The sequence below is a fragment of the Globicephala melas genome, chromosome 5, assembly GCF_963455315.2.
Source record: "Globicephala melas chromosome 5, mGloMel1.2, whole genome shotgun sequence".
Taxonomy (NCBI): domain Eukaryota; kingdom Metazoa; phylum Chordata; class Mammalia; order Artiodactyla; family Delphinidae; genus Globicephala; species Globicephala melas.
Genome location: NC_083318.1, coordinates 90067348 through 90139436, shown reverse-complemented (window position 1 = coordinate 90139436; position 72089 = coordinate 90067348). Strand labels below are relative to the sequence as shown.

General features: G+C 37.0%; 1 protein-coding gene across 1 annotated transcript; it reads left to right on the top strand.

Annotated features, from left to right (window-relative positions):
* The first annotated feature begins 34347 nt into the window (after positions 1 to 34347).
* Positions 34348 to 70334, top strand: GC (GC vitamin D binding protein). Its single transcript, XM_030878085.2, has 12 exons — positions 34348 to 34414; positions 52542 to 52611; positions 53192 to 53324; positions 55389 to 55600; positions 56737 to 56869; positions 57170 to 57264; positions 60652 to 60781; positions 61827 to 62029; positions 62952 to 63081; positions 63508 to 63605; positions 65104 to 65236; positions 70302 to 70334. Exons 1-12 carry the CDS (start codon positions 34357 to 34359, stop codon positions 70332 to 70334), a joined length of 1428 nt encoding a protein of 475 aa, XP_030733945.1. The 5' UTR covers positions 34348 to 34356.
* The last annotated feature ends 1755 nt before the right edge of the window (positions 70335 to 72089 follow it).

Here is a 72089-nt window from a genome sequence, read left to right as displayed (position 1 = left end):
ATCATGAATGAAAAAGGAGAAGTTAAAATTGATATCACAAAAATACAAAGGATCATTAGAGATATTACTAACAATTATACGTCAACAAATTGGACAACCTAGAAGAAGTGGATAAATTCCTGGAAACATACAATCTTCCAAGACTAAATGAAGAAATAGAAAATCTGAATAGACGGATTACTAGTAATGAAATTGAATCTGTAATTTTAAAAATTTCCAACAAACAAAATTCTGGGACCAGATGGGTTCACAGGTGAAATCTACCAAATAAATGGGAACCCTCATTCACTGTTGGTGAGAACGTAAATTGGTTCAGCCCATACAGAAAACAGTATATGGTTTCCTCAAAAAGTTAAAAATAGAACAATCCTGCATTTCTACTTGAGTTTTTAATCCAAAGAAAATAATTACAATAACTGGAAATGATATATGCACCCCTATGTTCATTGCAGCATTATCTACAATAGCCAAGATATGGAAACAACCTAAGTATCCATTGATAGATGAGTGGATGAAAAAGATGTGGTATACATATATAATTGAATATTATACAGCCACGAAAAAGAATGAAACCTCGTCATTTGGGACAACATAGATGTATCTAGAGGGTATCATGTTAAGTGAAATATCAAAAAGAGAAAGACAAATACTGTACAATCTCATATGTGAAATCTAAAAAACAAAACAAATGAACAAACAAAAAAGAAAGAGACTCATAGATACAGAAAAAAAATGAGTGGTTGCCAGAGAGAAGGGTTGTTGCAGGGAAGGTGAAATAGGTGAAGGGGATTAAGAGTTACAAATTTGCAGTTATAAAGAAACCACAGGTGGAGGGTCAGGTATGTAATGTACAGCATAGGGAATATAGTCAATATTGTAATAACTTTGTGTAGTGACAGATGATAACTAGACTTGTCCTGGTGACCATTTCAAAATGTATATAAAAAATGAATCACTATGATGTACACCTGAAACAATTATCCATCAATTATCCAAACAATTGATAATTGTTTGGAAACAATTATCCAAACAATTATCCAATATGATATTGCATGTCAGTTATAACTCAATGAAAAAAACTGTTAAAATTAATTTACAAAAATACTATTTACTATTTAAAATCCATTTTCTAGGCAATGTCTCAAAACAGCAGAAACAGCCCGAGAGTTTTACTACATATCACACAGTTTCTTCAATGTTAGCTTTTCACATCAAAACTGCTGGTTTTTAAAGAGTCATAAATATGGAAACCTTTTATGTGCCATCTCTAAATGACTACATGGAGATTTAAAAAGTATCTTTCCCACTAAAGAGCAGAAAAGGGCCTTGAGACTTTTTTCTAGTTAGCCCTAGCTTTTGACTTTAGAAGAATGTGATACCAATGCTCTATACATGAGGAAGAGGTTAAGGCAGGACCCAGTCTTTGCCAACCACTGTGTGAAGGGCAGAAATGAGGAAGCATAATACAGGGCTTCAGTCTTCTATTAGCTCATATGCTAAGATAATTCCAATGTTTAATACAGGGACATATAGCACAGTAATTAAGAACATGGTTTCTAGAGCCAGATTGCCTTACAACAGCATATTGTAAGATATTAAAATATCACTACTACCCAAAGTGATCTACATAATTAATACAATCCCTATCAGAATCCCAATGACATTTTTTTTTGCAGAAATAGAAAAATACATCCTAAAATTTATATGGAATCTTAAAGTTACCCTAAATAACCAAAACATTCTTGGCAACAAAGAACAAAACTGGAGGACTGACACTTCCTGATTTCAAATCTATCTACAAAGCTACAGTAATAAAAACAAGGTAGTACTGACATAAAGAAAGACACACAGACCAATGGAATAGAGTCCAGAAATAAAATCTTTCCATATGTGGTAAAATGATTTTTGACAAGTGTGCCAAGACCATTCCACGGGAAAAAACAGTATTTAAATGAATGGTGCTGTGAAAACAAGATATCCACAAGCCAATGAAGTTGGGCCCTTATCTAACACCATTTATAAAAATTAACTCAAAATGGATGTGGACTTAAATGTAAGATCTAAAACAACAGAACTCTTAGAAGAAAACATGGGACAAAAGCATTACAACATTGGAAATGGTAATAATTTCTTGGATATGACACCAAAGACACAGGTAACAAAAGAAAAAATAGACAAATTGGACTTCATGAAAATTTAAAAATTTTATGGAAGAAACGACACTATTAACATAGTAAAAGGTAATCTAAAGAATGGGAGAAAATATTTGCAAGTCAGACTAACAGATTAATATCCATAATACATAGAGATCTCTTAAAACTCAACAACAACAACAAAAAAAACCCTGTGATTTTAAAATGGGCAAAGGACCTGAATAGACATTTCTCCAAAGAAGACATATGAATAGCTAATAAGCACATGAAAGGTGCTCAGCATCACTAATCATAAGAGAAATGCAAATCAAAACCACAAAGATAAATCACTTCACACCCAATAGGATAGCCACATTCAAAAGAATAGAAAACAAGTGTTGGCAAGGACGTAGAATACACGTAGAGTGCACCCTGTGCACCACTGGTGGGAATGTAAAATGGTACAGCTGCTTTGAAAAACAGTATGGCAGTTCCTAAAAAAATTAAAAATAAAGTTACCACGTGATCCAGCAATTTCACTTATGTGTTTATAGTCAAAAGAATTGAAAGCAGTGTCTCAAAATGGTATTTTTACACCCACATTCATAACAGCATTATTCACAGTAGTTAAAATGTGGAAGCAACTTAAGTGTCCATAAACAGATGAATGGATAAGGAAAATGTGGGTCATTTAAATCTGTGTCCATGCTTGACCTTATCTCATTACAACTTATGCCTGTAACAAGCCAGAAGCTGATGTCGCTGGTCATTTAGTTTATTCCCAGCTTTGTCTCCAATATTTTCTTCTAGTTTTGTCTTTTTTTTAAAATCCCTTTCTTCTTTACTCCTTTCCCCTCAGTTTTGCTCTATTTCAAATCTCAAAGCCCAGTCATGCTTGTCTCTTATTTGCAATGCTTTCTCTTTATCTCAAAGTTCCTTATGAAAATATAAGGCCATATGAAATGTACTAGTTAAAATTCATGAAAGAATTAATAAATATGAAATCAACAAGACTCCACTTAGGGGAAAAAATATTTTTTCAGTTAAAAAAATTAATGTTTCTTTTTCATTCAATAGTTAACACCTGAATACCAAAGATTACCAGCAAAAATCTTATTAATGTAAAAGGTATTTAAAAATTTGTATCATAATGGAATATTTTCTACATGAATACAATATAATAGAAAGCACCTTAATTACATTCTCAGTCTGCAGAAGTGAGAAGAAAATTGGCACTTTTAAACACAGCTCCCAAAAGATTAAAATGTCAAATACACAATGTTCTTGCCAATTTGTCCTTCTCAGTGATCGTAAAAGGAGGTGGGGAGAAATGGTAGGGAAATTAGAATCTTTTTTAAGAGGTACTTTTTAAACTATAGTTGACAGAAAAATTCTAAACCACAGTAACCTATGGGAGGTACCCCCAATTAACAACCACTGTGTGTAATGAGCTATGTTACTGAGGCGCATGAGTTGCGTTTGTCAATAGCTGAGAAACAGAAAAACATCGAGTCTCTATAGATTGTTACATCTTTGGGAATATAATTATATTTGAGCAAGGCTAACCATAGATTCAATATGGTGAGTTTTCCTAATTGAAAAGTTCCTAGTTCTATTTACTATCTCAACCAGCTTGCAGAAGCTGGAACTCACAATTTGAATTGCCTACTCCTTGGCTTAATTCAAAAGAGACATTGTCCTCTCTAAAAAGCAAAAGTTTTTGTGGAGTTAATTGCAATGAACTCATACCCTCCTATACAGGAGTGAAAAAAGCCAACAAATTCTCTCAAATGAAGTGGTTTTGCCAAGATTGGGCGTCACAAAATGAGTAGAAGCAGTTATAAGAAACAAGTAAATGAGGGCTGCTGATTGAGAAGAGAATAAAGAAATGGAAGATCACTGATAAACTGCTCGCTTCATGTCACTGCCAATAACAAACTGCTAACAGTACAGCACTGCTGGAATTGGACCCCTTGGGAAAGGCAGGAGACTGCTCTGAGGCAGAGTAAGAGAAGGATTCCACCTGGTAGCAATTTAAAAGAAACAAAGAATACAGATACCAATTCATTTGCCCCATTTATTTTATTGCAAACAGTTCACCTAATAACTATAGTGACCTTGAACTAGCTAAGTTTTCTGAAATTTTTTCTTCCTTTGATAAAAATTACAGTAACACATACTTTTCCAAGTCTAAGAATTAAACTATATGGCGTAGTACATAGAATGCACATTATTAGTATGTATACATATTGCATGAAGTAGTTAACTGAATAATTAGTTGACTATCTGCTATTAGTCATCAGTTAGGAAAAAAAAACATTAATATAGTGAGGTAGAATAAGCTTAGATTAGAAAAAGAAGGTTGGGCTCTGCTCTATTTTTTCACTATCTAACTCTATCAACTCGGGCAAGACAACACACATTCTTAGTTGCTTCATCTGTAAAATGTAGAGAATGAACTATGTGACCACCAATTCCAGATCTCACAATATATGTTTCCAACCATACTAAACATAAATACATTTATAAACAGACAAAAGAGACATAAGCATACCATTAAACATAATGGGTAAAGACTAAAAACCTATGTTCTTGGCAGCTAAATTACAAAGAAAATTAACATTTATTATTTATTTCCTGCTACCCACTAAATGTCATAAATAGTATGTGTGCCACATTAATTTTTCCTTTTATTCATTAGCTGCTTAAATTTAGTTATAAGTTTAAAAGATCTTTATAGGGCTTCCGTGGTGGCGCAGTGGTTGAGAGTCCGCCTGCCGATGCAGGGGACACGGGTTCGTGCCCCGGTCCGGGAGGATCCCACATGCCGTGGAGCGGCTGGGCCCGTGAGCCATGGCCGCTGAGCCTGCGCGTCCAGAGCCTGTGCTCCGCAACGGGAGAGGCCACAACAGTGAGAGGCCCGTGTACGGCCAAAAAAAAAAAAAAAAGCCAGGAAAACACTGAACAAGAACAATAAGGAAGACTAGCTCTACCAGATGATAAAAGCTCCTCTAAATAAACCAGTGTGGTACTAGAACATGAGTAGACAGACCAATGGAATTAAATGGAAAATTCAGAAATAGATGTTATATATATGGATATTCAGTATATAATAAAGACGGTTTCTCAAAGCAGTGAAGGGAGAAAAGTGGACTTTCCAATAGTGTTGGAATAATTTGATAGCCACATGGACACAGAAAATAAATAGATTAATTCTTCACAGAGTATACAACGGAAAATTCCAAATAAATCAAAGAATTCAGTGTCATTATTAAACTATACAGTAATAAAAATAGATGAGTGAATTTTCCTATAAACTGGATGTGGAGAGACTTTCCTAATTAGAATTCAAAAATCAGAAGAAATATGGGGAAATGTTGACAAGTTTGTCTACATAAAAGCAAAAACATTGCATGGCAAAACACACCATAAGCAAAGGAAAATGACAAGCTGGGAAAATTTACCTATAATTTACATCAGAGAAAAATGTTCCTAGTTTGTTAAAAACATCTAAAATGTAGAGGATAGAAACAACAACAACCAAGGAAACAATTCCCCAAAAATGAAATGCTAGAAGTCCATGAAGAGATATGCAATCTTATTCATAATAAGAGAAATACAGATTAGAAGTATTCTCAGATATCATTACTCAGCTATCAGTTTGGCAAAATTTCTAAATTTTGATAACATACTCTGTTGGCAAGATTTGGAGAAACAGAATCTCTAATATGTTTCCTGGTGGGACTGCAAAATGATAAAACCCTATGGAGGGGAATTTGACAAGTAACAAAGTAAGCCTTTTCCTTTGACCCAGCAAATTTACCTATGGGAAACTTTTCCAAAGATGTATTCGTAAACTGTTAAAAGACATATGTCCAAAGGTATTCACTGCAGCACTATTGGTAATGGCAAAATTCAAGGAGCAACCCAAATGTGGGGGGGGGGGGGGCGGTGAGGGCAGGGGGGATCTGATTGCATGATTCTGAATATCCAAACAATGGAATAATACGTAGTGGTTAAAGAAATGAGGATTAGCTCTAAACTGGTAAGGAGTTATTTCTAGAACACATTGCTAAACCAAAACATGCACACACACACACACACACACACACACACACACACAACACCAACAAAAAACAAGTTGGAGAAAAGAAGGAGGGGAACAGCCTTGTGGAATTTGTTTGGTTCTTGATTCAAACAAACTATTTAAAAAATGAAACATTTGAGGAAACTTAAGAGCTGACTAGATGTCTGTAATATTAAGGAATTATAGTTATGTATGATAATAGTATTGAGGTTGTGTTTTTAAAAATTCTTATCTTTTAAAGGTACTTGGAGAAACACAAATGAAATAATATGTATGGGATTTGCAATGAGTTGGTAATTTTTTGTATATTTCTGTAATAAAAATGTTTTAAGGAAAGCATATAATACTAATCATTCCAGTTTGCCAGAATTGATTTTTAGTAAAAAGTAACAACAATAATGAATTTATCAGATTCAACAAACAGCCTCAGAACCTCTCCCTTTCCAAGTTCATACATGTAAATTTCCACATTCTAGAAAAGTAAAAGAAGTACCAAAAATTATGCTGTTACTTATTTTATAGGTAATGCATATGTGCTGCTTAGATGATCGAGATACTTGGAATATTTTCCTTAATTTATAAAAAGTAATTTCCATTTTATTATTTGCTCACGATAGTGAGCTCCTTTTCAACATTACCCAAAGTTTATATAAACCATCTAATGCCTTCATTTATTTAACAGCTGCTCACTAGGTGACTACCATTTTCCAGGGACCCTTGTAAACATGGGGATACTGCAGTGACTGCAATAGACAGCCACCCTGCCTTCATGAACCTTATTCTGACGAGTGTGAGATACACCATAAACAAAGTAAGTTTTTAAAAAGTATGTAACCACCACCACTAATGGAGAAAAATAAAGCAGGAAATGGAGTTAAATAATGGAGGAGAAAGGGAAGATACACATTTTAAAAGGATGGTAGTCACAGAAGGCCTTTTTTAAAATGTAGAATTTGAAAAAAAAAAAAAAAAACCAAAAGGACCTGAAATACTGGCACATCTGTTGTGTGGATATTGTAGGGAAATGTGTTATGCTAGTGGAAACAGCCAGTGCAAAGAACCTGAAGTAGGAACACACCTGTTAGACGTTTGGGAAAAAAGAGAGAAGGACAGGCTTCCTGGAGAAGAAAAAATGACAGGAAGAACAGAAAATAACGATAGAAAGTTAAAGAATGAGTTACATAATGTCTGTTGATCATTGTTAGGACTTTTGCTTTTGTACCTATAAGAAGGGAGAACTATTGGATGAACATGAGAAAATGAGTGGTAGAGTCCAAATAATACTTGGACAAGATCATTGTGTCTGCTTTGCTGAAAACAGTCACAGGTGATGCCAAGATGTGACCCATACAACTAGAGAAATGAGATCCTTCTTGCCTGAGATCGAGATGACTGTGAAAGAGCATGATCTTAACTTGGGACAACTTAGGTATGAGGTGCCTAATCCTTGGGGCCCATCCTTTATTAGGGATGAAAAGCAGCAGAACTCCAGTGAGTTCCTTCACATGTGATAGAAGCTACGCCACTGGTAAAGTGTACAAACACCCTTTGCTGTTCACTTAGTTGCTCTCAAGAGACACCCCATGTAGCCAAAGTGATCTGGAAGAGGGGTGACCTCCTCCAAAACCATAGCATCTGGCAAGGGACTGAGGACTAGGGAGACCACCCCTCCTGCAGGTGACATAAGGCAGAGGGCCCAGGTTTAGTTCTGTCCTGCAGGTAACATTTCTGTTTTAGTTTAGAGGCCTAACAACCATTCTTAGCTTGCAAGGTGCTGTTTCCATGACCCAAGGCCTAATGGGCGACCTGGTACAGTGAGTGGGTCGTGGACTCAGGACCTGTGAGAGTTGTTTTCAGGAAAGCTCAGTGAGCAGATAACAATTTCAACCCTACTGGCTTACAGAATTCAGTTAAGGAGGACAGTTTCTTGCACTGGAAGCTCAGGGACAACTTTTGGCTGTCATGGATGGTCCAGAAACCCCAGGAGGCATACAATGGGAGTATACAATGCATGAGTTTCTTGATGACACTATTGCCAGATTGTGTCAGATTCTAGATTCCCTTTTGTTGTGGGGAACCCCGTTCAATGTTGACAAATTTGCAAGTAACAACATAAAGGGCTTGAGTAGAATTTATAAATGAGAATTAGGTTGCCTCCAGAATCCAAAAGGCCTAAAAGATGTTAGGATTATTTTAACAGTGCTGGTGCTGAGAAGATCAATAGTGCTTGTTTGTTTGTTTGTTTTGTTTTGACAGCGCCAGGACTGAAGAGACCCTTACTGATCAAATAATGCCCAGAAATTTTATTGAGGTAGCAATGACCTTGTACTTTGTGTGTGGCAATGGTCCATTCCTTTTTGTGAGATCCTTTGTGAATGTTTATATGTATCAAAGAGTATGTCAAATGAATGTCCTTGGAGGAGGATGCTAGCTGTGTGATGCCATAACTGTGCTCCTGGAGAGAGTTGAACAAGGTTAAAGTCCTTCCTACAAAGACTGCATGTGATGTTGATGTGTGGGCCCTTGAGATTCCCCATGAATAGCCAGGTGAAGGTATATTGTGTTCCTTCTAAGGCCAAGGTAAACTGCAGCTGAGGGGCTGTTGAAATACTGCATCATATCAGCCAAAATCTATGACTGAAAGGTATTTACTGGTTGTGGATTATACAGAATCAGTAATTTCAATAATATTGGGTATGGGGACCTTAATAGGTGGGACCACATCATTAAGATTGTGGTAATCTACTGTGAGGTGCCATTCATTGGTTTTTAAGTTAAGAGCAGGCCAAGTTGGACTATCAAATGGGAATCACTGGAGATAGTCAACCCTTCTCTCAATAGCTTCTATATAATGGGCTTTAACAAGGCTTGAAAGCCTTGTTTTAACTTATATTGAGCTGTATCAAATTATCTGGTGAGGAAGATCCATGGAGTCCTATTTCTCAGCCAATTTTAAGCATCAAAGATTTAAAGTAATTTTTTCTTCATTGTGTCAGAGATTCAGTGTCTGGTATGAGATATTTTAAGGCAACAAATGCTATGACTGTGGGTAAATTAGGCAAAGCAAGAGTTCTGATGGAGAACAAATAGGTATACCTTACCTTAACTCTTTTATGTTTAACTCCCCTAAAACCACAGGGAGTATCTTGTTTAAATTTAGTGGGATCCCAAGTTATAACTGTAATTTGAGTACCAGTATCAATGAAGGTTTGCTAATGGGTACATTTCAGCAGATGTTAAAGTTGATGCAGAATATATTAGGCTAGCAGTGAAAGACCACTTTGCACCCTTTTATATTTTTGTTGTATGAATTCATTTAGCAAATTTTGGCTTTCCAGTTGGGTTAAGTTTTAAACCTCTGCTTCAGTTTCTGTTTCATCTCCCAATATCTGGGTTGGGTTTTATTGTTTGGTTTTTGTTTATTTTGTCTTTAGTAGTTGCTGATTAGACCTGAGGTGAGGGGGTAGGTACTCTCCACCCTGCTTATATTTATAAGTTTCTTCTTCCAGAGAATCTCAAATCATTATCATCAGGATTAGGGGTCTCCCATGGCAATGGTGGCTTTGGTAGTTTTAAAGATCTCAGACTTAAATCAGGCTTAAATTAACCTCTTGGCTGAGCCACGGGTGTACCATGAGTACAGGGGCATTTTTCCCTGTAACCTGAGGATTAGAATTTTTTTGGCAAAAGAGGCATAGGCAGTAGCAGCAGCAGAAGTATTTTGTAGGGTCCTAGTGAGCCATCTGCTTAGGAGTGTGGACCTCCGTGTGCCGTAGAGTGACCAACCAAAGAGCCCATATAATACACAGAGTGTCACTCTTTCCCTGAACACTCATTTCCTGAATGAAGACTCAATGCCTGGTTGAGACCCACAACCAGTGGTCACAGAGGTGTTCCCCTGAGCCCAACATCAGTCATAGCTTACACTGGAATTGATACACATGAGTCAATTTGGGGACACAGTTAGGTCCAGGCCATGGACTGGATTCCTGTGTCCCTCACTGACCTCAAGCAGGCTAGATTAGGCATGTTATTATAGCAAGGCTGAGATACAACAGCAAGCAAGTCCACCTGAGTCAGAGAGCAAGCAGAAGTGCACAAAGACTCAGAACTAGCACATGCCACCTCTGCCATATTCTGTTGGACAAAGAGAGTCACAAGACCATTGCAGAGTAAAGAGAAGGTAGGGACTACAAAATTATAGGGCAACAGGTATGGGTATAAGATGGCCTTTCATTGGGGCCATCAATGTCATCAAAATATGGGAAAGTCATAGTTCCTTGGGCTAATCACCTGACTTCAATAAATCAACACCTTCACTTGTAATATATTCAAAAGTTTGTTGGATACAATATCTGACACACAGTAGACCCTAAAAAAGAGCCATTTCTCTCTTTTCTCTATGTCCAGGGACATGCTGCACTTCTAATAAGAGTAATCTCTTCTCCTGACCAAGCTAAATGATGCAAAGATGAGCACCTGATGAAAGTCAATCCAATTACAACTATTCCTTCTTTTTTTTTTTTTTTTTGCGGTACGCGGGCCTCTCACTGTTGTGGCCTCTCCCCTTGCGGAGCACAGGCTCCGGACGCGCAGGCTCAGTGGCCATGGTTCATGGGCCCAGCCGCTCCGTGGCATGTGGGATCTTCCCGGACTGGGGCACGAACCCGTGTCCCCTGCATCGGCAGGCGGACTCTCAACCACTGCACCACCAGGGAAGCCCCCATCTTTTTTAAAAATCAAGTTAGTGATAAGAATCAGTGCCAACCAAACTTTTGTGGCTATGAGATAGAAGTCTGGGCAGTTATTAGTGACTGTTTCCTACCATCCTACTAAAAGAGGCAATCTAGAGTACAAAAGAATAAAGTGCACACAGAATAATTTATGAACAAACGCCAAAGAGACAGAGGGTCTTGAGGAGGTTCAAGTGCTTATTTCTAGTTGTCTTTGGAACCTACCAACCCCAATGGCTTCTGTTAGTGAGATACTCCCATATACATGCAACAAATTTTCCTTTTACCAATGTCAAGTTGGATTTCTGATACAACTACCAATACAAAGGAATACCTAGGTTCCAGTCAAAAGTTGCCCTACTTGGAACTATTGCACAAGTAAACAAGAAAAACTAGAAACTGTTTTGATAGCTTTCAAGGATTAATAAAAGAACATAAGACAAATAATTTAGGTGACAATAAAATTTAAAACAAAATAACATTTGCATTTTATACTTATATGAATTTTAAAAATTTGACAGATCAATAGTATGCTTTGAAAATATTAATATAAGTTTGTTTTATACACAAGATTTGAGATAATGCAAATTCCCTTAAATGAAATCATGAATTTCAATTCCCAGCTGTGTTTATGCTCAACACATGGCAATGCCAACTTAACTGAAAAACGCAAATATTGATTATTCTTCCTTATGATTGATCTCAAATTTTGCACAATTTCAATTATGCAAGTTTTGAAGGCTGCAACCGTCATGTGAAATATTATATTCTGTGTGATTAACTAACAAATAGTCTGGTTGAAAATTGACTGAAAATTGTTATATGTTGGTTGGTCAAGAAATTTAAATTAGCGGGAATTTCCTGGTGGTGCAGTAGTTAGCACTCTGTGCTTCCACTGCAGGGGGCATGGGTTCGACCTCTGGTCAGGGAACTAAGATCCCACATACTGCTCGGTGTCTCCAAAAAAAACAAAGAAAAGAAATTTAGAGTAGCATCATAAAAGCATAGTCAGACAACAATTTTCAAGTTGCTGGGTACAAAACATCTATAATTAACGAAAAAATCCTAGACTATTACAAAAATTTTATTTGAATATAATCAATTTTAAGCATTAATTATTAGAACATAATAAATGACTTGAATTATTGGGAGAATGGACATTCTCTTTTCTTAACTTTGTCTAAGATCCTTAAGGTGTCAATGAAAATTAGTTAAAATTCTTTTTGTATTTACAGCAAAGATGACCAGTATGTAGTAGGTGTAATAACTGGTTAGATAGCTATTTACAGTATACACTGAAAAATTGAAACTGGATCAGAAATACAAAATATAATGACAAGCAATACAAACTAACACCTACTGAGTGTCCAGATGTCTTTCAGGGTGTTCTCTATGTATTAAATCATTTAATCCTTAAACACTGTATGTAGTAGATCTTATAATTTTAAAATGAAGAAACTGACACATAGAAGTGCTAAGTAACTAGACCAAGGTCAAATAACTAGTTAGTGGCCAGTACTTGAACTGGGTAGTCTGGTTCTGGGGATATGCACTCTGAACCACTATTCTATTCTGTCTCTCATTATATTACTGGTCAGGAATTTTAGAAATTAAAGTCTTACGGGCTGAATATTTCTGTTACCTAAAATTTCTTATATCGAAATCCTAACCCACAATGTGATAGTATTAGGAGGTGGGGCTTTTGGAAGGTGACTAGTTCATAAGGGTAGAGCTCCCTTCTACCATGTAAAGACACAGAAAGACGACAGCCTTCTGTGAAGCAGGAAATGGACCCTCACAAGATACCAAATCAGCTGGCATCTTAATCTTGGATTTCCCAGCCTCCAGAACTGAGAAATAAATGTTTGCTTGTAAGCCACCCAGTATATTTTATTTTATGATTTTTTATATTGTATTTTTGTTATAGCAGCCTGAACAGACTAAGACAGAAGGTAACCATTCTGGCCTTGGTAGTAAGAATATACTCTATCCCTACATTTGACACGAAGCTACATTTTGTGTACTGGTTGAAAGAATTAGGGTAGGGGAGATGAGGAGGGTTGGGGGCAGAGGTGGACCGTTTTGAGTCCCACAGAAACAAAAATCCAGAAACTCATGATATTCTGAATGACAATAAAACTGTAGGTCAGTCACTACTGGCTCTAGGGCCCAGTGGGTGAAAATGACTGGTGATACCTTCTAATAAAAGAACAAAGAACATTTACTATTTAGAAGCTACTAAAAAGTAGCTGGAATGTAGATACTGTTAAAGCTGGAAAAAAATATCAAGAGTAAGTAGATAGTGTATGAAATAAACTGCATTTAGTACTGTGCTCTAAGTAAAGGAATCTTGAATATGTAGGTCTGCTCACAGGTGCTGGGGAACATTGAAATCAGGCCATCCTGGAGTGGGAGAGTCCTAAAGGCTGCCGGAAGCAGTGTTTAGGCTAGAGTAGGAAAGCTTCAAGGCTCTCTTTGAAAGACAATGCCTTCAAACTCTGAAGGGTGAAGAAAAAGTAAAAATGAAAGACCACATGGCAATATCCATAGTTAACATAATTGAGAACAGGATGAAATAAGACTCAAGAAATAGCCTGAAATTGTTACTTGGAGAAGACAATTAATTGTAAGTCCATACCAGTATGTCACTTTTATGTGGTTGTGGGGTGTAACCAGTACTACATCAAAGAACCCTAGACACTTGTCTTAGTCTGTTCTTGCTGCTATAAAAAAATACAGACTGGGGAGCTGCCCAGTAATAAACAACAATCATTTATTTCTCACAGTTCTGGAGGCTGGAAGTCTGAGACCAGGTGCCAGCATGGTCAAGAGAGGGCATTCTTTGGTTGCACACTTTATCCTTATGTGGTAGAAAGGTCTAGGGGTCTCTGTGGGGTCTCTTTTACAAGATTATTAATCCCATTCATGAGGGTCCATCCTGACGGCCTAAAAATCTCCCAAAGGACCCTCCTCTAATACCATCACAATGGAGTTAGGATTTCCACAATGGAGTTAGGATTTCCATCACAATGGAGTTAGGTCACAAATATTCAGACCATAGCAACACTCTTACAATCATTTTCCGATGTATGTGACTAGGAGAAATAAAAGCAAGGTGTTCTTACTGTAAGAAGCTCACAAAATAGTTGAGCAATTTCTGTGCAACCTTGTCCTATATAAAAGTTTAAATTGTTTTGAAAGCAGGTACTGTCTTGGGATTCTCAAGAAAAGGTTAAAAAAATCTTGATTTCCTGACAACAGAGGAATCCTAAAAATAGATTGAGATGCAATTCTAGGAAATCATCTTTTCAGCTTTATTCTTCCTGTGGTGTGAAACAGCACACCCTTTCCACCTCCCTTTTGTAGGGGATGAACAACGGGTCAGTGCACCGAGTTCTGAGTACACCTCTGCACAAGTTTCCATGTTTTTTATACTAGTGTCTTTGGTTAGAACGTTAAATTCTAAATTTAATCAAACATCTGTGGGTGGGAATAGATGGACCTGACGCTTCTCACAGAGCCCATTGAGCTCTCTCTATAGGCCAAAGGCCAGACATGCACTTGGGCCCCAAATATTCATATGCACTCATTTTGTGAGCATCTACTATGTAGAGAACCCAATTCTAAGTATTTGCTAAACCTCAAAAAACAAAAAAGTCCTTTCCTTCACACAGCTTACCTGTAGTAGAGAAAACAGATTATTAAAAAATATACACATGAATGTATAAATTATCAAATGGTGGTATTAAGAAAACAGACAAGGAGGATTGGTTCAAGATGGTGGAGGAGAAGGACGTGCTCTCACTGCCTCCTGCAAGAACACCAGAATCACAACTATCTGCTGAACAATCATTGACAGGAAGACACTGGAACTCACCAAAAAAGATACCCCACACCCAAAGACAAAGGAGAAGCCTCAATGAGACAGTAGGAGGGGCACAAACACAATAAAATCAAATCTTATAACTGCTGGATGGGTGACTCACAAACTGGAGAGCACTTATACCACAGAAGTCCACCCACTGGAGTGAAGGTTCTGAGCCCCATGTCAGGCTTCCCAATCTGCGGGTCTAGTAATGGGAGGAGGAATTCCTAGAGAATCAGACTTTGAAGGCTAGTGGGATTTGATTGCAGGACTTCAACAGGAATGGGGGAAACAGAGACTCCATTCTTGGAGGGCACACACAAAGTAGTGTGCGTATCAGGACCCAGGGAAAGGAGAAGTGAGCCCATAGGAGACTGAACCAGACCAACCTGCTAGTGTTGGAGGGTCTCCTGTGGAGGCGGGGTGTGGCTATGTCTCACCATGAGAACAAGGACATTGGCAGTAGAAGTTGTGGGAAGTACTCCTTGGCCTGAGCCCTCCCAGAGTCCACCATTAGCCCCACCAAAGAGCCCGGGTAGGCTCCAGTGTTGGGTCACCTCAGGCCAAACAACCAACTTGGAGGAAACCCAGCCCCACCTATCAGCAGACAAGTGGATTAAAGTTTTACTGAGCTCTGCCCACCAAAGCAACAGCCAGCTCTACCCACCACCAGTCCCTCCCATCAGGAAATTTGCACAAGCCTCTTAGACAGCCGCATTCACCAGAAGGAAGACAGCAGAAGGAAGAAGAACTACAGTCCTGCAGCCTGTGGAACAAAAACAACATTCACAGAAATATAGACAAGATGAAAAGGCAGAGGGCTATGTACCAGATGAAGGAACAAGATAAAACCCCAGAAAAACAACTAAATGAAGTAGAGATAGGCAACCTCCCAGAAAAAGAATTCACAATAATGATAGGGAAGATGATCCAGGACCTCAGAAAAAGAATGGAGGCAAAGATAGAGAAGATGCCAGAAATGTTTAACAAGATCTAGAAGAATTAAGGAACAAACAAACAGAGATGAACAATACAATAACTGAAATGAAAACTGCACTACAAGGAATCAATAGCAGAATAACTGAGGCAGAAGAACGGATAAGTGACCTGGAAGAAAGAATGGTGGAATTCACTGCTGTGGAACAGAATAAAGAAAAAAGAATGAACAGAAATGAAGTCAGCCTACGAGACCTCTGAGACAACATTAAACGCAACAACATTCGAATTATACGGGGTCTCAGAAGGAGAAGTGAGAGAGAAAGGACCCAAGAAAAAATCTGAAGAGATTCTAGTCGAAAACTTCCCTAACATAGGAAAGGAAATAGCCACCCAAGCCCAGGAAATGCAGAGAGTCCCATACAGGATAAACCCAAGGAGAAACATGCCGAGACACATAGTAATCAACTGGCAAAAACTAAAGACGATGAAAAATTATTGAAAGCAGCAAGGGAAAAATGACAAATAACATTCAAGGGAACTCCAATAAAGTTAACAGCTGATTTCTCAGCAGAAACTCTACAAGCAAGAAGGGAGTGGCATGATATAGTTAAAGTGATGAAAGGGAAGAACGTACAACCAAGATTACTCTACCAAGCAAGGATCTCATTCAGATTCGATGGAGAAATCAAAAGCTTTACAGACAAGCAAAAGCTAAGAGAATTCAGCATCGCCAAACCAGCTCTACAACAAATGCTAATGGAACTTCTCTAAGTGAGAAGAAAAGAACCTACAAAAACAAACTCAAAACAATTTAGAAAATGGTAACAGGAACATACATATCAATAATGATCTTAGGGCTTCCCTGGTGGTGCAGTAGTTGAGAGTCCGCCTGCTGATGCAGGGGACGTGGGTTCATGCCCCAGCCCGGGAGGATCCCACATGCTGCGGAGCAGCTGGGCCCATGAGCCATGGCCGCTGGGCCTGCACGTCCGGAGCCTGTGCTCCACAAGAGTGAGAGGCCCACGTACTGCAAAATAAAAAATAATAATAATAATAATAATTACCTTAAATGTGAATGGATTAAATGTTCCAAGCAAAAGACACAGGCTTCCTGAATGGATACAAAAACAAGACCCATAAATATGCTGTCTACAAGAGACCCAATTCAGACCTAGGGACACATTTGGACAGAGAGTGAGGGGATGGAAAAAGATATTCCATGCAAATGGAAATCAAAAGAAAGCTGGAGTAGCAATACTCACATCAGATAAAATAGACTTTAAAATAAAGAATGTTACAACAGACAAGGAAGGACACTACGTAATGATCAAGGGATCAATTCAAGAAGAAGATATAACAATTATAAATATATATGCACACAACATAGGAGCACCTCAACACATAAGGCAACTGCTAACAGCTATAAAAGAGGAAATCGACAGTAACACAATCATAGTGGGGGAATTTAACACCTCACACCAATGGACAGATCATCCAGAATGAAAATAAATAAGGAAACAGAAGCTTTAAATGACACAATAGACCAGATAGATTTAATTGATATTTATAGGACATTCCATCCAAAAAGAGCAGATTACACTTTCTTCTCAAGTGCGCATGGAACACTCTCCAGGATAGATCACAACTTGGGTCACAAGTCAAGCCTCAATAAATTTAAGAAAATTGAAATCATATCAAGTATCTTTTCTGACCAAAATGTTATGAGATTAGACATCAATTACAGGGGAAAAAAACATAAAAAAACACAAACACATAGAGGCTAAACAATACATTACTAAATAACCAAGAGATCATTGAAGAAATCAAAGAGGAAATTAAAAAGTACCCAGAGACAAATGATAATGAAAACACGATGATCCAAAACCTATGGGATGCAGCAAAAGCAGTTCTAAGAGGGAAGTTTATAGCTATACAAGCCTACCTCAAGAAACAAGAGAAATTTCAAACAATCTAACCTTACACCTAAAGGAACTAGAGAAAGAAGAACAAACAAAACCCAAAGTTAGCAGAAGGAAAGAAATCATAAAGATCAGAGCAGAATTAAATGAAACAGAAACAAAGAAAACAATAGCAAAGATCAATAAAACTAAAACCTGGTTCTTTGAGAAGATAAACAAACTTGATAAACCATTAGCCAGACTCATCAAGAAAAAGAGGGAGAGGACTCAAATCAATAAATTTAGAAATGAAAAAGTAGAAGTTACAACAGACACTGCAGAAATACAAAGCATCCTAAAAGACTACTACAAGCAACTCTATGTCAATAAAAGGGACAACCTGGAAGAAATGGACAAATTCTTAGAAAGGTATAACCTACTAAGACTGAACCAGGAAGAAATAGAAAATATCAACAGACCAAAATCACAAGTAATGAAATTGAAACTGTGATTAAAAATCTTCCAACAAACAAAAGTCTAGGACCAGAGGGCTTCACAGGTGCATTCTATCAAACATTTAGAGAAGAGCTAACACTCATCCTTCTCAAACTCTTCCAAAAAATTGCAGAGGAAGGAACACTCCCAAACTCATTCTATGAGGCCACCATCACCCAGATACCAAAACCAGACACAGATACTACAAAAAAAGAAAATTACAGACCAATATCACTGATGAATATAGATGCAAAAATTCTCAACAAAATATTAGCAAACAGAATCCAACAGCATATTAAAAGGATCATACACCATGATCAAGGGATGCACTTGTAGATCAGGGATGCAAGAATTCTTCAATAAATGCAAATCAATCAATGTGATACACCATATTAACAAACTGAAGAATAAAAACCATATGATCATCTCAATAGATGCAGAAAAAGCTTTTGACAAAATTCGACACCGATTTATGATAAAAACTCTCCAGAAAGTGGGCATAGAGGGAACCTACCTCAACATAGTAAAGGCCATATAAGACAGACCCACAGCAAACATCATTCTCAATGGTGAAAAACTAAAAGCATTTCCACTAAGATCAGGAACAAGACAAGGATGTCTACTCTCGCCACTATTATCAACAGTTTTGGAAGTCCTACCCACAGCAATCAGAAAAGAAAAAGAAACAAAAGGAATACAAATTGGAAAACAAGAAGTAAAACTGTCACTGTTTGCAGATGACATGATACTACACATAGAGCATCCTAAAGATGCCACCAGTAAACAACTAGAGCTAATCAATGAATTTGGTAAAGTAGCAGGATACAAAATTAATGCACAGAAATCTCTTGCATTCCTATACACAAATGATGAAAAATCTGAAAGAGAAATTAAGGAAACACTCCCGTTTACCACTGCAACAAAAAGACTAAAATACCTAGGAATAAACCTACCTAGGGAGACAAAAGACCTGTATGCAGAAAACTATAAGACACTGATGAAAGAAATTAAAGATGATACCGACAGATGGCGAGATATACCATGTTCTTGGATTGGAAGAATCAATATTGTGAAAATGACTATACTACTCAAAGCAATCTACAGATTCAATGCAATCCCTATCAAATTACCAATGGCATTTTTCACAGAACTAGAACAAAAAATCTTAAAATTTCTATGGAGACACAAAAGACCTCGAATAGCCAAAGCAGTCCTGAGAGAAAAAAGCAGAGCAGGAGGAATCAGACTCCCTGACTTCAGATTATACTACAAAGTTATGGTAATCAAGACAATATGGTACTGGCACAAAAACAGAAATACAGATCAATGGAACAGGTTAGAAAGTCCAGTGATAAACCCATGCACCTATGGTCAACTAATCTATGACAAAGGAGGCAAGGATATACAATGGAGAAAAGACAGACTCTTCAATAAGTGGTGCTGGGCGCATAGCACAGGGAGATCAGCTCGGTGCTTTGTGACCACCTAGAGGGGTGGGACAGGGAGGGTGGGAGGGAGATGCAAGAGGGAAGAGATATGGGAACATATGTATATGTATAACTGATTCATTTTGTTATAAAGCAGAAACTAACACACAATTGTAAAGTAATTAGACTCCAATAAAGATGTAAAAATAAATAAATAAGTGGTGCTGGGAAAACTGGACAGCTACATGTAAAAGAATGAAATTAGAACACTCTGTAACACCATACCCAAAAATAAACTCAAAATGGATTAGAGACCTAAATGTAAGATCGGACACTGTATAACTCTTAGAGAGAAACATAGGAAGAACACTCTTTGACATAAATCACAGCAAGATCTTTTTTGATCCACCTCCTAGAGTAATGGAAATAAAAACAAAAATAAACAAATGGGACCTAATGAAACTTCAAAGCTTTTGCACAGCAAAGGAAACTACAAACAAGACAAAAAACAACCCTCAGAATGGGAAAAAAGAATATTTGCAAACCAATCAATGGACAAAGGATTAATCTCCAAAATACATAAACAGCTCATGCAGCTCAATATTAAAAAAACAAACAACCCAATCAAAACATGGGCAGAAGACCTAAATAGACATTTCTCCAAAGAGGACATACAGATGGCCAAGAAGCACATGAAAAGCTGCTCAACATTACTAATTATTAGAGAAATGAAAAGCAAAACTACACTGAGGTATCACCTCACATCAGTTAGAATGGGCATCATCAGAAAATCTACAAACAGCAAGTGCTGGAGAGGGTGTGGAGAAAAGGGAACCCTCTTGCACTGTTGGTGGGAATGTAAATTGATACAGCCACTATGCACAACAGTATGGAGGTTCCTTAAAAAACTAAAAATAGAATTGCCATCTGACCCAGCAATCCCACTACTGGTCATATACCCAGAGAAAACCATAATTCAAAAAGACACATGCACCCCAGTGTTCATTGCAGCACTACTTACTATAGCCCGATCATGGAAGCAACCTAAATGCCCATCGACAGACGAATGGATAAAGAAGATGTGGTACATATGTACAATGGAATATTACTCGGCCATAAAAAGGAACGAAATTGGGTCATTTGTAGAGACGTGGATGAATCTAGAGACTGTCATACAAAGTAAGTCAGAAAGAGAAAAAGAAATATCGTATATTAACACATATATGTGGAACCTAGGAAATGGTACAGATGAACCGGTTTGCAGAGCAGAAATTGAGACACAGATATAGTGAACAAACGTATGGACACCAAGGGGGGAAAGCAGTGGGGGGGTGGGGGTGGGGGTGTGATGAATTGGGAGATTGCGATTGACATGTATACAAATGTGTATAGAATGGATAACTGGTGAGAACCTGCTGTATGAAAAATTTAATAAAATTCAAGTCCCCTTGGTACTCAGTGACTAAAAATGTACAAAACTTTTTTAAAAATAGTATTGGGATAGGCTTCTCATTATAGAACAATTTTCCTTGGGCAACAGAGACTCAAATATCCTTAATATTAAAAAGTATATAATCGTATGTATTAGAGGACTATGAATACTAAAATAGATATGCCACATGCAATTTAGAAGAACATGGGCTCATTGGATTTTTCGTAGTGTTAATTACCTGCGTAAGGAGGGTCCACTGAAAACTTCTGCATTAGAAAGCGATTATCACTACTTAACAAATAATTCTATCCCACTAGAATTACATTCCATTAGGTAAAATATTTTTGACTGTATTTTCATTACCTTACCCTCAATTCTTAGAACAGTGCCTGGATGAACAAAGTGTGAATGAATGAATGAATGTGTTACTAATGCTAGTCAAAATACTATAATTAACAGTATAACAAAGAATATGCTATGAACAATTTGTCGCTATACTTACGCCAAATGACTACAGATTAGGCTAGAGTTCTGTTTTTAAAAGGGGGTTTATTTTATTTCTTCCGATTTGTTTTATCAGTCAACATTTGTAGAACCAAAAAATTTAACTCCTCATGAATTACCCATGACTGAGAAAAATGATGTGTTCTAAAAATACAAAATAGAAAACAAGTTATCATGTTTGTGTGTGTGTTGAATTGAATGTTTATATTTACCTAGGTGCTTTAAGTAAACTTTTTCCATTTAGACTTTTTTCATTAAACTCATATTATTGTATTAATCAAGGTTGATAGGTAAAGCTTAGATACAAATCTTTGTCGAACATCAAAGTTCAAGCTCTTTCCACTGTTCTAAGAGATTGCTTACTCCATTAGGAGAAAGCCATCTACCTTATATACCAATGGTGATAATCTGTTCTAATCCAGTTAGTGGGAAGTACTCTGGTCTTGCAGTCAGGTTCTGAATTCTAATCTTAAAAATTCTCAAGTACCATTGGTATTGAGTCAACTTTCTTGTTTGTAAAATTAATGTTCTGCCTATCAAGGCATAAATTGCTGTCTAGAACAAAGGAAATTAAAAGTATAGGAAAGCAGTTTGTAAATTGTAAAGCAATATTGAAGTGCATATGATACTGTTCACATTAGCACTTACCTATATCCATTCATATTTTTAAAAATACTTTTTAAGAACTGTGACTTTATACCGAATTTTCTTTGTGGGGATGCAGTAGATTCCCAGATATCTGAAGTAAGAGGACAAAAAAAAAAAAAAAAAAAAGAATAACAAATAGCCAGTGTTTAAATTGTACTGTATCCCTTTACATTTAACTGGACTCCTTTTTCAGAGTGAATGCTCATATAGCATTCACATGGCAGTACTTTGAAACAGGAACGGGAGGAATATGTAAAGTTTTCGTTATACATTAACCTCCTGTTTAAAGTCTCCACATTTGAAGTTAAAGTCCAAAGTAAACTATCTAATAGATAATCAGATTTCATTTTTTAAAAGAAACTTGAGTAGAAATAGAATGAGAATAAATTTTTTTCTGTTACTAGAAAACAACTTCTCTTTGCTAGTGCTTTTTATCCCCGACCCAATTAGAGTTTAGATATGACATCAAACTGAGCTCATAGATCCCTTTCTCTCTTAGTCACACATTTGAGTGTTCCAAATGGTGGTTTGACTGAAGTAGGCAGCGATTTAACTGTTATCCAATCAATTCAATCAAAACAATGTCTGAATAGCGCTAATTAAACTCTGGGATATCAAGAATGAGAAGAGCAATGTGAAAACAACTTGACAATTTTGTATTGTTTAATTATTTTTAATTCCCTGTAATTAGACTACCCATGCTAATTAGACTACCCATCCTAAGGGTCTTGTTTTCCTGTGAAAGATCATCTTGACCTAACCTAATGATTTTGCATGTGAATACTCCTAGAAGGTAAATGTCAATCCAAAAAATATATATTGTATATACATATACACATATGTATACACACACACAAATAATATTAAACTTCAAACACTAATTGTACTAATTAAATGCACTGGAGAAACTAAGACTATTAAAATAATGAAGTGTTCACCAGAATACTTAATAAAAAATAATTAAAATGGTGAATATATGAAGCTATTACACTAAAGGCTTATATCCAATACGCAGAGTCAAGACATCTGTTCAAGCAAAGCAAAGAAATAAAGGTATTATTCAAGACTACAATAAAGTCAATTAGTTCAAAAAATTATTTGGTTCACTTCAACAAAATTACAGAAAATTTAAGCTGGTTTCTTCAAACACTTGATCCTTCCAATACTAAGATTAATTTCCATCTTAGCATTAAAATAGACTTAGAACAGGTAAAAAGAAAAAATTACACAAAGTTACAGGAAAGTTGAGGAGAAATATTAACATTTAAAAATTAAAGTCTAGTCATTTAAAAATTTTAGAATATGCCAGTAAAGTTCTTGAGTAATTATTTATTATTGTTAACATTTATAGGCAAAGTTTTTTTATATTTTAGGTATTTGTAATTGTGTTTATACATTTAGAGTATTTTCCCTTCTGGGTATAAAGGAATAGCAGGAAAGTCAAGTACCATACTAGAGTTCAGGCTGTAAGAAAGCATTAATGAAGTACCTGTTTTCAGGACTGGACAACAGATAAGTTTGAGATCCCTCTGGGTAAGGACAAAGGTGAACTCCAAGGTTACCTTGATTCTCTATTTGTATAAAATGTCCTGACCTTGCTATATCAAGCTGAAATCCAAAAGTGGAGCACAGTGATCCCACTGAGCTGAGGAGGCAGAGATTAGAACTTAGGGCAGCTTAAACAGTGGAATTTGCAGAGTAGGGTACCAGAGGGGAAGAATCTGTGCGCAGGCAGGAAATATACTCAGGGAGCATAGCTTCCCCATAGGTCCCACACAGAAGTCTCAGCTGTGTGTGCACAGGGCAAAGACATATGAGGCTTGCTAATGGGTAAGGTTTTTTTTTTAAAAATAATACCTGCTTTATTGAAATAATTCACATATTATGTAATTCATCCATTTAAAGTGTTAGTATATTCACAGATACATGAAACCATCACCACTGTCAGTTTTAAAAAATTTTCATCGCCTCCAAAAGAAATGCTATAGCCTTTAGCTATCACCACACGGATTCCCCCATTCCCCCAAACCTAGGCAACCACTAATCTACTTTGTCTCCATAGATTTGCCTATTCTGAATATGTCATATGAACAGAATCATGTGATGTGTGGTCTTTCATGACTTGCTTCTTTCACTTAGCATAATAGTCTCAAGGTTAATCCATGTTAAGCATGTATCCATATTTCAGTCCCAGTATTCTGTAAGGGTATACCACATTTTGTTTACCCATTCATGCATTGATGGACAGTTGAGGTTTTCCGCCATTTGGCTAATGTGAATAGTGCTGCTATAAACATTTAAATGTTTCATTTCTCTTGGGTAGAAATCTAGGAGTAGAATTGCTGGGCCATATGGTAAGTTTAACCATTTGAGGAACTTACAGATGATTTTTCAAAGTGGCTGCACCATTTCACATCTCACAAGCAGTTTATGAGGGTCCAAATTTCTCTACATCCCCAAGAACACATTATTATCTGACTGAGAATACAGTCATTCTAGTGGGTATGAAGTGGTGCCTCATTGCCATTTTGGTTTGCATTTTCCTGATGACTAATGAGGTCAAGCATCTTTCATGTGCTTATTAGCCATTTGTATACCTCCCTTTGAGAAATGTCTATTCAGATCCTTTACCAGTTTTAATTGAATTGCTGTTGTTGAATTGTAAGAGTTCTTTATGTATTTTGGATACAAAGACTTTTTTCTTCCTTTTGGCTGCGCTGCACAGCTTGTGGGATCTTAGTTCCCCAACCAGGGATTGAACCCAGGCCCTCAGCAGTGAAAGTGCCAAGTCCTAACCACCGGACTACCAGGGAATTCCCTGGATACAAGACCCTTATCAGAAATGATTTACGAATATTTTTTTTCCTACTCTGTGGGTTGTCTTTTCACTTTCTTGATAAAAAAAATTTTGCACTTCAAAAGGATACTAAGGATACTAATTTTATCTATGTTTTCTTTATCTATGTTTATCTATGTTTTCTTTTGTTGTTCATCCTTCTAGTATCATATATAAGAATCCATTGCCAAATTTAAGATCCTGAAAATTATCTAGGACATTAATAGTAAAATAGAAAGTATAGAGTGTCAGCTGAGCTGAGCATTCAGCGGAGGGAACAGGCATCAACCCCAAATCTCCTTGGATTGTCTCTCTTGTCCTGGGGCCGAAGCAAGGGCAATTAGTCATGCCAGGCCCAAGGTGGAGTCTACCTCCCACAAGTGGGGCCTGGGAGGAAAAAGGGCACCAATTTTTAGGCCACACTCACCTGGAACTTAGCCCCAGCAACAGGTAGGTGAATGTATGAGGAGAAATGCTGGCATCCTGCCCCTCTCTGGAAAATAGCCTTCTAACTGGGAGATGGGGTGAAAGGGAGCCCTGAGTACTTAGTTATACTTGTCTTGCTGAGCTGGAGCTAGGAGTGAGTGAGTAGGTCTTGGCTCAGATTCCACAGACTGTCACTTTTCTTACCAAGTTTAGTCGATTTTCTTAATTAAGCTTTTCATTTGCTACATGCCCTTAGAATCATTTCCATAGATTTTCACCAGTTTCTTTGGGGAGCAAGTCTATGGAGCTCCTCATACTATCATGCCAAAAGGAGAACTATAGGGCTTCTCCTTGGGGTAATGATAATGTTCTAAAATTAGATAGGGTGCTGGTTGTCCAACTCTGAATATACCAAAACCCACTCAATTTTATACCATAAATAGGTAAACATTATGGAATTTAAATTATATCTCAGTAATTTTGCTTTAAGAAAATTATATAGTTTTATATAAAAATTATGTAATTATATATAAAATTATATATATAATTATATATATGGTTTACCAAAAAGTGGCTAGTAAGGTGTTGAGAAAGGAAAAGAGACTAGAGGTCAAGCAGTGCTAGAAGACTTTGGAGGCCCCACCTTGATAGTGGGAAAATCCCTTTATCACCTTTTTAAACACCAAAGCACCCAGCTAAGACACTAGAAAGACTACACCTTGGAAGTAGAGACCTCACTGTAGAGTAAGGCCTACTCCAGACTCACCTGTACAGAGTCTAAAATCTACATCCTTACAAGAGTAATAGTGTTTAGAAGGGTTAAGCCCGTCCAAGTTACAGGGGCTTGGGAAACGCTTTGTGCTCTCCACACATCCACCCTAAGAAAAGACAATATTAAGCTCACACGAGTTTAAGATGATTGGTCAGTAACTGAAGTGCCAACTGAAACAAAATTCAAATCTTTACAGGAATATAATGGAATACAGTTATAACATATCTTCAATAAAGTACAGTGTATAGTGAAAAAATTTCTACACTTGAAGCAAATATCACTGATAATCCAGATTAAAAAAAAAATCAATAGAAACCAACTCTGAGATGGCCCAAACATAGTATTTAGTAGACAAAGACTACAAACAAAGCAGCTTTTATTAATATGGAGAAAGATTTAAAAGATAATATGTTTAAAGCATTTAAAGCAAATACGGTCTTGAGTAAACAGAAACTCAGCAGCAAAACAGAAACTAAGAAAATCAAATAGAAATTCAAAACCTGAAGAATGCTAAATTTATTGAATGAGATTGGAGATACAAGAGTAGTGAACTTGAGACTAATGAACAGTAATTATCCAAACTGACGAGCAGAGAGAACAAAGGTTAAAGAAGCTGAGTAGAATCTCAGGGATGTGAGATAATATCAAATAGTCTAATACACCACTGGGAGCATGTGTAATTATTATCCTGAAGAGGATGAGAATGAAGCAGAAAAGTCCTTCAAAAATAATGTCTGAACCTTTCACAAATTTGATGAAAAACACTGACTTACAGAAACAAGAAGCTCTATGAACCCTTATCAAGATAGATAGGAAAAAAACCACACCATGCACATCAGATAATAACTACTGAAAACCAAAGGTAAAGTGCTAATCTTGAAAGCAATTGGAGAAAAAAAAAGACATACCACATACAGAACAGCAATAATAACAATGACCACTAAATACTTGTCAGAAGTTAATAGGAAAACATGTTTAAAAGGCTAAATAAAATATAAGGCAAAAAGAATAGCTCTGAAAGAAGGTTTATAAAACAAAAATACAAAGTATGACAAAGTACAAAGGATGGGATGGATAAATGGTATTATGCTGTTGTAAGCTTTTAAAATATGTGAAATGGTAATGAAAATATGAAGTGGAAAGTAGGAAATAAAAACTATCAGATGTGAAATGAGAAGTATGAAATAGAAAGTGCCAGATATAAAACCAATAAACTTTGATTAAAGATGAGTATTGTTAGTCCTAGAGCAACCACTGAAAAATAAAAGCGAAGAAGCTGCAAAAAATTAATAAAACATTCAACAAGAAGAGGCAAGAAAAGAACAAAGGAACAAAATACAGAAAAGAAAAATGGAAAATATTCAAGTACATATAACAAGATGATAGATTCAATTATATCAATAATAACATTAAACATAAATGAACTAATAAACACTCCAATCAAAAAGTAGAGATAAGTCTTAATAAAAATGATGCAATCATATTCCTTTTTCAAGAGAGTCACTTTACAGAGACTCAAATAGCTTCAAAGTAAGAACATGGAAAAAGATATGCCATGTAAAAGTATAACAAAGCTGTCATGGCTATATTAATATTAGACAAAAGAGACCAAGACAAAGTATTACATAAAGGACATACCAATAAAAGGGGACATGTATCAGAAAGATAAGTTATAAGTCTGTATGTATATAATAACAGAGCTTCAAAATTCAAGACTCTACAACAGTAGAGGAATATAAGAAAAAATGGAAAAATCCTCAAGAGCTGGAAATTTTAACATCCCTGTTTTCCTGCCCTTTCCAACTTCTAGAGGCTGCCCACATTTCTTGCCTCATGGCCCCTTTCCATCTTCAAAGCCAGCAATCACATTACTCCAATCTCTGCTTTTCTCCTCACAGCTTTCTCTGACTCTTACTTTCTGCCTTATTCTTCCACACTTAAGGGACCCTTGTGATTATATTGGGACTACAAGGATAATCCAGGAAAAGTTCCATATTTTACAGCAATCCAATCAGCAACTTAATTCCTCCTTGCTACGTAGCATAACATTCACAAGTTCCAGGCATTAGGACGTGGGCATTTGAGGGGGGCGGGGGGGATGGGCGCCAGAGAGGTCTGCGGGGAATTATTCTGCCTATCGCAATTAGTTTCATAAAATTTCCTATTTCTTAACTTTCCAGACCCACCTAAATAGAAATTCATGAAAACCAAGGTAATACATTTTCAACCAAGTAGAATTTATTAGATTATCAAATATTAACTAGTGTCACAATATGCTCCTGAAAACTTCAAACCCATGTAATCCAATTTAAGTATCACTTTTTTTTTTTTTTTTTTTTTTTGCGATACGCGGGCCTCTCACTGTTGTGGCCTCTCCCGTTGCGGAGCACAGGCTCCGGACGCGCAGGCTCAGCGGCCATGGCTCACGGGCCCAGCCGCTCCGCGGCATGTGGGATCCTCCCGGACCGGGGCACGAACCTGCGTCCCCTGCATCGGCAGGTGGACTCTCAACCACTGCGCCACCAGGGAAGCCCCTAAGTATCACTTTTTATTCAAATTGCCAGACTTTCTTCTATAGAATCCTGCTTATTACAGAATATATAGGAAACAGCATTATTAGAAACTCTTAATGAAGTTTAACACAGGCTATGAATATTAACAGTCTATCTTTATAGACCCTATTCTGAGAAAGTATTTTAAAATTTGGAAGAGAAATATGTACATTTTGGGCACAACAATCTGTACTATTCACAGCAGATATTTTACCATAGGTAGACGCATTTTCTCATTCTCATTTTCGTTCATCTTTTATTTTTCCCCATTCTCTCATTTTCTCTTTTATCAACCTCTGCCTCTTTCTCTATGATACAAAAAATATACCACCATTGGCAATGCTCTAGAAAATAATTACAGTTTTAATAGGCAGACCTGTTTTCACCAATTAGTTGGCTTCAGTGTTGGAAAATAGCTGAGCAAGAAATTGCTATAAAGTGATTTCTTTTTAACTGAACCTAGACATCTTTTTTTCCCAATAGTACTAAGAATACTTAGCTGACAGTTTACTAGTTATGACTATGCTTATAACAGTGGCGACTATGGAGTTCTTCATTCCATCAAACAGAGGCAGAAATATGTAGCTGTTTGTCCAAGGTTATTGAGGAAAGCTCAGATGAACCTTGTTCCTGGATTCCTTCCTTTTCTTTTTCTTTGTCTTTCCAGGCAGAATGTAACATTGTTTTCTAGTCTGAATAAGCATTTCTCTTAAATATCTATGATTCTCTTTAGCGATGTGTGTTTCTTTATGAAAGTGTTCTTGGGAAATTGATGATTTGCCAGTTTATCATATAAGACTTCTTAAACTACTGCAGTCTTGGTAGATGGAGCCATGGTAGAAGACAATTTTCTAATTTTAGTTCAAATTTTCCTTTTAAAGTAAACGAAGCCATCTTGCTTAATAAATCATTTATGTTTGTGAGATTTTTCTAACTTCTGTCCTCTTTTGAAAATATTTATCTAATAGCCTTTTTTGTTTTAAATACAAAGGAATCATTCACAGATTTGCATAAAAATCCAAGTAAAATTATAAATGAATTAGCTTGTTCATCAAAACAGTGATTTGTTCAAATTTTACCTGGATTTCAATGAGCAAAATCAAATTATAGACTTCTATCATAGCCCTTCATTTTAAACAGAGGATAGACAAACTCACTAGATATTTAAATTCCTCCATTAAACTGATTGTTTCTCAGGATTTACCATGTTGAGTTTCTGTGCTAGCTTTTGGGAATACCTAGATGAATAAATTTTAGCTAGACTAAGAGCACTGTGAGAGAGCACAGCTCAGAGAAGGAAGACTCAGTGCAGCCTGGAAATTCAGATCTCTTCTGCAGTCCAGGGTGGTAGTCAACCCTTGATCTCCTGGGGGGATTGCTTCCACAATCCCCACAGATATCAAAATCCAAGGATACTCAAGCCCCTTATATAAAATGGTGCAGTATTTGCATATAACCTACACACATTCTCTGGTATACTTCAAATCATCTCTAGGTTACTTATGTCTAACGCAATGTAAACGTTATGTAAATAGTTGTAAACACAATATAATCCTATGTAAATAGCTGTAAATACAACATAAATGCTATGTAAATAGTTGCCATGGTCAGCAAATTCAAGTTTTGCTTTCTGGAATTTTTAAAGTATTTTCAATTCGAGATTGGTTGAATCCAAGGATATGGAACCTGCAGCTATAGAGAGCCAACTGTATATCCATGTACCTAATCAAAATTCTCCCTAACACATCTTCCCCCAAACTATATGTCTCTTCCAGTTTGTTCTATCCCAGAAAATGGCATAGATGTCACTCACTTGCTTAGGCCAGAAACCTAGGGAATCACCTCTGACTCCTACTCCCTCCCAACATCTAGTCAATTATCACCCCCCTAATTCTGTCTTCTAAGTAGAGTCTCTTCATCCCATTGCCAGTACCGCAGGCTGAGCCACTGTCATCCCTTGCTTGGACTTCAAAGCAGCCTTCAGACTGGTCTCTCTGCATCTACTTTTACCGCCTCCGCTTCCGCTTCCGCCCTCCACACACTCACCGCTCAACACATTTGTTGTTTTCATTATCTGCTTTCCTAGCTGGATTAGAAGATCCATGAGGTAATTATGTACACCGTTATAATACCAACTATTTGCACGACAGCTGGCGTAAAGTGGTGTCAATTACATATATGTTAAATGAATAAGTGAAAGCCTTGTTCTAGTAAAAGATAAGAGCAATCACACAAAACAACAACGGGGGTCTTTCAAAGAAAAGAGTGTGAACAAAGACCTTTGGAGGCCCAGCAGCACAATGTGCTCAGTGAACCACAAGCAGTTCAGCTGTACTAAATTTTAATATGCAAAGAGTACCCTACAGAGGTAGGTAGCATGAAGTCACAAACTTTGAGCGCAGGCATTTAACTGAAGGGTTATAAGTAGGGAAGCAATAACATGGTCCTGTTCACATTTCAGATAAATAATGACAGCAACAGAGGGAAGAATGGTCTAAAATACATTAGTTAGGCTGCTTTTAATTGCAAATAAATGCAGCTTGAATAGGCTTAAGTAAAAAGGGAGACTTATTAGGATATTGGAACTTCTCATGGGAGTTGAGAAAAGCAAAGTGATTAGGTTACGAGAGTTCCCTTCAGCCTAGACTGTCCTCCATTCCTGCTCTGCACATCAACTCTAAGGATATCACTTTATGCTACTGATATCCATTTCACCAGGTCATTTATCAGGGAAAGATGCTGATAATGCACTTTAACAATATAAAGAGAATCTGAATGAAAACACTCTGGCAAATGAAATCGATTTGAAGGTCATTTCTACTGGACTACTATAATAGGAGAGTTTTAAGCAGCCTGTTGCAGCATAAAAATGTTAAAGATACTCCTTTAGTAAAGGGTGTAAGATCTAAGAGTTACTACAAGAAGAGAATGTGATAGCGAAAGAACTAAAGATGGGCTTCATCTCACAATTTTGCCTAGAACTAGCCCTGTTTAGGGAGAAACCTACATTTCTTCTGAAGCCAATGGCAAGATAAAGACGTGGGAGATTACTTCAAATCGGCTTTTTAACTGGTTTATAATATTATATCAATTTCATGTGTACAACAACTTATTTCGACTTCTGTATATGCTATTTGATTCTTTATGGGCAAAAAATTCCTGTGAAATTCTACTGCTTATTTAATAAATAATTCTTCTAAAATAACTATTTCCATTATAAATTTCTGAGTTGCTGTAACTGTGGCAGAAGATTTCACTCGGTCTTTTTTATCTCCCCCCCCCATTGGACTTACTAGAGTAGTCATGGCAAGATGAGATGTCTCAATTAAGCCAATTATTTCTTTCCAACAGAATGACGGTGAGCTATCAACATGTAAAAGAATTAAAGGAGAGTTATATAAATAGGACTGAGAGACAGTTCATGTATTTAGCTATTAGCACATGAGTGCTGATTTTCAGTTGGAAAAAAAACTCAGCCAAGAGAATGCATTTGGCAGCTTGTGTAGAGATTTCTCAGGAGGACCTAAATGAGATGTTGCAACTCTTGCTACATGTAGTTTATCATTAAACAAAAGTGGTAGATGTTATTGCAAAATCAGAGATAAAGTTATAATTGTTTTTTAAATGAAAGAACAGGCCGATCTTAAACTGTAGCAAAATTAATGGGAAACAATCCAGTATATCTTTGAATGAACTAATCATCAGAAGATGAAATACTGTTAAATACAAAACTCTATAAAAATGGATATGTGTATTATCTTAAAAATGGAAATTATAATGTGTTAATAATGTTTCTGAGTTCTGGGCTTCTTAGTTATTTTTAAGTGTTTTGGCACTTAAGATAACAGTTGATTATTAGTGCCACTTGATTGTTTGGCACTTCCAAATAATCTATACTAAGATTAAAACACACTTTTAAATTAACTTGCAAAGTAAACTAAGAGTTTAGCCAAAGGAAAAGTTTAGAGGACTTGTAGTAGGAAGGAAGTTCATCTTTGAACAGCATATAGTTGGTCCTTGAACAGTAAGGCTATCTTCCCATATTGCTCCTAGCAATATTTAGAGTATCTTTTAGTCTCCTCTAGCATGTGAATTTCCGTTGGCTTTATAGAGATATCTCTGCTTTAATCTTGCTTAGTTATCCTTTTCCAACTACCTGGACTGTATTTTCTGAACTTAACACTCAACAATTTTCAATATAGATGGAGAATCTTACTAAAAATGTAACTGCTTATGCAATTTGAGATTTTGATGGAATCTGACCATGCAGTTAACCCTTAGCTACTAAATTGATATCAGAATTCTTTACCACTTATCTGTGATGGTCCTAAACTCATAATACAGGCTGGCTTCAAGATTTTCCACTGAGTTCTAGGCCTCATTAGCTTCAATAACCTTCTCAGATATTATAAATTTGGAGAGCCAGTGAAAAGAGGGGGCAATAACTAGAATAAGAGCAATAGTTAACATTAATGCATGCTACCATGTATTTGTTATTATGGTAAACCTTGCACAGTATCTTAATTAAGCTCACAACACTCTTGTAACAAAAGTACTAGAAGTTATCATCATTTTGCGTAGGAGAGAGATGAGGCTTAGAGAGATGATTTTCCAAGGTTATATAGCCGATAAGAGCTGAGTAGGGATTTGATTCCAGAGCTGGTGTACCCAACCCCTATCTGACCCTGTTTCCTGAAAAGATGACTACTGCAAGAACAAGATGCTGACCTGTTTCCAGTGATGGAATGAACGACAACTACCTGTGCCTTTCTGGGCAAGCCACAGAATCTCTGGGGTTTAGTTCCTTCTTCTGTAAAATGAAGATGGTGGATTCTGCATTCTACAAGGCCAACTGTGTACTCTCAAGTTATATTATCCTAAAATATACTAGTTGTATAGTACTAGTAAAAAGAACTTTAAATGAGCTATGGGGAGTCCAAGATTTGCCACTAACTATTGTGATTTCAAGGGTTATTTCTAATATGTATGTCAGTGCTTTAGAAATATATTTGTGTAATATAGCACATAAAAATAAAGTACTATCCCAATCATCTTCAATAAAATATATAGCATTAAAATTATGGATTTGAGCAATTGTGATAAATTGGTTTCTCACTTTTTTTGCCCTTATTAAACATCTAGTCTGAGATATTTTAAGATAATCTTTATTTGTAGTAGGTTTAAACAAAGAGACACCTCCAAGTTTCCATTTATACACGAGAAGGGTAGAGAATGTCCAAAGACAACACAGAAAGAGGGAGGGAAAATGTGCCCATAAATACATTAGATAAGCTTTAGCAAAAAGCAGAAGTGGGGGGAAAAAATCTATATATACCCTGACTTTTTTGCAGTTTGACAAAGTTAATGATTAAAATCCCCTAGATTTTCCACTACTTTTTCCCCAGGTTGTCTATTTGCCTTGATTGATGATATTTTATCTCTTGTGGCCCAAGGATGACTGCCCTTCCTTCCATGTAGAGATTAATAATTGATTAGCTCACAGTCAGGAATCTTATTAGTAAAAGGGAATTGGTTACTTTTGGATGCCATTTTTTTTTTTAACTGGGTAACATACAGGAGACGGGTGTTACAGGACTTGCCGGCAGAAAAATGAAGAGGATCCTGGTTTTCCTGCTTGCTGTAGCATTTGTGCATGCTCTAGAGAGAGGTAAGACTTACAGTGCTGTGACCATTTACAAGAACTCTCAACTAGCCTAATTTTGTTACCATTTTAAAAATTATACACAAGGTGAAAAACAGAAGAATCAGTGCATATGTTGGGGAGAGAGGGAGGAATCAAAGGGGGGTTAATCTGAGCTCAAATGTCACATAGAGTGTTCATTTAGAATAGCCAAGAAGTCACGATAAGAATTCCATGAAAGAAAGAAAAACTATATAATTTGTCACTTTCCCTGTTTTCTTGATAAGCAAGATCTTAAAAAATGGTTCAAAATTAGAATTTTTTAATTTGTTAAAGGAGAGTGCAAATGGAGGCTATGATCCATCACTGAGCTTTTTCAGACTTCAAATATTCATTGCCAGTGAGAGTACAATATACCATATCAATGATGAAGTCAACAGATTTCTTTGATCTTCTTCAAGGAATCCTCTATATGTAATATTTGAAAACGCATTATAGTTTCTAAAATATCTCACATAAAAGAATTCATTAGCTAAGAAATATGACTATCAAGGTCTCTGAGCTATATTTTTCATTAAGTTCATTCATCACATGGTGTCTTCGTCTTTGAGCAATATACAACTTTGTAAGTTCCCAAGCTGTGAAATTCATAATCAGTTCCAATTTACTTTCTGGCTGATTCTTTAATGCTTATAAAAGGAATCTGCATTCATCCGGCTTCAAAAAATTAAAATTTTCATGTAGTGCTTCCAGTTAACGGCTTTACCCAAGTCATATTAATAACATTTAACCAGTGGAATAAAATGTGTGTATCCCAGGAATTAACAGTTATTAATTATGACAAGAATAACCTTACTCCTGACCTTATTTTTACATTTTTTTTAAAAAAACCTCATTTTTGTCATTAAATTATTTTAAATTTTGTCTTATTCATGTCCCTTACGAGACCTCTGAATAGCCCAGATCCCAAGGAACCCTGAAAGTTTACTCCTTCACCCATGGTTTCCCTGAGGCAGATCTGAACCTGAAAAGTCCTCCTGAAGTAGGTTCAGATCTGGATTTTCAAAACACAGAAAGTCCAGTAATGGTTATGTCCTGGGATTATATGTGGATGCCATAATGTGCCATTTTGAACTACTGACTCAATAAATGTACATTGGCTTCACTTCAAAGAATTACAGTGCTTTGGAGAATAACAGTATTCTGCAACCTCTATTTCAACATCCCTTAGTATTCACTCAGCCTCTGATGAAACAGATGCTAAAAACTTCAAGTAAGCTCCCTTGAAAGTCTGAACTTCACAATGAACTCGATTACCTATGTTCCATAGGTCAGATCATGACTCCTGAGACATAAAGTACAATTACCTACATAATAAATGTCCAATATTTGGGGACAGTAGTCCTGACCCATCAGTCCTCTGTTCTGTAATACCTGAGCAGAACCAAAATACCAAGTCAGTGTTTTACCTGGAAGCTAGGTGTGCTCACTCCTGGCAGGAAGTGTACAGATTGAAGGAGTTGAGAGGAACTTTGGATGCTGGAGGATTGGTTTGGGTTGCAGTTCTCTGCCTAGTTCTACAGAGCTGACCAATCACCCAAAGCATTTGTCTAGAACCTCTTTTCCAAGGTGTATTTCCTTCAAGACTCATTTTGGAAATATGTTTCTATGGACAAACATATTTAAGAAATAAGCCAGACATTAGTCTTTCTTGGTTGGTTCATAATCAATGTTTTTGTTGTCCTAAGAGTTCTGAGAAATCAAAACAAGATAATTTAACTTTATTCAAAACAATAAAGTTTCCCAAACGCATGGGCTCTTTCCTAAAATGCCTATATCCCATGGAAGCAGTCTTTGGAAAATCTCAGTTCTAAAGTGGATATAATATGAATGTTAGCTCCAGTCAGGCTCATCCTCTTCTATCAAATGGCATTGGGGATTCAGTTCACAAGCCCTTGGGTACATCTTGAGTGAGACGGGCTTACCAAATATGCCAAATCTAAATGATATTATAATATCCACTTTAGCTACCCTGTGAGAGGCAAGAAAGTTATGTTTGCCAATTGCCTCCACTTGGCTTCTTTACTCAAAACTGAAACGGGGGCTTCCCTGGTGGTGCAGTGGTTGAGAGTCCACCTGCCGATGCAGGGGACACGGGTTCTTGCCCCAGTCCGGGAAGATCCCACATGCCGCGGAGCGGCTGGACCCGTGAGCCATGGCCGCTGAGCCTGCGCGTCCGGAGCCTGTGCTCCGCAACGGGAGAGGCCCCAGCAGTGAGAGGCCCGCATACCGCAAAAAAAAAAAAAAAAAAAAAAAAAAAAAAAAAAAAAAAAAAAAAACCTGAAATGGATAAAGCACTAATCTAAATCATATCTTTCCCTCTTCCCAAGAAACAAGAAGGCTACACAGTTACTACACAATTGTTACACAATTACCAAAGAAATAATGCTACAGGAAGCAAAGCACTGCTGTTTATAAGAGCTATTGGCAAGAACATTTTCCTTTTGCTTTAAGCATTTCATTCTCAGCATAATTTTATTAAACATGGTATCAAACAGCAAGAAGAAAGTCAATTCCCCTTGAGGTGGGGGGGAAGCTGTATTTCTCCTTCTCCCGCTTACCTGTCGAAACAGCCCTAAGACAATATGTTTCATCCCAATCTTCCAAACCACCACTGAATCACTGTTTCTCTTTTCTACAAGTTGCCACCCCTTCATCAGGAGCCATGTGAAAAACAAAATTGCCCTCAGTTTAATTCAGGAACACAGCTGTACAGAATGCTAAAGAGAAGTAATTTAGAATAAGAAGATATTCTATTGATACTTTCCCAGATATGTCTGTATATGCTCTCTGCAAAATAAGCATAACTTTATGCTTATTTTAGTGCTTAGTCACCTCCTCAGGTGACTGAGGAGGCAACATAGGATTTGAGATCTACATGATGAAAAGAAGACAGCCATGCAAATATCTAGAAGTATATTTCAAGCTGACGAACTCTGGGGCAAATGTCCTGAGCTAGGAACAAATACGACCTGATCCAAGTTCACAAAGCACCCAGAGTAAAAGCATTAAAGAGGCTTAGCTGAGAAGTGAAAGGAGGAAAGGAGGAAGAGCTGAAGTCAAAGAGGTAGCTAACTTCATCATCAAAAGCAATGTTAGGGCTTCCCTGGTGGTGCAGTGGTTGAGGGTCCGCCCCCCTATGCAGGGGACACGGGTTCGTGCCCCGGTCCGGGAAGATCCCACATGCTGCAGAGCGGCTAGGCCCGTGAGCCATGGCCACCGAGCCTGCGCGTCCGGAGCCTGTGCTCCACAGCGGGAGAGGCCACAACAGTGAGAGGCCCGCGTACCGCAAAAACAAACAAACAAAAAGCAATGTTAACCTAATAGCAAAATTATGCTTCATTGCTATGAGGTGCAATGCCAGTATGAATTCACCATCATATATGGGGTATGGGGATGAGTAAGCATACTTTAACAGGTCACAAGGTTGATCTATACAGAAAGAAGATGAAGAAATCCTTAAAAGGAACTGATTACCCTCCCCCTAGTATCTATGGTCACTTAACTTCTTTATTCTGCCCACTGCTACCCTCCTCTCTATTTCCCCCCCAGTTCACTCTGTTTCAGCCACACTGGCCTCCACTAGCTCCCACTCTCTGTATTCTGCACCCCAGGGATCTGCCTTAGCACCTCACTCATCTTAGAACATGGATCCCCTCTGTCTGCTCCAAGTTCACATACAGAGAAGACTTCCCTGACCAATCTACCTCAAATAGCACCTACTACTCCATTTTTCTCTATTCCCTTACCCTGTTTTTGTTGTTTTATTTTGCTTTTATTTTTAGCACTCATCACCTTATTACCAGCTGTTCATTTGTTTATTGTAATGAAAGTAAGATGTAGAATGTAAGCTCCGTGAAATCAAGGACTTTTTGTTCCTTGCTGGAATTCTCAGTTTTAGAACACTACTTGCCATATATTATGTGTAGCAGTTTTTTGTGTGTAAAATCAGAAAACTAAGGTTATTAGAGTACCTACCTCATAAGGTAGTTTTGAGTCTTTAAGGAAAATTAAATATCAACTAGGACACATAATATATATCCTGGAAGGAGTAAACTTTAAGTCTTTTGTTATTTTCATTATAAGTTTTATATATAGTATTCACTGTGAAGCATTGGCACTAGATTATATCCATTGAATAAAATAGCTAATAGTTTATTTACAATATGTTAACATGTTTAAAATCTTTCAGATAGATTTATTTCATCCTTTCAACACCATGATGAGCTCAGTACTATTATCCCCATTTTATAAATGGGGAAAACTGAGGAAGAGAGGGGTTAAGTAACTTATCCAAAGTAACTGAGCTAGTTAAGTGTCAGGATCAGGATTTTACATCAATTCACTGGGTTTACAGTCACTCAAAATCACTGCTTTGCTGCCTCTCATGAGACACATACCTGAAATACTTTCACTAATCTTAGAATAAGTGTAAGAGAGAGCCAATCATTGACACCAGTTTAGGGGGAAGTAAGTGAAATTCATTCTGTCCACCACGGTCATCCACAGCTGATCCAAATCCCAGTTCATCCCTATTCCATGAAACTAGCTCTGTCTTCTAACTTCCTGTTTTCCTGGCACTATCGCCTCTAAATCATTTATGTTCAATCCTGTAGAGCACTGTTGGATTTTATTTTATACACTTTTGTTATCAGTATCCAATCATTTCTATATTCTATAAATTTCAGCCCTAAAATATGTCAGCCTTGTACCGAAACTCCTCAGTGGTCCTTTTGTCTGTCTCCTTTACCCCCTGCATAGATCTAGTTCTCAAAGCCTGGGAACACTGGCTCTTTTCTACTACATTTCCACTTTCTTATACTGTCCTTGTGCAGGCCCTTATTAACCTTCACCCAGCTATTGTAGTGGCTTCCCTAACAAAATCCCTACCTCCCATCCCTTCCCCAATCAATTCATATTAAAACACAATGCAAAACCTGACATAACCTGGTAAGTAGAGTCCAAAAATGAAATACATAAAAATTAGGATCACTGTTGGGAAGGTAAATGAAATGCTAGGGGTGAACATGTATAGCTGACTGGTGGGATTCTAGCTATCAGACTGTCTGATACAAACCCACCCCAATTCTGGTCTCTGTTTGGAGTCATGTGACGGTGGGTACAACCTCAGGCTTAAATAGTAATGTGTACGTTAGGAAGAATGAGCATCCTCCAAAAATGTTGACATTCTAATGCCTGGAACGGGCTAAGAGGTTAGCTCACATCACAAAGGGGAATTAAGGTTTCAGACAGAATAAAGCTTGCTAGTCAGCAGACCTTAAAGTAGAAAAACAATGCTGGATTATCTGAGTGAGGCCAAAGTAATCAAAAGAAGGGAGCAAAACAGAATCAGTCAGAGGATGATGTCACTAAAGAGAAAAGGCACAAAGAGACACAAAGTTGCCAGCTTTGAAGATGGAGGAAGGAGGCCTTGAGCCTAGAATGCTAGGCTACCTCTAGAAGTTGGAGTAGACAAGGAAGTGGATTCTCCCCTAGAGCATCCAGAAAGAACACAATCCTGCTGACACCTTGATTTTAGCCCAGTGAGACCTGTGTCGGTCTACCCAGTAGAAATGTAAAGCAGTAAGTTTAAGCCACTGCATTTGTGGTAATGTGTTACAGTAGCAATAGAAACCTAATACTGTACGTTTCTGGGTTCTGTGACAGGCTGGAACTTCCCCAAGGAAAGGATCATTGAGTGAAAACATCTCACTGTTGATAGACTATCATCTCATTGGTCAGATCCAGGGAGAACTGGCCAGGAGATAACTGGGGTACATGTTAACTCATTTCCATGCTTCCTGGGAGTTTTCTATTCTCTTCCATTTCCTTCTGACCAGAAAGTAATTTAGCCTACCATCTGAGAGAAGGACTGGAGCAAGCCACATGGGATCCTTATCACAAGGGCATATAGGTATCATCACTGGATTTTACTATAAGAAGAGGTGCTAACATTCATTGTGTTTTTACCACGTTAGGCAGGAGATGTGCTAGGCATTTTTACATAGACTAACATATTTCACAGAACAGCCTTAATAACAAGGTACTATTTTGCTTAGATCCCAAGATTACTCTTCCTTGAGTACAGCTCTGAGTTGGTCATTCCTCTCCATGAATGTATTTCAATAGATACCCCATTACCTTAAAAAATAAGTAAAACTTTGGTGATCAAGTTTTCTAGTATTTAATTCCACTGCTTCAGTTTTATTGGATTACTCATTCTCCAGATATGACTGGAGATTTTCTAACTTCTGATATTTCTTCATGTTCTCTCCACTTAAAATTCCTCTCCAAATTCACTTATTCCTGTTAAAATCCTGCCCATCATTCATGGTCCACTTCAAGTAATAGTTCCTTTCATGAGGTTTTCTAAAAGCTCTCTTCCATTCCATGGGTTCATATGCTTTGTTTCAATCTCTTCCATGGCAATGATCACTACTGCTGCTATTGGTGGTGTATTCTTATTCTTATCTCTAATATCAGACCTCAGTTCCTTAAGTATTGGTGGCTTTCAAGTTTCTTGTATGTGCTTTATCATGTTATTTATTCTTATATTGTTTTAAAAACTAAGCCCTGTAATGCATTCTAAGTTTCCAATTCAGGATACCAAAGACACCACCCTCACTCATGCCAAAGGTGGGAGAGGGAAACTTGCTCCCTTATCTTCACCTCTGCAAAAGCATTTGTTGATGACAGGGTGCTCAACTTGTGAAGGAAAAGCGAGGTGGAATGAGATGTGTGGAGGAAGAACGCCTCCTCTGGGACTTTGGTGAGGGTAGCACCTATATGGGCTACCACCCGTGTTGAAACCAAAGGCATCAAATTTGAGTGAGTCTATGAGGCCATCCTCTACGGCAATTTTAGTATTGGGGCAACTGACCCGTTGCCCCTATATCTTCTACTGATTTTGAATTTTCAACATCTGAAATGTTCCACTGATGGCATCCTAAGAGGTACAGTTAATTTCCTCTAGATAGTTAATCTATAGATGTCATGCAGAACTCTAGGTTTACTTTCTATTGACTTAAGCTCAAAACTGCACCCCTGCTTGCAAACATCAATATGAAACCAGATCAATGCTTTATTTAATAATGATTTAAAATGTCAACGGAAATGAGACCCAAAAAGCCTGAGAAATGAAATAAAAGTACTAATTTGAATACCATTTCTTCGTTGACAATGTTTCTAATGACATATCGGCAGTTTTCTTTAGTTCCAATAATCAGGGCAACTTCCTAAACCAGCCCAACAATATTTAATTTCTCAACTAAAACCACTACTCTGAATATGTAGCCCACCCAGTTTGAACGAATACTACAAACCATATTCTTTAAGTTAAAAAAAAAAAAAACGCACTAATACACTGACCTTTTCTGACATAGATGAGTCTGTCAGTGCAGAATGGAAATAAAAGTGTCAAAGGAATAAAATTTCAAAAATATAAACGCCCAACAGTTCTGAAAGCCCATGATTCTCCAGAATAGGAAAATAGCAACGTAAGACAGTTCCTAGAATCCTATATAAGCGTTTTTATTCAACACAACATATATAGGCTCCAACCATTGCTCCCGGTATACAAACAGCTTTTCTAGAGGACCAAACTCGTTTTAGAGAATGATTATAACAATAGTTAAAGCATTCAAAATACCCTTTTTAGTAAAGTTTGTACCATAACAATGAGTATCATATTGTCTATCCCCACTAGATTAAAAGTTCCATAAGGGCAAGGATGTGTCGATTTTGCTCTTTATTGTATATTCAATACTGAACCCAATGCCTGGCACAGAGTAAGTCTTCAAGACATGTCCGTTGCATGTATGAATGAGTATCGTCAGCTGTGTTGGGAGAGGAGAGATGCATGAAGCAGTAAAGATTTCCCGAAAGTAAACCAAATGTTTTCAAAAGTCCAGAGTTAGGCACAACTTACCAAAATGTTTCACAATACAGACAGAAAAGGGACATGCTATTGCAAAAAGCAACAATTCTGTTAACGACATTTGTAAACATTGAGTGTTTAGGGGTCACAATGTGAAAATGATTTCGCCAGTGTCACTAGGATTATGCCAATATTTACTAGTGCCGTATCAAAGTCCAGACTGCCCTCTTCATAACTACATGGCACATTAAAGAACAGAGTAAGTCATTTACAATTCATTTGATATAGGATTTAATTATATAAATGAAAGTGAGCTCAACTGGTGGGAAAACATTAAGCAATACTCCAGGGAATAGGGAATTGATTTAGAACAATCTCATGGCAAATTAAGTTCAGTATTTGTTACGTTTGGAAGATGAGAAAGTGATTAACATACTCGCTTAACCAGTTCAGCTCCAGGTCTTCTCTTTGAATAAATGAATAGATGAATTTTTTTTAATCAGAAATATTTCAAGTAATCCACCTGAAAAATACATGGTGCAATGGCTTCCTCTACAGGTTACTTTGCAGTTTTACCCTCATATTTTAATTCTGAATTTCTTCAACGCCTATTTGGGCTTTTTCCCTTGCTTCTGTTTTGCCCAAGACTGAATATTCCAGCAAAAATGGTTCCAAAACCATTTTAAGTCTTGTGTAGTTGATCTAGTTTCCCAGTTTTCTGTCATTGCATTCTAACTAAAGCAGTACATAACACCCATGGATTCCAGTGTGTTTCTGTGCAATCTCAGTTGTTTAAATAGCTTTAATTAAATCAGGAGATAAACTGTAGTTTCCACTTATACTATATGCACATGCACTCACGTTCTCAGCACACTGAATGAAACTCTACTTTCTTAATGAAGTGAGAAATCTGGAAAGTTAGAAACAAAATATATTTTTAAATGTTTAGAGGTGCCCCCCTCGAATGCAGGCTCTCATTTTGCATGGTGACAATAAAACAAAAGTGACCTCTGCAGTTTTATAGGGAGAGTTTATTAAGCAAAGTTATTTCCTTTGCATTAAGAACAAAGGAGTTCTTATTTGAGTATTTTTTGTGGCTTGAAACCATAAGCTTTGGGAGAAAAAAGATTCTGTATAATTTCTTACTGTTTCTAAAAGGGGTGATTTTGTAAGCTTTTAGAAGTGATCTCAAAGATCATGAGGATACGACTGTGTACTAAATTCAGGAATCTAATACATACCATTATTTAAACTCCATTTGAATATTTTAAGGACAAAACAAACTCACTTCAAAAAGCTGTTCAGGGCTTTCCTGGTGGCGCAGTGGTTGAGAGTCTGCCTGCCAATGCAGGGGACACGGGTTCGTGCCCCGGTCTGGGAAGATCCCACATGCCGCGGAGCGGCTGGATCCGTGAGCCATGGCCGCTGAGCCTGCGCTCCGCAACGGGAGAGGCCACAGCAGTGAGAGGCTCGCGTACCGCAAAAAAAAAAAAAAAAAAAAAAAAAAAAAGCTGTTCATTATTTCAGTTATTAATTAGCCACAGTTATAAAGTTCTCTCACACTGAACTAAAATCTACTGCCAGCCTTTTTCCCCAGTTCTACCCAGGAGCAATATAAAACTCCACTGACATCCTAATACTACATCTTCTCACTACAGGAAGACAGCTTTACCCTAAATTTTTTCCCTGTGCCCTAATCTTCAGTCCCACTGAATACCATTAATGATTAACAGAAAATTTCTGCCTTATTTTGACCTTCTGAAACTGTGACAATATCCAACCTTGTAAACAAGTCAATAAATTACAGAAAATGTACTAGATATGAAGGTTCTCAGTCAATAGAGTATAAAAAGCCACTATCAATCCTACTGTCTTGTCCTAGTTTCCAAGATAATGTGCGATTTGATCATGCAGGTTTATCCACCTTCTTTGTGATTTTGATGGTATTTGAGTTGGTCCCTTATTAGAAAATGCCACTTAAAAAGGTCTTTGTCCCTCAATTCTGACTTCTCACCTTAGTTATATGCATTGAACAGTCCACCTGAAAGACATAGGGTACAACAGCTTCCTCTACAGGCAATTTTCACTGAAATCAGGCATTTTTAAAATGAATTCTAACAAATCCCAAAGAGAATCTTTTTATTTTTTATATTTTTAATTTTTTTTGGCTGTGTTGGGTCTTCTTTGCTGCACGCAGACTTTCTCTAGTTGCAGGAGGCTACGCTTCATTGCGGTGTGCGGGTTTCTCACTGTGGTGGCTTCTCTTGCTGCGGAACACGGACTCTAGGCATGTGGGCTTCAGTAGTTGTGGCTCTTGGGCACTCTAGAGCGCAGGCTCAGTAGTTGTGGCGCACAGGCTTTGTTGCTCCATGGCATGTGGGATCTTCCTGGACCAGGGATTGAACCCATGTCCCCTGCACTGGCAGGTGGATTCTTAACCACTGCGCCACAAGGGAAGTCCCGAGAATCTTTTTTAAAAGGAAAAAAAAAAACCAAAACAAAATCTTCCCCAGCCAGTATCCAGCCACTACCACCTCCACTCCAAACCATAAAACAAGAATTTCTACATATAAGCAATATCATATGATATAAAATAAATGGCTAATAAAGACCTACTGTATAGCACAGGAAACTCTACTCAGTACTCTGTAATGGCCTATATGGGAAAAGAATCTTAAAAAGAGTGGATATACGTATAACAGAATCACTTTGCTGTACACCTGAAACACAATATTTTAAATCAACTATACTCCAATTAAAAGAAAAAGAATTCTTACTCTGCCTTATGTATATTCATTCATCCATGGAGCTGAGGCGAGCACATTTAGGGGGTAAAATGCATACCAGTAATTGCCATCATATCATCCAAGATGGATTTCCCAATATTTAAATCCAGGAGGATAAGTTACTAAATGTTAAAACCATTTAGAACAGGAACTGGGCCATTTCTATACTTGTTACATTTTTTTGGAAAGATATAGCATCAAAATGTTGGCAAATTTCCTAGACGTTCTTGCATAAATGATGAATCGGGGAAGAAAAACACTGGCTGCCTTCCACGCGTCCACCTATTGTATATGCAACAGGTGTGCTGAACAAGTGGGTCTCACCATCAATAAAGAACTCATCCCCTGTGCAAACTAGCTCTTCCCAACCACCCGAATGGACTTAAAAGTAGGTTCTATGATTTTTCTGATCACTCATATAAGGTCCTCTGGTCCTTTTGAACATCAAAATAACCACCTGTTAACAATCATGGGACTGTCTGGTTAAAGTCAAAAATTTGTAAATTCATTTAAAATTGAAGCTACTCCCCCAGATCAGGCATGTTTCAGTCCTATTGCCTTTAGTGGCAAAGGGAGGCATACACTTTCCTCTGCCTGTGCCTGTTCTCTTCTCCTTCCTGCTACTCTCTAGGCTGCTTTTAGTTCCTCCAGCGTTAACACAGGGAAAAGAAAAGCTAGTAGGAAAGGTAAGCAGCAGCAAACACTCATTCAAATGGGCAGCTTGGTGAGATAGTGGTGTTTTCTCTGGTTACAGGAGATGTTCAGAGTTGATATTTTCTCTTCATGGGTTCTTTGGAGATCTCTTTCCCCATCATCCCTGGGGATCTCTCCATCCAGCTGGCACCTTAAGACCTCCCTTTGATTTTCAAGTTATCTGCATCTGCACAGAGGCGTCCTACTTTTGGTAGCCTGCTGCCTTCTAGATAAATGTCTCCCTACCTTAAAAAAAAAAAAAAAAAAGATAGGATGATTCCAGGACAGTTTGTTCTCCTGCTCGATCTATATCAGGTACACAGGCCACAGCAGAACTTCCCACTCACAACCCTCTCCTTTGTTGCCTCAGACCACTTAACCAGCCTTTCTAACCTCATAGATTTCTCCAGTCTGAATCAGACACCTGTCCATTGTACCCCACCTTCCAAGGGTCACCTATCAAGGTCTGAGTGTTTTCTTTGAAGCCCTCCTTACTATGCTTGAAGTAAGGAGATGCACTCTCACACCACTCTCCCAAACCCACCACATTGACAACTTTCTCCAAAACTTATTTTGCCTAATTTCCATCTTTTTCCTCAGCTGAATTCCTAAGCTTCCTTTAGAGAGTCTGGAGGTGGGTAATGAAGCAAGGGAGGCAACACCAGTGCTCACACCCCCCTTTTAATGGCCTGCATTACTTGGCCTAGCTCTTCACTTCGGAAGGTAGATATATTCTCCATTTATTTTTTGTTCCTTGTTCTTTTGAGGCCTTGGGTGAAACTGAGGCAAAGAAAGGAAGGAGGAATAAAAAGCTTTATTTATTTGAGCATTATTATAAAGATGGGACCTAAGAATGATTGCTATATCAGTAGGTTCTGACTCACTAGTTGGCATACATATTTTGACTTACGTGCTTTCAGTATTAGTTCATTCTTTTTTTAAATTTATTGAAATATAGTTGACATACAATATTATGTTAGTTTCAGGTGTAGTACATAGTGATTTGACATTTGCATACATTATGAAATGATCACCACAGTAAGTCTAATAATCGTCTGTCCCCAAAGTTATGAAATATTATTGACCATATTCCTTATGCTGTATATTACATCCTCATGGCTTATTTTATAACCGAAGGCCTCTATCTCTTAATCTCTTTCACCAATTTTACCCACACCCCCAGTACCAGCAAGGAACCACCAATTTGTATCTGAGTTTGTTTTCATTTTGTTTATTTTTAATTTTTTTTGATATAGACCATATTTTTTTAATTTTTAAATTGTATTTACTTTTTATACAGCAGGTTCTTATTAGTTGTCTATTTCATAAATATTAGGGTACACATGTCAATCCCAATCTCCCAATTCATCACACCACCACCCCCTACACTTTCCCCCCTTGGTGTCCATACGTTTTTTCTCTACATCTGTGTCTCTATTTCTGCCCTGCAAACCGGTTCATCTGTACCATTTTTCTAGGTTCCACATATATGTGTTAATATACAATACTTGTTTTTCTCTTTCTGACTTACTTCACTCTGTATGACAGACTCTAGGTCCATCCACATCTCTACAAATAACTCAATTTCTTTTCTTTTTATGGCTGAGTAATATTCCATTGTATATATGTACCACAACTTCTTTATCCATTCATCTCTCGATGGGCACTTAGGTTGCTTCCCAACCTGGCTATTGTAAATACTGCCGCAATGAACATTGGTGTGCATGTGTCTTTTTGAATTATGGTTTTCTCAGCGTATATGCCCATTAGTGGGATTGCTGGGTCATACGGTAATTCTATTTTTAGTTTTTTAAGGAAACTCCACACTGTTCTCTATAGTGGCTGTACCAATTTACATTCCCACCAACAGTGCAAGAGTGTTCTCTTTTCTCCACACCCTCTCCAGCATTTGTTTGTACATTTTCTGATGATGCCCATTCTAACTGTTGTGAGATGATACCTCATTGTAGTTTTGATTTGCATTTCTCTGATAGTGATGTTGAGCAGCTTTTCATGTGCTTCTTGGCCATCTGTATGTCTTCTTCGGAGAAATGTCTATTTAGGTCTTCTGCCCATTTTTGGATCAGGTTGTTTGTTTTTTAATATTGAGCTGCGTAAGCTGTTTATATATTGTGGAGATTAAACCTTTGTCTGTTGATTCATTTGCAAATATTTTCTCCCATTCAGAGGGTTGTCTTCTCGCCTTGTTTATGGTTTCCTCCGCTGTGCAAAAGCTTTTAAGTTTCATTAGGTCCCATTTGTTTATTTTTGTTTTTATTTCCATTACTCTAGGAGGTGGGTCAAAAAAGATCTTGCTGTGATTTATGTCAAAGAGAGTTCTTCCTATGTTTCCAAGAGTTTTACAGTGTCCGATCTTACATTTAGGTCTCTAATCCATTTTGAGCTTATTTTTGGGTATGGTGTTAGGGAGTGTTCTAATTTCATTCTTTTACATGTAGCTGTCCAGTTTTGCCAGCATCACTTATTGAAGAGACTGTCTTTTCTCCATTGTATATCCTTGCCTCCTTTGTCATAGATTAGTTGACCATAGGTGTGTGGGTTTATCTCTGGGCTTTCTATCCTGTTCCACTGATCTATATTTCTGTTTTTGTGCCAGTACCATACTGTCCTGATTACTGTAGATTTGTAGCATAGTCTGAAGTTAGGGAGTCTGATTCCTCCAGCTCCATTTTTTTCCTGCAAGACTGCTTTGGCTATTTGGGGTCTTTTGTGTCTCCATACAAATTTTAAGATTTTTTTTGTTCTAGTTCTGTAAAAATTGCCATTGGTAATTTGATAGGGATTGCATTGAATCTGTAGATTGCTTTGGTTAGTACAGTCATTTTCATAATGTTGATTCTTCCAATCCAAGAACATGGTATATCTCTCCATCTGTTGGTATCATCTTTAATTTCTTTCATTAGTGTCTTATAGTTTTCTGCATACAGGTCTTTAGTCTCCTTAGGTAGGTTTATTCCTAGGTATTTTATTCTTTTTGTTGCAATGGTGAATGGGATTGTTTCCTTAATTTCTTTTTCTTTCATTATTAGTGTATAAGAATGCAAGAGATTTCTGTGCATTAATTTTGTATCCTGCAACTTTACCAAATTCATTGATTAGCTCTAGTAGTTTTCTGGTAGCATCTTTAGGATGCTCTATGTATAGTATCAGGTCATCTGTAAACAGTGACAATTTTACTTCCTCTTTTCCATTTTGTATTCCTTTTATTTCTTTTCCTTTTCTGATTGCTGTGGCTAGGACTTCCAAAACTTTGTTGAATAATAGTGGTGAGAGTGAACATCCTTGTCTTGTTCCTGATCTTAGAGGAAATGTTTTCAGTTTTTCACCATTGAGAATGTTTGCTGTGGGTTTCTCATATATGGCCTTTATTATGTTGAGGTAGGTTCCTTCTATGCCCACTTTCTGGAGAGTTATCATAAATGGGTGTTGAATTTTGTCAAAAGCTTTTTCTGCATCTATTGAGATGATCATATGGTTTTCCTTCAATTTGTTAATGTGGTGTATCACATAGATTGACTTGTGTATATTGAATCCTTGGATCCTTGGGATAAATCCCACTTGATCATGGTGTATGATCCTTTTAATGTGTTGGTGGATTCTGTTTGCTAGTATTTTGTTGAGGATTTTTGTATTTATATTCATCAGTGATATTGGTCTATAATTTTCTTTTTTTGTAGTATCTTTGTCTGGTTTTGGTATCAGGGTGATGGTGGCCTCATAGATTGAGGGAGTGTTCCTCCCTCTGCTATATTTTGGAAGAGTTTGAGAAGGATAGGTGTTAGCTCTTCTCCAAATGTTTGATAGAATTCACCTGTGAAGCCATCTGGTCCTGGACTTTTGTTTGTAGGAAGATTTTTTTTTTTTTTTTTTTTCAGTACATGGGCGTCTCTCTGTTGTGGCCTCTCCCATTGCAAAGCACAGGCTCTGGACGTGCAGGCTCAGCGGCCATGGCTCATGGGCCCAGCCACTCTGTGGCATGTGGGATCTTCCCGGACCGGGGCACGAACCCGTGTCCCCTGCATCGGCAGGCGGACTCTCAACCACTGCGCCACCAGGGAAGTCCGGAGGATTTTTAGTCACAGTTTCAATTTCATTACTTGTGATTGGTCTGTTCATATTTTCTATTTCTTCCTGGTTCAGTATTGGAAGTTTATACCTTTATAAGAATTTGTCCATTTCTTCCAGGTTGTCCATTTTATTGGCATAGAGTTGCATTTAGCAGTCTCTTACGATGCTTTGTATTTCTGCGGTATCCATTGTTACTTCTCCTTTTCATTTCTAACGTTATTGATTTGAGTCTTCTCCCTATTTTCCTTGATGAGTCTGGCTAAAGGTTTATCAATTTTGTTTACCTTCAAAGGATCAGCTTTTAGTTTTATTGATCTTTGCTACTGTTTTCTTTGTTTCTATTTCATTTATTTCTGCTCTGATGTTTTATTTCTTTCCTTCTGCTAATTTTGGGTTTTGTTTATTCTTCTTTCTCTAGTTCCTTGAGGTGTAACGTTAGATAGTTTGAGATTTTTCTTGTTTCTTGAGGTAGGCTTGTATTGCTATAAACTTCCCTCTTAGAACTGCTTTTGCTGCATTCCAAGGGTTTTGGATTGTTGTGTTTTCATTGTACTTTGTCTCTAGGTATTTTTTGACTTCCTCTTTGATTTCTTCGGGACCTCTTGGTTATTTAGTAACGTATTGTTTAGCCTCCATGTATTTGTGTTTTTTATGTTTTTTTCCCTGTAGTTGATTTCTAATCTCATAGCATTGTGGTCAGAAAAGATGCTTGATATGATATCAATTTTCTTAAACTTACTAAGGCTTGATTTGTGACCCAAGAAGTGATCCTGGAGAATGTTCCATGTGCACTTGAAAACTGTAATCTGTTTTTGGATGGAATGTCCTATAAATATCAATTAACTCTATCCAGTCTATTGTGTCATTTAAAGCTTGTGTTTCCTTATTAATTTTCTGTCTGGATGATTTGTCCATTGTGGTGAGGTGTTAAAAGTCCCCCACTAATACTGTGTTACTGTCAGTTTCCTTTTATAGCTGTTAGCAGTTGCCTTATGTATTGAGGTGCTCCTATGTTGGGTGCATATATATTTATAATTCTTATATCTTCTTGGATTGATCCATTGATCATTATGTAGTGTCCTTCCTTGTCTCTTGTAATAGTCTTTATTTTAAAGCCTATTTTATCTGATATGAGTATTGCTACTCCAGCTTTCTTTTGATTTCCACTTGCATGGAATATCTTTTTCCATCCCCTCACTTTTAGTCTGTATGTGTCCCTAGGTCTGAAGTGGGTCTCTTGTAGACAGCACCTATATGGGTCTTGTTTTTGTATCCATTCAGCAAGCCTGTGTTTTTTGGTTGGAGCATTTAATCCTTTCACATTTAAGGTAATTATCAATATGTATGTTCCTATTACCCTTTTCTTAATTGTTATGGGTTTGTTTTTGTAGGTCCTTTTCTTCTCTTGTGTTTCCCACTTAGAGAAGTTCCTTTAGCATTCGTTGTAGTGCTGGTTTGGTGGTGTTGAATTCTCTTAACTTTTGCTTGTGTGTAAAACTTTTGATTTCTCTGTCAAATTTGAATGAGATCCTTGCTGGATATTACATCCAGCAAGGTTGTATCTTCTTCCCTTTCATCACTTTAAACATACCATGCCACTCCCTTCTGGCTTGTAGATTTTCTGCTGAGTAATCAGCTGTTAACCTTATGGGAGTTCCCTTGTATGTTGTCACATTTCCCTTGTTGCTTTCAATAATTTTTATTCATTTGATTACTATGTGTCTCGGCATGTTTCTCCTTGGGTTTATCCTGCCTGGGACTCTCTGCACTACCTGGACTTGGGTGGCTATTTCCTTTCCCATGTTAGGGAAGTTTTCAACCATAATCTCTTCAGATATTTTCTCGGGTCCTTTCTCTCTCTCTTCTCCTTCTGGGACCCCTATAATGTTAATGTTGGTGCATTTAATGTTGTCCCAGAGGTCTGTGAGACTGTCCTCAATTTTTTTCATTCTTTTTTCTTTATTCTGCTCTGCAGTAATTATTTCCACTATTTTATCTTCCAGGTCACTTATCCATTCTTCTGCCTCAGTTATTCTGCTATTGATTCCTTCTAGTGTATTTTCCATTTCAGTTATTGTTCATCTCTGTTTGTTCTCTAATTCTTCTAGGTGTTTGTTCCTTAATTCTTCTAGGTCTTTGTTAAACATTTCTTGCATCTTCTCAATCTTTGCCTCCATTCTTTTTCCGAGGTCCTGGATCATCTTCACTGTCATTATTCTGAATTCTTTTTCTGGAAGGTTGCCTATCTCCACTTCATTTAGTTGTTTTTTCTGGGGTTTTATCTTGTTCCTTCATCTGGTACAAAGTCTTCTGCCTTTCATTTTGTCTATCTTTCTGTGAATGTGGTTTTCCTTCCACAGGCTGCAGAATTGTAGTTCTTCTTGCTTCTGTTGTCTGCCCTCTATAGTTAATCCTTTTTCTTATTTTATTTCTTTAATTTTCATTAAAGTTTATAGCATGCCATCAAATTTTGATCCATTGTGATAAAACAGAAAGGCACCAAAAAGTGTAATTGCATATAGGTATTGAGAAAAATGCTACTTTCACCATTGATGAGTCATGTGGAAGATCCCTTTGTATATATACATTTAATGCAACATTCATTTAAAAGGAAAAAGATACTTTTTTAATATATATTTCTGGTTCCTAGGTCGAGATTATGAGAAAGATAAAGTCTGCAAGGAACTCGCCAGCCTGGGAAAAGATGACTTCACATCTTTGTAAGTATGAGGTACTCGCTCACTCTCCTAGTTACCTGACCTTGAATGAAGCTAAGTGTGAGGTATTTTCAGTTCTGTGTCAGGGACTGAACTGATCTCCATTAAGATTAAGAGGATAGAGCCCCAGGGTCAAAGTGGGCAGAGATGTCAGGCAAATGGAGGACATCCAAAGATTCCAGCTGAACTATTGTTAATATGGTCTAAGAATTTATTACAAGTATACTAATGAGTTGAGAAAACAAGTAAGCATAGTTTTCTAAGGTGAATTAAAAGGCAAATAGTACACGCTATGACGCTGCCAAACAAAGGCAGCAAGGTAAAGGAAAGGTTCATTTGGGGAGGCTTGAGAGAGGAAAGAACATGAGGCTGGTTTGATGGAACTCCCAAACTCAAGTTCTACTGTTACAAGATGCGTCTTTGTTCCAGATAAACTTATTTTTAAAGCCAATGTCATATTTTCACTAGTCAAGAACATGGGTGCAATATTCCACTAAAAAATTGAATAGATTTCATATTAAAATATGTGCAAATGTGAAAACTTTAAAAAATTCTGCATACATTGACTTCCATTTCTCCTCAGGTCAATGGTCCTATACAGCAGAAAATTTCCCAGTGCTACCTTTGAACAGATCAGTCATCTTGTGAATGAAGTTGTCTCCTTGACAGAAGCCTGCTGTGCTGAGGGGGCCGACCCTGACTGTTATGACAACAGGGTAGGATTGTGTGGTTGGCCATGTCTATGCTGGCCCAGGCCTTTACATCGTATCTTGGGGAAATTTTAGACAGCAACCCCCCTACTCCAAGTTTGAGGGAGATACGAAGTCTATTATCCTAGAGTCCAAATTTATTCTGGTATAGTGAACCAATTCTGCCCATTAGTCCTACAAGCTTCAAATGAGAAAACTGGGGTATGTATTATTAATTCATGGACCTCTTGAAATAATTCGAATATATTCTGTGTATCTTAGAAGCCTACCAATACCCATACCTGTATCATGCCAAGACTGGTACCAAGTGCCCTGGAAAAACTTAGTGTTGGTTTCAAGTTATTTGGGGGTTCAAAAATTGCCCTGTATATACACACACAGTTCTGCATTTTCTACCTTAGATATACATGCAGAAATTAAAAATGCTGAAATGACAGTTTTCAAAATATAGACAACAGCTGAAAAATGTGAAACTACAGGTGTTTCTAGCAATTTACTGATACTGTCATCCGGAAGAATAAAAATGACATTTAGCTGCATCTTGATAAAGGCCTCTACAGACAAATGTCTCACTGCTCAAGACTTCAACAGTTAGCCAACAGACACAATGCTCCAAAGATCTAATTAAAATATATTCTATGACTCTTACCTATTAATTTCTTTACCTGGACCTTATCTACATTCTAAGAACGTTATCGTTTTCTCCCACCAACAACTCCACAAATAATATGTCATTTCAACACAACCTTCTGCATTATCTTAAAATAAACAAGCAAACTACCAACTACAATCAAAAAAACAGAACACATTTTTATTTCCATTGTGTTTTACATATTTGCTAACCCATCCCTCGACCAGAAATGTTTGGTCATAACCCATCCAAGACTGTTAGAGACAGATCATAAGAACAGAGATAGCATTGACATTTTTTGGATAACACCATTTTCCTGCTTTACAAAGCAATTTTTTTTTCTACAAATATGTTACTTTCTTTGTAAACTTTGTTTTTTTATTGGAAAGGAGGTAATAAAAAAGGAAAAATAGGAAAGTTGCCAGGGAAAGAAATGGGAAAAGATTCACTGTTTACTTTTGGTTTACATAAATGATTCATCATGTTGCTTTGCTTTCCTTCATCGATAGGAAAGATCTTTAGAAGTTTTATCTTCAAAAGATATCTTATAAAATAACTGTAAAGATGTCAAAATCATTTTCCCATGTAAATCCCCAATTTTTTCCATGGACTTATTTCTATTTCCATGGGACTATTTCTATTCCACATTTTTATTCCAGGTATCAAATTCTTTCCAAAAAGAACATTTTGTTGCTACAACTGCTTTGCTGGTACTCTTACCATGGGCTTAGTCCGCCCACACGTATCTATGCACCACTGTTGAGGCAGTAAATTAAGTTGTACCAGTGCTTCAACCCATGATGCATAGGAGAATAAACTTTGGGACTTTGGGGAAAAAACAGGCCCTCAGGCCTCATCTTTGACCTACTGATCAGAATTTCTGTGTTATGCAGCCCAGGTATTTCTTTTTTTCTTTTTTGGCATTTCTTATTTTTATACACTGATGCAAAAGCAGGCTAAAGAACCATTGAGTAGGAGAATGCAAATCAATGTTGAAGACGAAAGCAGTCAAGGATTAAGAGCCTGTTCATTTAACAAAGGGAGGAGAGGAGGGAAGAGGGAGGTCCCCATTCTTAACGGTATTTAGAACAGAATACAGATGGGAGATCACATCAGAATCAATGGAGCTTTTTCAAATGACCTCCCTCATCCTTAGAGATGTTAATATCCCTGTGGATAAACACTGTACTAGAGGATCAAACCTCTAACAGCTGCAATCATATACAGTTAACTTGTTAATGAAGGTTCTCTTTTGGTCCTACTCTGAGTCTTAACATAAGACCCTGTACTAGCCTGTAACTAGAATAATGCAGCTTGTCATGGCCAGTTTGTTACTAAGGAGAATTTTAAAATTTAAGACTAAGATGTTATACTAAATGGAGAACTATAAGCCTGGAAACTTGCACATATGTGAGTTTACTTTTCTTTTCTCATTCTAGACTTCAGCATTGTCTGCTAAGTCCTGTGAAAGTGACTCTCCATTCCCAGTGCACCCAGGAACTCCCGAGTGCTGCACCAAAGAGGGCCTTGAAAAGAAACTCTGTATGGCTGCCCTGAAGCACCAGCCACAAGAATTTCCTACCTATGTAGAGCCAACAAATGATGAGATCTGTGAGGCATTCAGGAAAGATCCCAAGGGGTTTGCTGATCAGTAAGCTGCTTTCATCATATGTAAAACTTCAGGGCATAAAATAACATACATGTCTAATCTAACCCACTATTCTATATAAACACCTCTTATACCGCAACCCGGACAATTACCAATAACGAAAACTTGACTGTCACCCACAACATCCCATCTCTGTCAGTGCCTATTACAAATAGCTTTCTCAGATGGAGATGAAGTCAACTTTCCCAAACGTCCACCCTCTCTCATCCTAGTTCTAGTATCTGAAGCAGACTCACTTGGATCCCCTGTCCACATGACACGTTCAAATATTTGACAGCAGCTGTTGTGATTCCTCTTATGTTAGGGATCCTTGCACACTCCATCTGATAGAATTTTATTGCTGTGCACAAGTATTTAATTTCCAGTAGAGCATAAGAAATAAACAGTTTTTCATTCTTACAGTACATTCCCAGAAACACTTGTGAACATGACACTTGTTGTACCACATTAGTGGACATTATTACTTTTACCTTCTTAACATTCATGAAGAGCCGATTATATATTGATTCTTTACTCTCAGAAGATCATAAAGTTGTAAAAAAAATTATGATAATAGAGAAATATATATATACACACACAGAAGTCAAAAGCAACATCATTCAAACTGGCTTTAGAAGTATGAAATCAAGGTCGTCATTTCATAAAAGTTGGTTGGCTTGCCCATCCCTGTGAATTCAGGGAGGATTTTGCCTAAGATCTCAGTCTCTTTAGACACTTAGTGGCTTATGCTCACAAAAATTAAAATAATTTCAACAAACAAGCCTATACACAGCAATTGTCTAGAATAAACAGATAATGAAAGATAATTCCATTACCTTCATTTCAATTTTTTCCACCAACGTTAATAAGCAGCTACCATAGGCCATGCATATGGCAGATGCTAAAGGAATAAAGGGACAAATGACCCCTCCCAAGTAATCTACATGGAAATTTAGAAACGATTTTTTAAATGAAGATATTGATTAAAAGTGACTAGTATTATCACCCTTTCTCTAAATCCCTAGTGCTTTTTAGATATTATAACTATCAACTAACATGCACCCTTTTTCCATCAAAATATTTCTGAAAAAGACTGTTTCCCACAAATGTTTTGACCAATCCTATTTTTCCCCCCACAGATTTATGTATGAATATTCCATTAATTATGGACAAGCTCCTTTGACACTATTAGTCAGTTACACCAAGAGTTCTCTCTCCATGGTAGGGTTGTGCTGTACCTCACCAAACCCAACAGTATGCTTTTTGAAAGAGGTAAGTGTCATTTTGTTACATAGTTATGTTCTTTTTTCTTCTGCTTCTATTAATGCCGTTCCTTTCAAATAATGTTAGCAAGATTCCGATTCTGGAATCCGTAAACGTTTTTAAAATGTCTCTTTCGTATTTTGTTAATTGGAAAAAACACACAATCACCTCTGGGGAAAAAGTTCCGTTGGTCAGAATTCAGTTTTCTAGTCATCAAAAGGAGTCCAAATGGTCTCTTTTTGGCCATTCCTGCACACTGCTTTCAATGGATCCTGACCATCTAATGACATTCTCTCATTTATTTTCTAGAGACTTCAGCTTAAACATTTATCACTTCTCACCACAATGTCAAATAGAATCTGTTCACAATACTCTGCTTATGGGAAGGAGAAATCAAGGCTCAGGTAAAGATTTAGCACCATCAGCATGTATAGCTGTTTGTTTCTGCCCTATTGATCCATAATATTAGGATTCTCTAAGAAAATGTTTGTAATAGAAGATACAGACCATAGTGTTATGCTCCAATAATCCTCAAGTAGGGCCCAGTTATTTTTTCTTTTCTCCACACAAAATATGAATAAGGAACAAAACTTTTCTAAAACATAATTTGATTTTAATCAACCTTTTCCATATGCTCATATGGGAAGACTGGTAGACCACTAGAAATTATCTCCTCAGTATTCATATTAGCATGTATTACAAACACATGAGCAAAAACAATCGTTTTTATTCATCACGTGTTACTTGCTTTGCCTATGTTTTCCTTGGGAAAAAACTTCCTGAATTCTTGTTATATGAAGCTTTGTGCTCTATAGTGTACATCTCTTAAGCTTCATGAATTTATTCTAATTACTTACTTTGTTTATAAGCTTCACTTTGATTTTTGTATGGTTAATTTCACAATTTTGACAGTTTCTATGTTTACACTTCCCTCAACTTCTCAGACATCTAGATTTGTCAGCTTTATATCTTCAGTATTTAGAGTCTCTTTAATTCCTTTTACTCTGATCCACAAGTGTTTTCCTCTAATGGTAATGAAAGAATTCATGCTGGGACCAGATCTTAATGTTCCCCCAAAGGGCATAGAAACTACTTTCATGAGTCCTTTAAAAAATAGTCTTCCATTAGAACTACTGAAATACTAAATGGCATCTTCTCTAAAACTTCCCTTTAGTTTTCCTTGCATTTAGAGTATTTGGCATGCAGAGCATAGGAATTCATAGTATAAAACCCCCTATAACAATATACATATATGTCTTAATCATAAATTTATACTTGCATTAGTGTCTAGGAATTTACTCCAAGGAACTATCACTGAGTGTGGACAAAGAGTTAGCTAAAAACATTGCTGCCACATTTTTTTTAAATATGAAAAACTTAGATATTTCCTAATAGAGCACATTTAAATCAATCATGATATATCCATTTATGAGAGAATGCCATACAGTTTGTTATAATTATATTTTAAAAGAATATTTAATGAAAACAAAGTATTGCTAAAAGAAATCAAAACTACAAATAGACATTTCATGCTTATGGATTGGAAGAATTAATGTTGTAAAAATATCCATACTATCAAAGCAATCTACAGATTCAATGTAATCTCTATCAATATCCCAATGGTTTTTTTTTTTTTTTTTGCTGAAACAGAAAAAAAATCACCCTAAAATTCATATGGAATATCAAGGGACTCCTTATAGCCAAAACAATCTGGAAAAAGAACAACAAAGTTGGAGGTCTCACACTTTGATTTCAAAACATATTACAAAGCAACAGTAATAAAGACACTGCGGTATGGGCATAACAAGATGCAGAGAGACCAGTGGAAAAGAATAGAGCGCTCATATAGAAACCCTAATATATATGGCCAAATGATTTTCCACAAGGGTGCCAAAACTACATGATTGAGAAAAAAGTCTCTTCGACAAATGGTGTGGAAAAATTGGATTTGCACTTGCAAAAAAATGAAGTTGAACCCTTACCTTACACCATATATTAAAATGAATTCAAAATGGATTAAAGATCTAAATCTATAAAACTCCTAGAAGAAAACATAGGGAATAAACTTCAGGACATTGGATTTGGCAATTTCTTGGAAATAACAAAGCATAGGTCACAGCAAAAATAGATATACAGGACTAAATCAAGCTTAAACTACTGCACTTTAAAGGAAAAAACCAAGTGAAAAGGCAATCTATGGGATGGAAGAAAATATTTGCAAGTCATCTGTCTAATAAGGGTTTAATATCTAGAATGTGTAAGGAACTTCTACAGCTCAACAAAAAATAACTTGATTAAAAATAATTGAATAGATGATTCAACAAGAGATATGTAAGTGGAAAGATATTCAACATCACTAATCATAAGAGAAATACAAATCAAAGCCACAATGAGATATCATCTCACACCTGTTAGGATGGCCACTACCAAAAGAACAGAAAATGAGTGTTGGCAAGGATATGGGGAAATTGGAATCCTTGTGCACTGCTGATGGGAATGCAAAATGGTACAGCCATTGTGAAAGATAGTATGAAGGTTTCTCAAAAATTTAAAAATAGAGTCACCATATGATCCAGCAATCTCACTTCTGCATATATGTCCAGGGAAATTCAAAGCAGAACCTCAAGGAGATATTTGCACACCCATGTTAACTGCAGCATTATTCACAATAGTCAAGAGGTAGAAGCAACCCAAATGTCCACTGACAGATGAATGGATAATGTGTGATACATACATACAATACATACCTATATTACATATTATACAGTCTTAAATTCCTGTCACATGCTACAACATGGATGAACATTGAGGACATTAGGCTAAGCAAAATAAGCAGTCACAAAAGGACAAATACTGTATGATTTCACTCATATAGAATATCTAAAGTAATAAAAGTCATAGAAAAAGAAAGCAAAAATGTAGAAGCTTACCAAAGGCTGAGGGTGGATCAGTGGGGAGGGGGCAGTATTTATGGGTTTCGAGTTTTAATTTTGCAAGATAAATTTCTAGAGATCTGTCATATAAAAGTAAATATACTTAACATTACTGAACTATACACTTAAAAATGGTTAAGATGGCCAATTTTATATGTTTTTTGCCGCAATTTAAAAAGAATGATATAGAACCTATTCCTGATATATTAAGTGAAAAAGGAAAATAGGTGAATGGTATAGCAGAGCATAATCGCTTATAAAATACCTTGTAAGCCTTATAAAATACTTCAGGGTAATACACCAAAACATCAACATTTATTAACTCTGTGGTCTAGGGCTATAGGTCTTCATTATTTCTTTTATCTGTAGTTTCTAAATGAACTTATGAAAATTTTTAAACACAATGAGGGGTCACAAAAACACAACGCTGGCCTTATGAATAGACATTAGTGCTTTCTTTATTGCCATTTTAGATCTAACTTTTTTTTATCACAACTATTTTTTTAACATCTTTATTGGAGTATAATTGCTTTACAATGTTGTGTTAGTTTCTGCTGTATAACAAAGTGAATCAGCTATACGTTAGATCTAACATTTTAAAGGCATGCTTCAACTGTGTAGATCTGGCCAGAAGAGAAGCTCTGTATCAGTACTGAAAATATGAAAAGATTCATTGGGGATGACTGAATTCTGAATAGTGACTTCTGCACAAAGAATCCATCACATAGCAGTTGTGCTCTATGCAGCCATTGAGGAATTAAAATTATGCTATTACTCCTCCCGACTCTGTGTTCATAATGAAACCAAAAAAAAAACTGGGAATATGGGTAAACTACTAATTCATTTTTAACTGTTTAGCCATCTCATAAAATTTGCCCAAAAAGTGCCTACTGCAAATCTGGAGGATGTTTTGCCACTGGCTGAAGGTGTTACCACAATCCTCTCCAAGTGCTGTGAGTCTGCCTCTGAGGACTGCATGGCTAAGGAGGTAAGACAATCATCATCATCATGAGCCACATACTGAGTGGCAGACTTTCTCCTAAGCTGCTTTTTATATGCATCATCTCAATGAATCCTCATATGTATCCTATGAAATTTAAATATATTGTTAACTCAGTTTTACAGATGAGGAAACAGAAGATTAGCAAGGATTAATAATTTGAAGTCATACAACTAGCAAGTGGCAAAGTCCACACACAAGGACAAGATTCTGATTCCCAACACCTTACTCTACCTACAGAGCCCAATGCAGATCTACTAGTCGTATATAGTTAAGTTTAAATTAAACAAGTTTAAACTTCAACTTTGGTAACACTAGCCACTTTTCAAATGCTCAGTATTGCACAGTACAGATAGAAATTATTTATTTCATCATTCATCATCTGTTCTATTAGACAACACTACAACCATTATTTAAAGTGTCTAATGTTTTTGTTATGTCTATTAAAATTTGATAGTCATCCAAATTTCTCACCTTCCATTTATATAATCCTTTCAAGTAGATACAAATTTGAACTGTTACTTAAATAAAAGTCACTACGTGTCTGTGGACCTCTTTAGAGATAGATACTTTGTTACCTGGCCTTTTTTCATTAAGGATACCTGTCTATGTCCATAGATACCTGTCTATGTCCATAGATGTTTTTCTATAACCTGACTTATAATGGCTAAGTGGGACTCTATGTATGTATTGCATATGCTGCATTAATCTACCTAGATATGCCATCTTTTTATTTAACCAGTCCCCTTTTATTGGATTTAGGTTGTTTCAGTTTAATATGTTAAGCAATGCTGCCCTTAATAGTCTTGTAGCTAAATCTTCCCTTCACCCATAATTATTTTCTGAGAGTAAATTCGTGGAAATCAGATTGTATACTTTAAGGCTCTTAGTACACGTTGACAAATTGCCCTCCACAAATGTCCTACCAATGTACCTTGAAAGAGCATTCACACTGACTTTTGTAAGCCTTCCTTATTTTTAATTAGACTAACTAGGAAACTAACAATGCACAAACTCACAATTGCTTTTGTAGCTGCCTGAGTACACAGTAAAAATCTGTGACAACTTATCCACAAAGAATTCTAAGTTTAAGGACTGTTGTCAAGAAAGAACACCCATGGACATTTTTGTGTGCACTTACTTCATGCCAGCTGCCCCAAACCCCGACCTACCAGATGTCAAGTTGCCCACAAACAAAGATGTGTGTGATAAAGGAAACACCAAAGTCCTGGATCAGTAAGTAGGGTTGATCTAATTTGACAGTATTGATATTCACTAGCATTAAGTGACAAAGAAATTAAAATGGGAAGAAATAGTAAGCCTTTATCTGTTTTCCTCCAGCTAAGAACTAAAATAAACCATTGGCTGCGTATACTGAGTTGCATGAACTACGAGTACGTGCATACTTGAGGTGTAAAAATATTTCTTAATTAAGTCAACAGGCCCTAAAATCAATTACCAGTATTAGAGAGCAGAATTTAGACTGAATTTGGATTGAAACTAATTTACATTTGTCTAAGTACTCATTGTTTTTTTTTTTGCGGTACGCGGGCCTCTCACTGCTGTGGCCTCTCCCGTTGCGGAGCACAGGCTCCGGACGCGCAGGCTCCGCGGCATGTGGGATCTTCCCAGACCGGGGCACGAACCCGTGTCCCCTGCATAGGCAGGCGGACTCTCAACCACTGCGCCACCAGGGAAGCCCCTCATTGTTTTTATAAATGCATAAACAATGGGATGAGACAATGGAAGAATTTACACAAACTACTTTCACAGAAAAGCTACCTAAGTTACTCACTTGATGCTTTATATAGGGTTCATTGTATTATAGTTGCATAAAGGACAGTTCCATAGGCATGTGAAGTAGATCTGTTTATATATAAATATATAAACAAATTTATATGTAGTACATACAGCATTTTACTTGAGTTAAATTAACTAGTTACAATAGCTTCAAAGCAACTATTAATAATTTGCATTCAAATGAGAATATTGATTTTAACTTCAAACCTGTTGGTTTGGAGTCAATTTTAATTAAATCTTATTTTTAATTAAGAAGGCAGGTATTCTGCCTTAATAGATGTCAAATTTCAAAACATGACATGCCTACACAAATCTACCCATTGTTAAAGAGTGTTACCTCCTTTCTCTTTCATGCCAGGTATACGTTTGATCTAAGTAGGAAGACTCATATTCCAGAAGTATTCCTCAGTAAAATACTTGAGCCAACCCTGAAAAGCCTTGATGAATGCTGCCACTCTGAAGACTCTACTGCCTGTTTCAATGCTAAGGTACAATGTGCTATATTTTCTTTATCAACTTTGCTATAGATCAAGGGTTGGCAAACTGCAGCTCATAGGGCAAATCTGGCCTGGTGTCTGTGATCTAAGAATGGTCTTACATTTTTAAATGCCCTAAAAATAATAATATTATACATGAAAATTATATAAGACTCCAACATCAGTGTTCATAAAGTTTCATTGGCATATAGCTCTACTTATTGTTTATGGCTGTTTTGCCATGGTGGTAGTTGACTAGGTACAGCAGAGACTGTATAGGACTTACAAAGCTTAAAATATTTACAATCTGGTCTTACGTAGAAAATGTTAGCCAATATCTGATATAGATAATAAACACTCATCTTGATACATTGCATGGAGTTCTGATTTAACATCTCCCTGGACAGTGTTTCAAGACAAATAACTGTTTTCTTACAGGGTCCTCAATTGACGAGAGAACTATCTTCTTTCATTGAAAAGGGACAAGAACTGTGTGCCGATTATTCAGAAAACACATTTACTGAGTACAAGAAAAAGTAAGGGACTTGTTCTGGCTGATTCCTCCAAATTTATCAATAATAGTAGCCCAGTACTGCTATTTGAAGAAGAGTTGAAGACTTTAGATGTGCTAAGCCCAAAAGGAAGGCATTTCTTTATAAATAAGTGTTAACACTAAAATAATAATAAAAAGTTTTACTGGCTTCCTGGAAAATCTCTGTTGAGAAGATCATATCATTCTCAACTTGATTAATTTCTTAGATTCATTTCAAATCATTTTGAACAACACAGATCCAGCAAGCACAAATACAACCCCACAAAAAGACCTTTATAAAGAATCCCAAAAGGATGACACCTTCTTCAGTGACCCCCATGAAGTCTACCTTAACAAAGCTCTAAAAGAAAAAAAGCTGTGAAATCCTTAAGTTCAAAATGGTTATTTCCCAGTTATCAGAAAATTACATAATTAATAGATCATGGAGGCATTATAGAATGTTACAGATAATGCAAGATTAAGTTCTCTGCCAACAGTTTTGAACTCCAGGATTACACGGGGCAACTGAGTGATAATTTATATAATCTCAATACATTAAAAATGTTAATGCAGTCAAATTGACATTTTGAGTTTTGAAAGTAGAGAAGATGGAAACGATTGAGTCTAGGTATTTACAATCCCATACATGCCCTTTTCCTCCCTATCCTACCAGAGTTCCTTCTGGTCTGACTTGCTTTCCCCTCCCAGCTGGAACCAACTCTTTTCAATAACGCTTTTATAAGCAGGCTAGTCACCCTCACCCTGTTGTCCTTTCCCTGTATCCATTTCACTAATCCCAAATCCAGATAAACTTGGGTCTCTACTACTTCCCAATCCCACTACTGAGTGGGCTGGCAAGTATTTCTTGGAGAAAGTCGTAAACCAGGCTGAGTCATAAACCATTATGAGGGTAGAGAGTTACCAAGATCACAGACCAATCAAACTGGGAGAGAATCAAGAGAATTCAGATCCTAGCACCGTCTTGAAAGGGAGAGAGAGAGTTAGTTAATAGTAGAGCTAAAAACAAGAGCCAAAGTTTCTAACCTTTTTTGTGTTTTCTAGTATAGCTAGTTGAGAAGTAGGCAAACTGAAGGGAAAATTACATAAAATGAGGGAGAATACATGAAGGTGACAAAGTCCTGTAAGGGAAGTATTCTTTGAGGAGTTTGAAATCTAGAACTTGAGAGAAGATGAGAGGTCAGGGAGAATAGAGGAGGAAGTCATCCATGCTGATTGATGCAACTGAGCGAATGAAAGGGGAAAGGCGGGAATTCAAATTCAGCAACAGTTTGTATGTTTACTTTCATGATCTAAAGAGACAGGTTTCACTTTCTAATCTCAAATTGAGGCACTAAAAATCATTCCACAGATATTAAGTTTTCTTAAGAAGGGCAACTATATTTTCCTTTTTTGTTGCTAAAGATCTGAAGTGGCTATCATTTTGCACTAGACATGTTTATAAAACACATCTAGTAAAACTTTACATAAAATTGGCCTTTCAGACTGGCAGAGAGGCTAAGAGGAAAACTGCCTGATGCCACAGAGACAGAACTCGAAGAGCTGGTTGACAAGCGCTCAGACTTTGCGTCCAAGTGTTGTTCTATAAACTCACCTCCTCTCTACTGCAATTCAGAGGTAAGAAAATTTAACCCTCTACTTAATCACTGCATAGTATTAAGAACTTATATAGTAAGATTTACTCATTTGTTATTGATTGCCTGATGGAGAAATGTTTTGTTGGCCTTTTCAGATGCAGTAATCCGTTTGTTTACATCCTCCATTTGACCCATTATTCTCCAGCAGTCATTTCAGAATGCTATATTAGAATAGTCAAAAAAGATAAAGAGAGCACTTCATTTCACTTTACAGCTAATTTGGAGGTATTAGTGACAATTCCAAGAATTTTGATGTCTCACCCATTCTATTTCTGCAGTATAGAGGCAGGGTTAAGAACAACTCTATGCTATACCAAAATAGCATCTTCCTTTGCTCATCTCTTTCTTAAGTTCATGATATTAAGTTGTATCCCTTTTGGCCGGATTTAACTATTGTTGGTTTTGTTGTCTATTGGGAAGGAAACATTTATGATCCATTTTGGACCCATCATTTTTGCTTTTACATAAAAGTAATTTAACTATAGTGTAAAAGTTAATACTACGGGGCTTCCCTGGTGGCGCAGTGGTTGAGAGTCCGCCTGCCGATGCAGGGGACACAGGTTCGTGCCCCGGCCCGGGAAGATCCCACATGCCGCGGAGAGGCTGGGCCCATGAGCCATGGCCGCTGGGCATGCGCGTCCGGAGCCTGTGCTCCGCAACGGGAGAGGCCACAACAGCGAGAGGCCCGCGTACCGCAAAAAAAATAAATAAATAAATAAAAAGAAAATAAATTTTAAAAAAAAGTTAATACTACTTAGGCCAGTGATTTAATGCCAATCAGAAGTCCCTTTCTATAAGTTAAAGAACTTTTTCAAGAACTTACATGAATTTTTGTTCATCTAAACCATGAAAGCAACAAAGGCTGGTTTCATTTTATTATTCTATTTTTCTATTCTATTTCTATTACTATTCTATCAGAGCACATTTGATAATATCCTAAAACTTAATAAAAATCACAAAAGTTTGTGTGTCAGAAGAAAACCTTGAAGCTCATTTAGTGTACTTTTTTACTCAGTTAATCCCTTCCACAGGTCATTCAGCTTCCATTTAAATACAGTCAATTTATTTTCTCTTAGAGGTAGACTATTTTCACTGCCCAGTGGCTTCATTTATGAGAACATTTTTCTATAAACTAAACCATGATATTCTCCTCATAATTTCTACTGAGTCTAGTCTGGCTTTCTCTACCAACTAGAAAATGTCTTTCTCTCTTCTCAGTAGAGGCCCTTTTATATTTGAAGTGGTTTTTGGAAAGTCAGACTGTGAAAAGCTGTTTGTGCCTTTGTTTTTGTTCTTTTAAGTTTGGGGTTATACGTACCAATTCTCTTAACGTTTTAGTGAAGTTTTGTTTTTCACCGTATACTGCCAAACAAAGCCTTAAATTAACAAATCGAGCTACATCATATTGTTTGTCTTTCTTCTCTATACCCTTGAAGATTCTGATTTCTCCTCCAATTTCCATGTATACACTCCAATCCCAAACCTATTTGCCAACCTTGTTTGTAATAATTTGTAAAGTCAGAATTCCAGACGAAAAGGGTACAATAGAATAAAATCCTGTTCTTTAAATTCTGCGGAGAAATATATCATGTTCACCTGTCATTAAAATTCAAAACAAGTAAGATTCTAAACAAAAACTGAAAGACTTGGAGTATTAGGATATTTTGGTCATTATCGGCATTAAAACATTTAGCATAAGGCAACTAAACAGAACAGTTCCTTCCTGGACTACCAACTGGCTTTGGGTAATATAAATAGCTGCTTAGGCTGCCTTTTCCAGAAGGGGGGAAAAAAAAAGTCACCTTACCTAAAAGGTGTTTTCTATCAGCAGAATTTGCTCTGACGGTCTCATGCAGTCATCAAGGAAAAAAAAAGCCTAAATCCTTTTCTTATATTCTGTCAAAATACCGCTTTTGTAACCCATCTCTAGTCCCATCATCTGTTCATCCAGTTACACATTTTTGACCTCATACGAGACAAACTGAGCTTTATGCACGAAGCACATGCTTCCTTCAAGCCTCTTGCTTTTCATTTCTTTAATCTGCTTTTCACTATATTTTTCATTATAACACATTGCCGTTTTAAAACTTTATTTTCAACAACCATGATGAGAAGGCAGTTTGGTAGTGTTCTCTTTTCTTGCTTTATAACCAGTAAATTTATAGCAGTGCTGCTGCTGAGTAGCCAGACTTTCCGTAATAGCTAAAGAACAGTGAGAGGAATGGAGTTGAGATACTCATGAACATTTGATTATTTAGAGCCCTCGGACGTTAGACCCTCTGGTGTTTGTTAGCCTTTTTGATTGTCTTTCTACGTTAATCTCATTGTGAGGTAGGTGTGCTCACCTCTGCTTTCTGACTTCAATCTGCTAGAACAGCATTCACTTTAATTCTCAATGCTTTGTGTAAATATTTGTCCCATTTACCCTATAATTTGGATTATAACTTCTCATTAAGTTTATCATTTAATCTCCTCATCCAAATGCTTGACAGTTTCTTTTCCTTATAAGTAGTGCCCATCTACTACATTCACTCCAAGTCATTTATATCCAGGGATCCATTTCTGTCTACCGTTCTAAATATACTTGGCACAGTTGCTAGAAGAGTGGCAGAAGGGGCCTCTGAACCATACTAAATCAGTGTTTCATTATGTGGTCATCTACCCTTACCTACCCTCACCCTGATCTTGAAATGATCAGGAAATAGAACCATCAGTGTAATCTTCTTTCAGCTCTACCATGGCACTCAGGACTGGTCCATTTTTATATTCTGTAGAGGCCCACTGACTGTAGAAAAACTTACCGCTACAAAATTAGACTTGATTTTTATTCCTCTCCATCATTCAGGCAAGGCATCCCTGTTCATTCTTCTGAAAACTCATTACTGTGCTATCCCTAAGATGTCCCAACAGATTTCCCAAAGTTTTCAGAAAGCCACTGTTATGTGCTGGAGTTGATCATTAAAATTTCGAAGACAGTCAAATGCAAATAGCCAAGAGAAGCTGGGCAAAGAGGAGACTGACTCTTCCTCTCTCATCCCCTTCACCTCCTTCTCTCCCCTTTTCTTCTCTCCCATACTTCAGGAAAAATTGTTACATCTCTCAGTATAAGTAGATTTTATAATCCTCAGTATCATAGCTAGCAATTATTAAACAATTTCTATTTCTTAGGCAGGATATTAATAGCTTTCCATGTATTTATAGAATGATCTAAAACAATTCTAAATGTTAGGTAACATTATAATTCCCCTTTACACATGGGTTGAGTGAGATATACAGAGATTATATAAGGAAAATCGTAAGTTTATTTAATGAGTCTGTTACCTGTCACTCCATGTCATTGTCAGAATTCAGCCCAAATTTAGCTAATAATGACAAAGGCAAATTACTGATACCGGAAGACTATTAATTACTGACTGAAAATCCAAAATTATTGTTAAAATAGCAAAAATGATACCAGGTCAGTAGTATCATTCTGAATTCCATTCATCCCACTTCCTTGGAATCTTCTTTCATTAGTTACACTCTTTTGTTTCAACAATACCTTTTTAATGATTCTAATTTAAAGTTACTTATCTCCTGATCTTAAAAAACTAAGATACTTTAGACACTACTCCCTAGCTACTTTTCTCCTTCCCTTACAGCCAAGATTCTTGAAAGAACAGTATATACTCTCATTCCTTACACCTCTTATTAATTCCTCTACCCTTTGCAGTATGGCTTCTGATGCTACCATACCACTAATGGCAAAGTCACACTGAAATCTTCTTGCTAAATCTAATAAACATTTTTCAGTCCTTATCTTACCAGCCTTCTCTGCAAAACACTTGATACCCACAATTATTTTTCTTCTTGAAACAATTGTCATCTGCATTATCATATTCTACCTTTTTCCTTCTGACTCTTCCCTTCTTACTCTCTTTAGTATTGTCTTCCTCTCTGCCTATCCCTTAAGTTTTAAGTTTTCCAGAGTTTTTCCTTGATCTTCTTCACTTTTCATGACATGACATTTTCCCTGAGTGTTCTCATCCATGGACATGCCTTCAATCTTCAAATCTCTACCTCTAGCCAGAATCTCTCCCCTCAGCACGAACATTTTTATCCAACTGTCCATGGGGGCTCTCTTGTCCCACAAGAAATTCAAACTCAACATGCCCAAAGTCTTTCCCCTAAAACCCCCTCTTATTTCCTAAATGTATAAATATTATCGTCATTCACATTGTCTAAAATGGAATCCTTGACTTCTATATACATTCAGCTAAATTCCAAATCCTATCAATTCTAACTCTTCAGTATCTCTCAGTAGATACCTTCTTCTACATTATCAGTACTCTTAGGCAATCTTTGCCGGGATTACACCCTTGGTCTCCCATCTCCAGTCTTCCTCCAGTGCCTCACACCCAATTCCATCTCTATACTGAGGTCAAAATAACCTTTGCAAAGCACAAAATGGTGAATACATTCTAATTGCTCTCTGTTGCTTCTAAATTGAAGTCCAATTTTCTTTTTTAATCAAAGAATTTGGACCCTTGGTTTCCTCTCCAAACTGACCATTACTTCTTGCTCCTCTTGTGTTGGTTCTCCTGAACTGCTTGCAATTTTTCAAGTACATTAAAGTTGCTCTTACCTCAAGGTTTTGCACCTAATGACGCATCCTAGATTGCCCTATTCGCACCCTATAACGTGGCTCAATCTTTCATCAAGATTCTGGATTCAGTTTAGACACCACCTCCTCTGGGAATGCTTCCCTGGCCCCCAAGCTGTTATGCTTTAACATTCAGTGCACACCCAATAATTAGCGCCTATTAACTATTGTCATTTTTTCCTCGTCTTTTTTCCTGGAATACTGTAAACTCTTCAAGAGCAGGGACACAGTAAAACTAATAAGGATGTGAAGGATGGTCAATTAAAAGTTCAATATAAAACTGCATTTTGACAAGAATCCTTTCCTCTAAACAAGGTTCAAAAAAATTTGTTATACCTTTTGAAATGACCTTCTAGTCTACAAACAAAACACTCCATGATTTAAATAATTTTTTTCATTTCAGATTGATGCTGTAATGAACACCCTACAGTCCTGATGCATGTGTACTGTCTTAGGTAAGTACAGTTTTTAAAGGCAGCAAAGAACCCAGCTTTGTACAATGTATCTTTAAAATCATAATGGGAAGGAGACTATTTGTCCAAATTATTCTAACAATTATTTAAAGTCATTTTATGAGACTATTTTATGAGATGAGAATATTAAGCATATGGAAAAGTCAAGGAGCTTACGCAAGTATATACGACCAACTTCTGACAAATTTAGGACTAGAATTCAGATCCTCAGCCTGGTACTATATCCATCTTAACCTCACATCTAAGATAATGACAGTATAGAGATCATTTCAGGTATTTTAATGCATTCAATAGAAAAAACTGAGTTCAAAGACAGAGACCATCAAGTCTTAAAGATAACATGGCAGGATTCTCAGAAGGTAAGCGGCATTCCTCAAATTAAAGCAACACTGTTGAAATAGTACCACTTCCTTCTTTCAGATATTACATTTTCACCCATTAAGAAATGCCTGATAAAGATATTAAAAGTATAAAATAATTTCGATAGAACTCCATACTTTAAACTGAAGGTGATCTCAACTGTGCACATTTCTACAAAAATATTTTCTCTCTAGATTTAATTGTATTCATTTTAAAGATATTGCTTCTGGGCTTCCCTGGTGGCGCAGTGGTTGAGAGACCGCCTCCCGATGCAGGGGACATGGGTTCGTGCCCCGGTCCGGGAAGATCCCACATGCCGCGGAGCGGCTGGGCCCGTGAGCCACGGCCGCTGAGCCTGCGCGTCCAGAGCCTGTGCTCCGCAACGGGAGAGGCCACAACAGTGAGAGGCCCGCGTACCGCAACAACAACAAAAAAATATATTGCTTCTGAAATTTAAAAAAATGATTTAAAAAAGTGGTTTTGGCTTATCTCAGATCTTAAACAGGCTTTTCAATGATGTAAAATTTTAACTTTGCCGATTTACTGGTATCTTTTCCTAAAATGATATGAAAGCAAAAGCCTTTGACTAATGAAATTCAAGCTTCCAACTATCAACAATATGAATCATTAGAAACAGCAAAAGGAAATTAACATTCTGAGAGGAACTGCAATGGAGATGATCAAGGAAACTCATTTTTGGAATCACCCAATCTGGATTAGAAACCCCTCTCCGTCTATCTTTATAAACTTAAATTATACTGCCTAGAGCTCAGTTCCCTTTTCTGTAAGAAGAAAATTGTAATATCTACTTCTCAGCATTGTTGTAATGATTAAGTGAAATGATTATGCATATAAAATTCCTAGAAAATAGTAGCAGTAATACTAGCAAAGTTGTTACTGCTGCCGCTTCTACTACTGATATAACTGTTGACTAAAGAAAAACATACAACCTGAAAGTTGTGAGTTATGTTTTATTTGGGGACCTTACTGAAGACTACAGCCCAGGAGACAGCCTCTCAGATAGCTCTGAGGAGGTAAAGGAGGAGCCAGGATATATAGGTGTTTTTTTTGCTGAAAAAACAATCATGAAGTTGAACATCAAAGATTATTACTAATCACAAAGAACAGACATCTCAAGTTAATGATTTTAGTTCTTTTCTATTATATGGGAAGGTGCAAGAATCTGGGGTCATTGAAATTATTGCTTTAGATATGCATAGGGCCAGAATCCAGAGCACGGAAAGTTTTCTGTTTTTCTCCATCCTGAATTCCCCTCAGGGCACACTGTCAGGACAGCTGCAGTGTCTGACGGCAGGCAACATTCTTTGTCTGCAATATGAATCTAAACTAAAACAAGT

What these genes read in the sequence shown, in the direction of transcription:
- GC (XM_030878085.2), top strand. Translation starts at nt 34,357, where the DNA reads ATGAAGAGGATCCTGGTTTTCCTGCTTGCTGTAGCATTTGTGCATGCT. An exon ending in AAAGATGACTTCACATCTTT is followed by an intron (nt 52,612 to 53,191) that starts GTAAGTATGAGG and finishes ATTTCTCCTCAG; the next exon opens with GTCAATGGTCCTATACAGCA. An exon ending in CTCTCTACTGCAATTCAGAG is followed by an intron (nt 65,237 to 70,301) that starts GTAAGAAAATTT and finishes TTTTCATTTCAG; the next exon opens with ATTGATGCTGTAATGAACAC.